Below are 72089 nucleotides of genomic sequence, written 5' to 3' on the forward strand. Positions count from 1 at the left end.
AGTTTGGAGTGTTTTCTGATGCAGAGAGGTAAGGTCATAGCCTATGCTTCTAGATAACTTAAGCCCCAAGAAAAGAATCATCCCCCTCATAACCTTAAGTTAGCAACTATAGCATTTGCCTTAAAGATCTTAAGGCATTATTTGTATGGGGTGCATGTTGATGTATTCAAAGACCATAAAAGACTGCAGTGTGTATTTTCTCAGGAAGACCTGAATCTGCATCAGAGAAGGTGGTTAGAGTTGTTGAAAGACTATTACATGAGTTTTCTGTATCATCTGAGCAAAGCCAATAGAGTGGCTGATTCTCTCAGTAGGATGTCTATTGGTAGTGTTGCCCACGTGAAGGATGTTAAGAAGAATTTAGTTTCGGAAGTTCACTAGATAGCCCAACTAGGTGTCCGCTAAGTCGATTCAGTAGAGGGTAGCATATGGGTGTAGAATAGTTCAGAATCATCTCTGGTTTTTGAAGTAAAAGAAAAGCCTAGTATAGTTAAACTGAAAGGGTCAGTCAGAGATCAGAAAGTAGAGGTATTCTCCCAAGGGGATATGGTGTGTTACGTTTCCAGGGTAGACTACGTGTGCATGTGTAGATGGTGTGAGATAGTGGATTCTTGCAGAAGTGCATGGTGAGCGCTACACAATTCACCTAGGGTCCACCAATATGTATTTGAGCTTACGAAAAATCTATTGATGTAGTGGGGTGAAGAGAGAAATAGCAGTTTGTAGCTAAATGCATAACATGTCAGCTAATGTTTAAGCTAATGCTAACACATTTGAGGCTTTTAACTAGAAATAATTGTAAAGTCTTAAGAAATTTTTGTCATTTTTGATTGTTTTGCCTTTGATAATGCAGGATAGTCAAGATACAAGAAAAGTAAAGACAATAAGAGCAAAAGAGGTGAATTTGGAACAAGTGACCATGAAAGTGTAGTTGACGACTTGTCTGATAAGTTGTCAAATTTGTGATAAGTTATTAGAGTCATCATCAGCTGTAGACAGTGTGAGGAAGTTGGAGCAGAAGTGTGACGATATCCCCTGATAAGACGTCAGGTGTGTGATAAGCTGTTAAGAATTTCGTCAGCCTAAGGAAGAGATCATCAAAGTGGAAGAATAGATGATGACATTTCTGATAAGTCATCAGACTCCTAATAAGCCGTTAAAGTGCTGCCGCCAACCTAAGGCAAAAATCATCAAACTTGGAAGAGGAACTGAATATAATGTCTGATAAGTCATCAGACTCCTGATAAGGTGTCATACTTCGTCGTCATCTATGAGAGAAAATATTTTATTCTGTGATTTGATTCCAAATTTATATCTTGGTATTTAAGGGAAATTTGTTAGGTATTATTGGGGGACATTGATCTTGAACACGTACTTATGCAATTTTCTCTAGTTTTCTCTGTAACTTTACAATTAACTTTTGAGAGATAGTTATCACAATTTTCTTGGGATTTCTATTGCAGTCTAATTTGAGAAGCACTTGTTGATATTCATTATTTTGTAATTCATCTTGAATAGCTTCCAACTCAATTGTTTTAGGAGCAAGAGAATTCGTCAATCATTGCATAGGATTATCATCACCCCTTATTGAAAAAGGTAGTGTCATATAGTTCACAGTTCCTATAACATCTTTTGTGGTTTGCTGAGACCAAACTTGAACAGGCACTCTAAAAATTCAAATATGGTTGCAATCCAGAATTCATATGGGAGGGCATGACCATTGACATCATTGAGAAGAACCCTTTTCATGTGTTGTAGAACAATCCTAGGCAGGTCTACTGACACTTCAGTGTCAACCAATTCCATGAGAGTGAGATCAAGAAAATTTGTTGCTATTCTTCATTCTTTTCTAGGATTAATCATCTTATGAGCAAAATTAAGGTAGAGTTTATAAAGTAGAGTTTATAAAGAGGATATATCTCACGCTTAAGAACCCTACGAGGATTTTGTGGATGAGGATTACCAAAAAGCTTCCTAGAGATTTCAAGAGAAGAGGCAATGTGGACAAACGGAGGCCAAGTGACCTTTAAATAGTGACCCCAACCTTTCATACGAATGTTCAGAATCTTGGCAGTATTAGCAGCAACAAGATTGATAGTGACCCCTCTAACAGTGGTAGAAAATATCTCTCCAATAGCAACTCCATTAGTATAAAATTCATTGACTTCAGCTTTCCCAAATTTTCTTTGAAGATCACCTTGAAGGAACAAGTGGGACCACCCCTGGGCCTCTAATTTGGTTAACAGTACTCCCATCTCAGGTCCCCTAAATCCATTAACAACTCACTCTCTAGTCAATTTGCACTTTTGAAAGTGCAAAACATGATCCTTAGAAGAGTCAATATTTGCAGTCTGTTCATCAAGCTCAAAGTCAGGATCTAGCTCAACAGGAGCATCGGGAGGTGACTCAGAATTAGAGGAGCCAGATGGAATAATGTTGGTGACCTATTTCTTGGAACTAATAGAGGACATTGAAGGGGCAGGTTTAGAAGAGGATGAAGACTTTGAAGCAGGAGTGGACTTTGGTAGAGCAGAGAGTGTATGAAAGGCTGAAGGTTTAGGAATAGTGCATTTCACTGGCTTGCCTTTACGCACAGAGCGAAGCAATATATCTGGAGAGGAAGATGGAGAAGGAGTAGGTGTGGCCACATGCTTCCTCTTTCTAGATTGAAGTGCTTCAGTTAGAAAAGCCTCTTCCTGTTGTTTTTTCCCTCGAGTGTGAGAAGTTCTAGGAAAGGGCACAAAGGGACGAGGCTTAATAGGATGCTAGTCCTCAACAACAATGGGAAATAAGGAATGTTTTCTCTTTGCGTAAGATCGTGATTTTTGGGTAATCAAATTCACAATCGGAACATCATCAGGGTCGATAATTTCAAGAGAAATAGGAGGTAGTTAAGTAGAGTTAGCAAAGGACTGAGAATCGGAAGAAAATTGAGAAAAAATATTTTTGAGATTTTTGAAGGCGGTGAAATCGAATAATTTAATTGGAATAGTAGGTGGAATGAAAAATGTTGTGTTGGCAGTAGGATGAAGAATGATAGCTATAGAAAGAGAGGAGGAGGAATCAATTGATGGAGTAGAAGAAAAGGAAAAGGCCATGGTGATGAAGAAACACAAATTTGTTCTTGATTTTAGGATGGTGAATGAGTGAGAAGATAAGAAGAAACAAACGTATATAAGAATAGGAGAGGAATTTGAAAAATAAAGGGAATGGACTTGATGTGTGGTAGTGATAATGATGAGAAGTTCCAGTGGTGATGAGATTGTGGTGGCAATTTTTTGAAAAAGTTGGACTTTTGGGGTTTTGGCGGTTTAGAAAAATTAAAGGACCAGAAGGACAAACCAGTTTCTCTTTATGCATTGTTAGTGTAAACTAATAATCATACCTAAACTTTTTACAATCATGAACAAAATTGCTTAAGTGTTCCAACATCACTATAAAAATTAAATATATGAAAATTAAATCACTCAAAATTTTGGAATTAGGACACAAAATTAATAGTGTGAGACTATATTAATCAACAAAAACTCAAGAGCACATCAACTTTTCTAGTCAATCATTGAGGGAGATTTATGCAGCCTCATACAAGTATTTTGAAACAATTCCATTCCTCAATGGGATAATCATATGAAAATGTCTACAACACGGTATTGTCAACACCTATACTGTTGCATTAATAATGTTCTAGAAACTGGTTCGATAGAAAAATAAAATAAAACAAAAACAATACAATATTCATTAGTCATTGAAGCTAGAGCAAAGTTGACTTCTCTAGCTACAATCACTAAGGTGAAAAAAACAAAGAGAACCCAGGAGCCAGAAGGACAATAATTGTTTGCTCTGTGGATGATAAGAAAAAGAATTGATGTCAGTTTTATGAGACTAAGATCACCCTTACAAGAACAATTGCAAAAAGGAAAAAGAACGAATGAAAGGAAGTTACGAAGCTATTGGATACTATAACTAAAGATAATTGTTAAAGAAGGTAATCAAATAGGCCTAATTATGTCTTTCAGGTCTACAAAAATTCCAGGCCAACAAAACCCCAAGGTTGTTGTCCTGACTATTACTATATGTTTCTTGTTCACAATATTTTTCTCCTTGGGAGCCTGGTGCTCAGAGAGGAGAGAAGAAAACATAGCTCATCGGCGGACCAAGGATTTTACATAAGCGGGTTCAATTAGTAAATAAGAAATGATCTTGATATAGTACCTTCGAGCACAAACCAAGATTTTCTCATTGTTTTTTTATTTATTTTTTTGTTAATAATATAATATCAAAATAATTTATTCATTTTAAAAAAAAACTCAACCGTATTTAAATTTACAAAAATGAGAAAAAACTAAAAAAAAATTATAAAGAACCTATTAACATTTTCTTAAACTAAAATTATAGTAAATAAAGATATTATATATAATTTCAACGAAAATTGATACAAGAAATGACCAAGAACACACAAAAATAAACACCAAAAATAGTCCACAAGTCAAGAAATCGAGGACTATCTAGGTGACCACGCTCGAGTTCGCTATATTGAACTAGAATGAAGAGAATACAAGTGATGAACACTTTATCAGACGACAACCAAACTATATTAGCTACAATAGAATGATGAACAACAATATTACATTAAACAAGAAATCATGGGTTCTACATCAACACAAGGAAATCGAAAGCTAAAACAAGATACAAGGATAGATAGTTAGACACTTGATGGTGTAATCTTAAGAACCCAAGAGAATATTCCACTCATGGACCCTTAACACTTCACACCACAAAAACCTAACTCCTACATTGAAAAATGAGGGAATTTACCTCCCTAATCACCAACGTCTCAAGGCAAGAATGCAAACACAAGTGAGACTCACTTTCCTAGCCCTAGTTTCGGTTTTGGAGTTCCTCTCCCAAATCTAGAGAGAACTTTGGATGTTCAAAATATTAAAAGTCTTAACAATCATAAAATCTCTGTGAATAAAATCCTAAGTTGTTCTATTTATATTACATTGCCAAAAGACTTAAAATTACAAAGATGCCCTTTTAATGAATAAGGCTTTAAGGCCGCCTTGAGTGCACACATAGGGACGGTTTTTTGCTTCTTCCACACTTAAACTCGGATCTTCTATCGGTTACCGTTGACATACACAAAAAGTGTCCATCTACGAGATCACACTTGTATCATCACTCAAGCAATCTTCACCCGTAACCTCCCCTCTTTAAATTATTTTTTCTTGGCTCCTGCCAAGGTTAGGATATTCAACCAATGGTGTCATGAGATCATCAAGCTTTCTCCTTGGGAATGGATGTCCTTCAACCTGCACATAAGAAGAATGGATGCTAGGCAAAGTTCTAGCATCTCGGTTAGTAAGCATCAAAGGGTCTTTGTGGGATAACCCCACTTCTTGAATTCCCAACTCCTCATCTCCTTCATCATCCTCACCCTCAATTTCCTCTTCTAAAACATCACTAAGAATGACTCTCCTTTTTTATACAAACATCAACTGGCCAAATATCTTTCCCTCCTTTATCTATTTCTACCTCGGATTCTTGATCTCCGTCTTCAGCATTTTCATCAACCTCATTCGATTCAAGCCCCACCTCCTCACCAGGGTAAAATAATTTTCCTTCCATAAGGATTACATTTATCCTATTCATGAACTCATTAGCCTTGTGACCTGTAACGCCACGAAATCAGGTCTCGAGATGTCCCACGGTGCTTAGGATCACAAGTGACCCCAAGCTAACCCTTCTACTGGCATAACTCATAAGCAACTAAAGAAAAAGTATAAATCTATAAAAATTTGCAGAAAATAACTCTTTTCTGAATATGATAGATACAAAACTAAATTTACAAGATTACAACCAAAAGTGAAACAGAATACATCAACTTCTACTGACTGTCTATGAAGCCTATACTAGTACTGACTGTAGGTAGTTGGGTCATGACTCCTGACTAACCTAACTCAATACGACTGAATAAAGAAAATACAAAACTTCTTGAAATGTATAACTAACTCGAGCCCTTGAATCAAAAGGACTCATCACCTGCTGATTGGATGCCGCGAACTGACTAGATCTGAAGATATACACTATACCTTGTACCTACATTCTGAGAAAATGTAACCCACATATGAATATATGGGTCAGTACTATGGAAATGTACCAAGCATATGGGGGTGCAATGCATATATAAAATAATATCGTCATATCATCATAGTTTATAAAATTATGCATGCTGATATAAATGACTCACTTAGCTCAAATTAAAATCATCATAATCATAAGAGAGTAAAATATATCAGGTGAAACATGTGAGTCATCATAATAAATCTCAATTCACTTCCATCTCGATTCCAAATCATCAAAGCAATCAAATCTCATAACAATTATCTTTGGAATATATGTTCATTAAATCTTTCAAAAACAAGGACTTTCTCAAACTCAGTCTTTCAAACAAATATGTTTTTATCTCACGTTGGGGAGAGCTGTCCTATCCTTGCCATCGGAGTAGGACCTTAACCTTTGGTTCACTAGTGATCACTATATCAACAGCCTTAGGCTCACATCCTACGGGGCAAGTAGTTCTAGGGAAGTACCAATCACAGCTATACCTCCCACTCGGTGATAAATACTACTCCCGTGCTTAGCATCAGATCATTTCAAAAGAAAACCCACAACAACACAATTCAGCTATTCATATCGGAAGCCATCATGCTACCCCTTTTTCAAAATAAAATCAACATGTGGATTTTTTTTCTCATTTGAGTTCAAAAATAATTCTTTTAAGACCAAAAGGTCAAATCATTCAAATATCAAGGTGCGTATAACAAATTACTTCACCAAAGATCATAGTCTCAAAGAGGGTTTAAATCCCATATATCAACACTTGAGCAAAATACTTCAAGATTCATACTTTATGTAGCAACCATATATAATTCATACAAAATCTAAAATTTTAACGTTAAACATGATATTATCATCAAAGTTCATGGTATTCAACTTCAAGGCATCAAAATATCATAGTTTCTTGAACAAAATATAATATATATAAGTTTTTATCTCAAATTCATAGTAAAGCATATAAAATCATGTATATTTGTAAATGTAAACATCAATTTGGGAACAAGAACGAAAGAAGTCTCTTGTTGAAAACCCCACATACCTTTATGATAATGGATTCGTTGAAATATTGAACCTTCAAGCTTTATTGAAAGAATCCTTGTAGAGAACTTTGAATTTTGAGCTTAACTTCTTGATTCTTGAGAAATAAACATAGATTTTGTTCTTGGGAAGAGAAGAAGGGTTTTGGATCTTAAATTGACTGATTTAGGGCTTAGGGATTGTAATTATGTGTTTAAAAACCCCTATCAACAATTTGGAGTGATTAGGGACGGTTTATGGGTGTGAAATGACTTCAACACCCTTGATATAAGTCAAAACGGATTGTTTTTGGCATTTGGAACTGACTTAGGCAGCACCTAAGTAATCGCACAAGCCAGGTTGGGCGGCGCCTAATGAATCACCTAAGTTTGGTTGGGCGGCGCCTAACCAATCGCATACCCTTACTGTCTCTCACAAAAATAGGCATAACTCTTTGCTTGGGTATCGAATTTTTGCAAAATTTGTATCGTTGGAAAGATAATTCAATTATCTACAATTTGATAGGTTTTGTTATGAAAAACTCCATGTATATTAAGAGATATACACGTTCAAAATTGACCCTTGTTGAATCGAATGTCAAACTTTGGATGAATCAATTGGTCTTAGCTCAACTTTGTTCTAGGTCATTGATATGAACATTTTTCACCTCTAAACTACTCCATAGACTAGGATAATGATCATGAAACTTGTATTCAAATTCAACTCATTTGGATTAGAGCTTAGACGTGTAAGATCGACGGTTAGAATTTTAACACGAAAATACAGGTTATTACATTATCTCCCCCTTTGGAACATTCGTCCTCGAATGTGGATAATTAAGCTGAAACATAGAGGAATCTCAATCTTTAAGCTAAATTGTACAACTTATACAAACTGAATCACTGAATCTCAAACATAATGATTCACTAAACTGAACTACATGTTCCTGAATTCTCATGAAAATAATTATATGGCTAAGATAGAAATGAGAGTGTCAACTTACGAGTAACCATTACATTGCACTGGATCTGATCTCATGAGAATGGATGAGAGGTTTATGAAATGAAAACTCGGGGTGTTACAACATCCCCCTCTTGGGATCGTTTGTCCCTAAATGATAATAATTTGATGAAAATACTAGGAAGAGACTATGTTACTACACAGGATACTTACGAACTGAATCATGACTTAATATCTGAAACTGAAACTGATGCATGAACTGAGCTGAATTCATAATTTAATTGGACACAAACACATTGCCTCTTGGAATGTACATACGTATAAGACTGCGAATAGTAAGACTATCTGGAAAATTAAGAATCTATAGGAGCTTATCTCCTTGCTTGCTAAACTAGACTGCACGCTATGTAGACTGGATCGTATTGACTACCCATACTCAAATAGAGTCTTTCTTCAGCACTTTTCTACGAAATTCTATTAACATTAGGGAGCAAAGAATTTTACGCATTGCTCTGAACAAGACATTTGACTAAGGAATTACAACATTGATATAACTCTATAGCATGGAATATAATTATATAACTCATAAACTAGGGTAGGATTTCTAGGCCGTAGGCAACACAACTTCTTACTTTCAAGCTTAGCATCACTTCTCGAATGCTCTCTCAACTATACTATTCTCCTTAAATACCATACTCATTTGATTCAACTTATAATTCTCATATTGGCACTGCGAAATCTTTCTAGTAAGGTCTAAACTAAACTAAGTTCTCTCACCATGATCAAGCCTAACACTAAATCACAAGATACAACATGCCAAACCACAATACTAGTCTAAACCACAAGGTTCAATATTCTATATCTTCATAGAGCTCACATCCTAAGAATAACATGCCTTACCACTTCAATGACTAATTTAAAACTCTTGATATGGATTCACTAGTGCATATTGCATTCATCATCTTACACCAACATAACATTCAAGCCTATCATTAAAACCACATATAACTTTAAGGAAAATACCCCTAAAGGCATACTCAACATATTCTCGAGATTAAGCCATAATTTCATCATTCTAATATCTACACATAAATGCTAAACTCACAAGAATGAACTAATTTTGAACTTACCGACTTCATTTTTGAACAACCCATCCATATGCCATCCTTAATTCCTAGCTTCAATAATCATCATCAAAGACTTACACTCACATTTGCAACCATATATACATCTCTAATCACATGATCATAGCCTACCAAGATCACACTTCTATACTTATATTTTTCCCAAACCATGAGAATAAAATCATACTAAAAAGATTCAACATCTTCAATCATAACTCTTTAAATTAGCTATCAAGAACAACATAAATTATCTAACTAGCCTTTCTCCACCTAGCAACTCAATGTTACTACTAACCACACAATATGCAATAATCCTCAAAAAATTAATGCAGCCCCATAGCACCTTGAGCACACCTCTACATAATACTTAATTACAAACACATGATCTTACACTCTTGCATACACTGTTCAGGCCTACTAGATCACCTCCATATAACTAGCATCAACCACCGAACCATCAACTGTTCAAACTTAATGTCTAGAGGTAACCATGATTTACAACCCAATCTCACACACAATTTTCACTTCAAAACTATAGAACACAACATTAAGAAAAACTAGTACACAATGACAATCTATCATAATCATATGGCCTATCTTATTCATAATCTGTTAACACATCCTCCTTCTTCACATCATTACTATGTACCCATCTTCACACCTGAATTACTTTTATAGCTCTAGAAACTTCAACTAAACTTCCTGTTGCAATCTCAGGAAAGCCTAAATTAACAATACTCAACCTCCAAGTACTTCCATCAAAACCTCTACTTTCCTAGCACAACAAATACCATCAATAACACTTTTCATACTTCAAGCATACAACAATCCACCTTAACTAATACTCTCCTTCTCTAACTTCACTAAACAAACAAACAAGGGTATATCACTTCATTACTAATTCAATCATAACCAAAAATTCAGCTATACATATTCAATAAATCGCCCTTACCACCATTCTTGCCACTACACTTCTAAACCCACAAGTTCAACTAACACAAGACTTTCAACTAAACATTACTACTTCTGTCACTACACAGAAACCTAAACTTTCAACTAACACCCGAATAACAAGATAAACAACAAGTTGCTAGTGAATCGAAATAGGCCTCACACGGGTTTACTAGACTTTGGTTTTGTATTTTGAACAAGAAAATTAGATGAATAACAAAGCAACTATGCTAGTGAATCGAAATAGGCCTCATGCGGCTTCACTAGACTTTGATTTTTCACAAACATAATGATAACAAGATTACATAATACAAGAGATAGAAACTTGACACATGGTATTCAATAATCTAAGAATACACCTTACTCTGTGTTAATTAAATAACTCATAAGAACATGGGTATAACTTCAAATCTGATGGACTTATAACATACTAGAAGGCTCCTCTCAAGACGCTTTATGAAGCTTCTGAAACTTCTACTAGCAATTATAAAAGTATTCTCTGGGGAGGAACTAGAACTTACCGAACATGTTACTTCAAGGACATAGATAGAGAAGTATAGATTATCATTATGGATTATGAGGAGAAATTCGAAAGCACATCTGACCCAGGCTTTGTGCATAATTTCTACAGGCCTAATAAAGCACTTCAGTTTTCGAAACACAAAAGTAATGACAGGATACTTTCTATCTCTCTTACAATCCCATAACTATCTATGGAGAATGAAGCTCAACTATTTTTGATACCTTGGAAATGAGGCAGAGTTGGCCAGAATAGAGTAAGATAAGAATTTATATAAGTTTCTTGGAGAACTTTTCTATAGCACGATTTAAGACTTGAAAGAATGGAGACAATTCCTAAATGCCCTATAGCCTCTCGAAGAAAAGTACAGATGTCTCTGTACCATTTCCCAAGACTCTACTAGACACGGCTTCATAGACACCCTAGGACACTTGAACTCTGTGCTTTGATACCAAGTTTGTAACGCACCCAAATTAGGTCCCGAGATGTCACATTGTACTTAGGATCACAAGTGACCCCAAGCTAACCCTTCTACAAGCATAACTCATAAGCAATTGAACAAAAAGTATAAATCCATACAAATCTGCGGAAAATAACTCTTTTTTGAATATGATAGATACAAAACTAAATTTACAAGATTACAAACAAAACTAAAACAGAATACATCAACTTCTACCGACTATCTATGAAGCCTCTACTAGTTAGGTAGCCGGGTCATGACTCCCGACTAACCCAACTCAATACGACTGAATAAAGAAAATACAACAATTTTCAAACTGTATAACTAACTCAAGCCCTTGAATCAAAAGGAATCATCACCTGCTGATTGGATGCTGCAAACTGACTGGATCTGAAGATGTACACTATACCTTGTACTTACATTCCGAGAATATATAGCCTACATATGAATATGTGGGTCAGTACTATGGAAACGTACCAAGCATATGGGGGTGCAATGCATATATAAAATAATATCTTAATATTATCACAATCTAGAAAATTATGCTTGCTGATATAAATGACTCACTTAGCTCGAATTAAAATCATCATAATCACAAGAGAGTAAAATATATCGGGTGAAACATGTGAGTCATCATAATAAATCTCAATTCACTTCCATCTCGATTCCAAATCATCAAAGCAATCAAATCTCATAACAATTCTCTTTGGAATATATGTTCATTAAATCTTTCAAAAATAATGACTTTCTCAAACTCAGTCTTTCAAATAAATATGTTTTCATCTCAAATAGAAGAATAAGACTTTTCATATTAGATAGGAGAATACACACACACATATTGGGAGCCTCTTACAGCTAACATAAACCATGTGAGCTACATAGATCCAACGTCCAACCCACGTTGGGGAGAGCTGTCCTATCCTTGCCATCGGAGTAGGACCTTAACCTTTGGTTCACTAGTGATCACTATATCAAGCAGTCTTAGGCTCACATCCTACAGGGGCAAGTAGTTCTAGGTAATTACCAATCACAGCTATACCTCCCACTCGGTGCTAAAGACTACTCTCGGACTTAGCTCAGATCATTTCAAAAGAAAACTCACAACAATACAATTTAGCAATTCATATCGGCAGCCGTCATGCTACCCCTTTTTCATAATAAAATCAATATGTGGATTTTTTTTCTCATTCGAGTTCAAAAATAATTCTTTCAAGACCACAAGGTGAAATCATTCAAATATCAAGGTGTGTATAACACATTACTTCACCAAAGATCATAATCTCAAAGAGGGATTCAATACCATATATCAACACTTGAGCAAAATACTTCAAGATTCATACTTTATGTAGCAACCATATATAATTCATACAAAATCTGAAATTTTAACTTTAAACATGATATTATCATCAAAGTTCATGGTATTCAACTTCAAGGCATCAAAATATCATAGTTTCTTGAACAAAATATAATATATAAGTTTTCATCTCAAATTCATAGTAAAGCATATAAAATCATGTATATTTGTAAACGTAAACATCAATTTGGGCACAAGAATGAAAGAAGGCTCTTGTTGAAAACACCACATACTTTGTAATAACGGATTTGTTGAAAGATTGGACCTTCAAGCTTGATTGAAAGAATCCTTGTAGAGAACTTTGAATTCGGAGCTTAACTTTTTGATTCTTGAGAGATAAACTTAGATTTTGTTCTTGGGAAGAGAGGAAGGATTTTGGATCGTAAATTGACTGATTTAGGGCTTAGGGATTGTAATTCTGTGTTTAAAAACCCCTATCAACGATTTGGAGTGATTAGGGATGGTTTATGGGTGTGAAATGACTTCAACACCCTTGATATAAGTCAAAACGAAGTGTTTTTGTCACTTGAAACTGACTTAGGTGGCTCCCAAATAATCGCACAAGCCAGGTTGGGCGTCTCCTAACCAATCACCTAAGTTTGGTTGGGCGGCGCCTAACCAATCGCATACCCTTACTGTCTCTCACAAAAATGGGCATAACTCTTCGCTCGGGTATCGGATTTTTACAAAATTTATATCATTGGAAAGCTAATTCAATTATCTAAAATTTGATAGGTCTTGGGATGAAAAATTTAATGTATATGAAGAGATATAACTGTTTGAAGTTGACCCTTGTAGAATTAAATATCAATCTTTGGATGAATCAATTGGTCTTAGCTCCACTTTGTTCTAGGTCATTGCTATAAACATTTTTCACCTCTAAAATACTCCATAGACTAGGATAATGATCATGAAACTTGTATTCATATTCAAATCATTTGGATCAGAGCTTAGATGCGTAAGATCGACAGATAGAATTTTAGCACGAAAATACGGGTTATTACATGACCCACCCTTGACATTTAAAACATTGAAATCCTTTAGGATGAGAAGTAGAATTCGTTTTACCTTAATTTCTCATAAGATACCTTTAGGAAGCCTTGGTCTCAGCTTAGATCAGCTTGACCTTGGGTTGCTCCTCAATGGATGAATCAATCTTATCCTTGTGCCAACTCGAGGATGATTGCCCCTTAAACTTACTGCCCGCCATTTCCTATTTCTATCTCTCAATCTCCAAGGTGGCTTGGAAGATGTCATCAATTGTGTCGAACTTGTGTAAGGTCAACTATGAGGAAATATGTCGATTCAATCCCACTTTAAAGCAAATGATGTCATAACTTACTTTCTCCCCTTGGTGATCAAGTTTCAAAATGAGTTGTTGGAAATCATCATAGTAAGCCGCGACGGTTTTGTTTCCTTTCCTTAAGTTATATAACTTGGCAAGGATTTTTTGTTGGTACCTTTTGGGGATATACCTTTGCCTAATGAGATATCTTAGTCGAAACTAAGGAGGTGGATGCCCCTCAACCAATATATTGCCAAAACGCTTAACATACTCCCACCAAGTAGTAGCATACCCCACAAAATGAGTAATCGCATAGCAACTCTTTTTCTCCTTGATGAGATCATTGACTTAGAAGACACTCTCGCATGCAAATTCCCATACAAGAAACTCCTTGGGGTCACTCTCACCCTTGAAGATTGGAAGCCCTATCTTGATGGTATTTAGTCAAACTTCTCAGTTTTGGTTGCCTTGTTGGTTCTAAGGACCAACTCTTTCTTCCCAACTATGAACTTCCCTTGGATCGACATGCCTACCCCTTATCTCTTCCCTTCTTATATAAGCATCATAATACGGACCATACCTCTCATGTTGTTCCCTCCTCCCATATCCCTCAACATGGATGGTTCTATTTGGGTTAAATGGAGCTTGTAGTGGCAGAACTAGGTTTGGTGGATAGTAAGGTCTTTGGTCAAATGGAGTTTTATTGGAGGGCTCGGGTTTTGGGGAGGCATTTGGGTTCCAAGTCCTTCTTGTTGGACTTGGTGTAGTGGAGGGTGGATTAGCCTCTCATGGTCTCATATTTGGGATTAAAGTGTGGGCTAGTTTGTGACATTGGATGGTTGTCTCGGGGGATGGAATATTTGGTGCAAAGCCTCGGGGTTAGTGGTTGGTGAAATGTTTTGAGAGGTAGAAAGTCGGCTTCTTTGGCTTTCCACAGGTTGTAATCTCCCACCCATAGTCGATATCTCACCCATCGCCGAAGCCATGTTCGAGTTTAAATTTTTAATACCCATATTCACTCTAACAATGTCATGGGACATGGCCTCAAGAAGAGCCAATATAGTATGAATGGCATTATTATCCATTGTTTTGAGCATTTGAGGCATCGGGTTCCATTGAGTCTATACCAAAACAAACCCTTCAAGTTATGGTTCAACAAATCACCAAATTTATACACAATGCCACACACACAACAATACAACACAAACCTAAAAAACAAACACCCGTTAGCTCAAATAATCCTCACTATTCTCTCACACACTTTGTGGTCTCACTTGTTGTCATAAATGTTTGTAAGCCGGCTTGTAACTTGTGGTGATTTGAAGAGTAAGTCTACTCCTTAGTGTGAATGGATTTTTGTTCAACGACTCAAGAAAGTAATGTTCGAACTTGAACCAAGAAGTAATATGAATTAAAACAACAAAATCACTCAAGCAAACGATGACACGAAGCAAACGATGTCAAAGGATTAATTGGCAACTTATTACTATTATACTAGTTTGTTAATTAGTTCTCGGATAAATTAAAGGAAACTAAGAATATATAATTAGAGACAATTACACCAAATTTGAGATTAATAATGATGCGAATAGTAAACTAGGGTGATGTGGTAGCATGTTATTGGTCACGACCCTCACAACTTTTCAACAACTTGAAGCTTTTTGTCTTTATACACCTTTTGGAATGGATGACTTAATATTTGAGGCAAAATAAAGTCTTGTACCCTTTTCAACTTTTCAAACTCAAAAAGGTGAGATTTGAATTTACTTTTACCATAAAATAAGGCCCATGATTTAAGGAAAAAGTGGTTGTCAAGTCTATAAAGTGATGTGTCCAAGTCTTCTCACAAACAACTTTATAACTTGTCTTACAACCTTTTGTATCTATCTTACACCATTGGTTGTCTTAAGTTATAAGAATAGATGAAGAACAATATGAAAACAACAAAAACCATCAAGAACTCAAAAACAACACAACAACACAACAACTATGTTCACTCCAACATCAACAACAACACTATACGGCGAATAACAACATCATCAAGGTTCGGCCAACTCCAAGTTCACTTCAATATTGTCAATATACTAAGCTCAACTTTAGATCTTGACACTCTTTGTGCTAGTGAGAAAGATACAAACACAATAAAAAACTACACAAACAAAATAACTACCAAACCTAGAAAAAACATCTCTGCCAAAACAACAACAACAAGGTCTATACCTTCTCTGCCAAGATCCAAACACAAGAATTCAATTTTTTTTTGTGGTTTTTCTAACAAGAATGCCCAAGATGGATCTTGTAGGTACAATATTGAGCCATGATTTGGTACCAAATGATACAATAAATGACCAAAAACAAATGAAAACAAACACCAAAAAGAGTCCACAAGTCGAGAAACCGAGGACTATCTAGGTGACCACTCTCGAATTCGCTATATTAAACTAGAATAAAGAGAATACAAGTGATAAACACTCTAAATCAGCTGACCACAAAAATATATTAGCCACAATAAAATGATGAAAAACAATATTACATTAAACAAAAACTCATGGGTTCTACAACAAAACAAGGAAACCGACAGCTAAAACAAGATACAAGGATAGATAGTTAGACACTTGATGTGTAGTCTTAAAAATACAAGATCATATTTAACTCTTGGACCCCCTTAACACTTCACACAACAAACACCTAAATCTTACATTGAAAAACGGGGGACTTTACCACCCTAATCACCAACACCTCAAGCCAAGAATGCAAACACAAGTTACACTCACTTTCCTAGCCCTAGTTTCGGTTTTGGAGTTCCTCTCCCAAGTCTAGAGAGAACTTTAGATGTTCAAAATATTACAACTCTCAATAATCATAAACTCTCTATGAATAAAATCTTAAGTTGTTAAATTTATATTACATTCCCAAAAGAGTTAAAATGACGAAGCTGATCTTTTAATGATTAAGGCTTCAAGGCTTCCCCTTGAGTGTAGACATAGAAGCGGATATTTGATTCTTCCACACTTAAGCTCGGGTCTTCTCTTAGTTGCCTTTGACATACACAAAAAGTGTCCATCTATGAGATCACACTTGTATCAAAAATAGTAGCATGTGTTAGCAAAACATAACAAAAGGGAGTGGTAAAATTCAATTATAAGAATTTAAATGGTTTTTTCTTGAAGTAAAATAGATTTTAGATTTTTATAGAATTTGAATAAGCAAAAAAAAATCAAGGTGAAATAGACCATTATATATATATGTATATATATTGGTCACTTTTTTTTATTTTTTATTTTTGGTGACACAACCAATGGAAATAATTTGAACTCACTAAATTGAACCCACTAAGAACCACATAGGTCCACCCCTGTGGCTCAAACAACCTTCAGGATAGCTTAACCAAATTATACATGCTAGAACATGAAGGAGTGCCTTATAGTAACAGGTAAAGTTGTTGCCATGTGACAAATAGGTCAAGGGTTTAAGCCATAGGAATAGCCTATTGCAGAAATGAAAGGTAAGACTTCATACAGAAGACCCTTGAGGTCCGACCAAAATTCCAGACCCCGCGCATAGAGGGAGATTTAGTGCACCTCGCGCATAGCGGAGGATTTAGTGCACCGGGTGTTTTATCCTTTTTGTGATTTTATTTGAAACAAATACTTTTGACCTCTTTAAACTATTTCAGTAATTTAAAATTAATTTTAAGAAAATAATAGAGTCACCACTTGACTTTTATAAAGAAATATCAACAAAAACTTAGGAATTTCAAAGATTCAGAAATAGAAATAAATCTTTGAAACAAGAGAAATAAGTAAGAATTTATTTAACGCCCTAATAATATTTTCAAGACACTTATGAGTATCCATTTAAAAATAATTTACTTAAATATTTTGACTAACTTCAAAAAGTGGCTTGTTTTGCAAGGACTCGATTTTGTAGGGAATATGAAAATTAATTATGTTTTAATACCTAAATTGACATTTATTCATCCAAGTGAAAAAAATATTTCACTTAAATTAAAGAAAAATAAATTTAAACTAAATTTCAAATTTTTGAAATTTAGAGGAAAACAAATTTACATATTTTATTGAAAAAAGAATAATATTATTTTATTTATTTTTGAGTAGGGAAGTTGATTTTATTAGAAATAACACTTTTGGAAAAAATGTGAAGGGATTATCAAATTAAGAGAAATTTATTAATTAGAAAGTTAAATTTTTCTACAAAAATTAGTTTTGTTTGGGTTATAATAAAATTACCTTTAATCCAAGTAAAATATAAGTCACATGAACAAATCAAACACCATCTTGGTGTGAAAGATTTTTAATTTTTTGGAAGGCTCTAAGGAGAAAAATTAAAGGAACCTATTTTGATACATTTTGAACAAGATAAATTACGTGAGATAATACGAATTATGCGAAGGAAAACCAAGATAAAATAGAATGGAAACACCTTAGGAAATCACTTAGATTAATTAAATAAAGTTAGTACAAATTACACGCAACAAGAAAAAAAGGAAAGATGGCAAAATTTGAGATTTGAGGCCCTGCTTTGGCCTATTAAGTTGTCTAGAGGATTAAAATTCATTTTATGGACTTCTTCAGTCTATTTTCGATGTGTATAGTGGTTTTATGTCATGGCTCTTTTTCTCTGTGTTTTCTATATATACAATGTATATCAGCATAGAAAACTGTATATTTGCTTCCTAGTCTTTGTTCATTGTTGTATATACAATACTCTTTTATATCAGCTATCTTCAAACTATGAAACCTATATATTTGTTGTATACCATTGAATACACCATGTCTCTTCATTAGTCAATCCTTTTTTGAACTTTTTGTAATGACCATTTTCGTTGTTATGTACAAACCTCCCGTTAAAATTTTGTATTAAAATTTTTCTAGAATTTTATGTTATATATTTCAAGCTAAGCTAGTTCGAGTGAAATCAAAGTAATTTATGGTCTAGGGGAATTCTAGAATTATTTGGGCAAGTTGGGTGATTTTTTATTTGATCTTCCATTGGCTAAGACGATAAAGAACCCATAGGAATTTATGGAATTGAATTTGGATGATTAGTGTGAGTGTCAGACCTGAAGGGAATGGGTCGTGACAATGTTTGTATAAGAGACTAGGTTCACCGATCTCAACGTACCAAAATGGGTCCAAGAAGTCTCGCAGAATGGTATGGAGACGTCTGTTCTTTTCTTGGGGAAGCTATAGGACTTTAGGAAATCTGTCATTATTGTTTCTTTTTTGCCATAACTTGATTCCAACTGGTATCTTACAATCCAAATTGGTATCTAATCCTCTTCATTCTTTTGTCCGCAGATGGTGGAGTCATCCCAACAACCCCCATACTATATGCTCCAACTACAGAGCTAGTCATAAGAGCAAGAGGATGAGTGAGACAGAGTGGTATGGGAAGAAGGGGATGAGCCACACCCGCCAGTGGTGAGGCTCAAGAAGTAACTGGCCAGATCTTTAAGAGGTCAGTATCACCTTCCCAATTTTAGGATCATGTTATAGAAAGAGAAGTAGTAGAGCAGAAGTGAGTGGAGCCTGAGGTGGCGGGTGAACCAAGAGTTTCAAGGTTATCCCGTGTGTCCACAGAGGTTGTTTGGTAGGTGTTAGCTTTCTGAGTGGGTTAGCAGGGACTGGAGAAACACCCACTATACCGTCTTTTTATGCTTTAATTGTTCATCTACTATAATTATGGCTCTAAGAATGGGTGATGCTTCAGGGAACAATGCTTCTCTTCATCCAATTTTGGATTTGGTGATGACCGATACAGAACACGAACTATTGACAAAATTTTTGAAGATGAAACCTCAAACATTCCATGGTACCAATTTTGTATATGATTTCGTTCATTATTGATGACTGTGAGAGGTGGAGAAGCATGCTAAGTAATGGCGAAGGGTGTACGTAGAATGTCGGTCACAAATTTTGGATTTGTTGACTTATGAATAATTTTATGCCTTATTCTTCTTAAAGTATATGCTTTATTCTCTTCGAGATAGAAATAATGATGAGTTCTTAGCTTAGTAGGAGGGTGACGTATCTATTGAAGACTATGAGGCTAAGTTCCATCCCTTCTCTACTATGCCTCTTAGTTATTTACTACTAAGGAGGAGAGGATTCCTCTCTTTGTTAAGGATTTGAATTATGATCTTGAGTTCTTTCTGTGCATATGATATCCACACAAAAGGGTTCAATGAAGTTTCTGACTATGTGAAGAAGTTGTATGGAACGCAAGCAGATCAAGATAAGATGTTAGCCAAGATGTCCCACAATGTTGAAAATTTTAGTCTATCTTAAAAGATATCGTAAAGTTCAATACTTTCAGTAGTTCAAAGGACGGGGTGACATACTCATACTTCATTGTAATTCAAAGCATCTTAAAAAGTCTTAAAATATTATAATTTTATCATTTTACTTTTCAAATTAATATATAAAAGAATACCATTTCAAATAGTCATTTCAAGTATCAAAACCCTTTACTAGTGATTAAAAAACAATTTATATGAAGAGTGAAATCAATATTTAGCCTTTCGTAAATGTAATTCTCAACCCTATTTTTAAACCATCAATATAATATATATATATATATATATATATGTATATATATATATATATATATATACATATATAATCATCAACTTTTAGTAGTAGTTGAAGTAGGGGCATTCAATATACCTTTTTGACGAAGAACGAAAAAAGGAACTGTGATAATTAGCCTTAGACCTTACTTCTTGAATCCTTGAGAGTCCTTAGACTTAGAGTGGACAAGAGAAGAGTTGTTTTTAATTTGACTTAGGACAAATCTCGATTAGAAAAAATCTTTGGAGAGCCTTATTGAACTTGTGAGCTTTGGAGATTTGGAATTTGAAAAACCCTTCTTGAATTTATGAGAATTAGGAGAGAAAAGAAATTAGGATTTAGGAATGAATCTCCTAGTTTAGGAGGTCTTTAGGGATTTAAAATGAGTTGAGGGAGTTACACGGGGTGTGAAAAATACTTTTTCCCTGAGTTAATTAGAGAACTATAGAAGTTTTACATCTAGGAGAGAGAGTGCATGGCCAATTGTGTGGTACCCAACCGTGCCTTACATGGCTCAGTATGCATCTTGGATAATGTCTCACTAAAATACACATAACTTGTTCCTCTGAAAATAGATTGATGAATGGTCAGAGGAGTTGGAAAGAAGACTAGGAAACTTTTAATTTTGTAGGTATTAGGCAACCTTAGTATATTCTAGGAGCAATGGCTTTTAGAAGTTGACCCAAGTAAGAACTTGTACTAAAACTCAATCAGTATGAAATTTCTCAACTCAACTTTGAGTTAGGAGATTTCTATAACCTCAATTCATCTCCAAAACTCCTCCCACACTAAAGAATTGATATTTAGACTTATATCTAAGTTGAAATTATTGGGTTCAGGTCTATACGGGTATAAAAGATGGTTCAAATTCTATTTCAAAAGTGTGGAATGTAACACAAGCCTAGGACTTGGACACAATAGGCATCCCAGATCAATGAAGGCCCAAGAAGAGTCTTAGCATCTCATCATAGGCATAGGCATCGGTAACATGTAGAAATAGGCCCATAAAATATTAAGTTCAACTTAAATAAGAATTGTAAAACCAAGACTTGAAATACGACATAAAGACAACTTTCTACATCAGTCTATGAAGCCAAAAACATTATTAGTGAAATTCCTAAGTCGGTAATGGCCCCGGTGATACCATAAGACAAATGAACAATGTCTAAATGAATGAAAGAAAACATATGTCTTCCTAAGGATAGAAGGATCACTAATTGTTACTTGTTGTCCCACGGAGAACCTAATGTTGCAAGAGTCAGGAATAAATGCCTTCAAACCTGAATCATGAAAAGATATAGCATCCGACGATGGTTTGTGTGACAGTACTAGCATGAGACCTAGAGAAAGGGACAAAGTCATTTATAAAGCAAGTCCTAAAGTTCATAGAGGAAGTTTGGAGAAAGAGATTCAAAATATGAAATTATAATGAATTATAAAATTTATGTAATACCCCGTACTAATCCTAGCTCGACTCATCTCATAGTTGCATGCTTAAGGGGCTTATGGCTTGAAATTTTTACTAAGTGTTGGAGACTTAGTCATTTTCAAGACCCCTAAACTTTGAGAATTTTCATTTGGTCTTTCCAACCCCGAGACATTAGTTCTTTAGTTAATTCATGTTCAAGGAAGTAAGAAGTATATCTAGGGGAAGTTTCAAATTTTTTGAATGAGGATTGGGTCACTTCTTAATTTCAATTCCAGAACCTCACCGTGATAGCGGTGCGTCGCGGTGGGTATGGCGATGGGCATATCATTGCATCGCAGTGAAAGTGTTTTTGTCCAGTTCTTGATTTATAATTTTAGCATATGTATCATTATCTTTATCCTAGTGTGTAAAGTGCTTATTAGGTTAAAAGTGTTCATAGAAATCACTTAGAGCAAAATTGAGTTAAGAGCCTTTGATTCGTTCCAAACTTGGTATTCCATTCTACAAGGGTCAACTTTGAAAGTGTATAACTTTCTATGTACGTAGAATTTTTTAGCTCAAGACCTACCAAATTGTAGATAAATGAATTAGCTTTCCAACTATACCAATTTTGTCTTAATCTGATACCCGAGCAAAAAGTTATGATCATTTTCGTCAGAACCAACAGGTCACCACGATAAGACCACATCATGATGAACCTTTAATCCGTATTTTAGTTATGAATTTTTTGTTTAAATGATGAAGGAGAACTTGGGTCTTTTCCAACCTCAACCCAATTCATAAAAATATGACCTACGAGTTCAATTAGGGCATTTTATGCCCATATTCACCAAATTTCCTCTCAAGAACATACCTTAATCATCCCCAAGTTCATCCATTCCATCATCCTCTCTTCAAGGAAACCAAGAATTTAAGTTCTCTAACCAAGAATTTTCAAGAAAACTTTCAAGATCATCTCCATGGCTTTTAAGGTCAAGGTTTCACCAAGTCAAGTCTATTAAGGTATGTGAGGTTATGAACAAGGGTATCCTTTCACCCTTGTGCCCAAATTACATGATTTTAAGATTTTATTTAATTATTTTAAAGTAGGGTTCATACCCAAGTGTGTGTGTATATATATATATATATATATATATTCTTGAAGCATGTGATTATTATGAGATTTAAAGCATTGAGTATATCAAGAGTTACTTAAGTTTATGTTTTAACCTATAAGTTTTATATTATACATGAGATTGCACTATCTTGACATGATATTGTTCAAGTATTTCAAGATTATTACTGAGCATAGAGTTTAAAGCATGGGTTTTAAGCCGTAAATTTATGTGTTTAGATTTCAAGAAGATCATGCTCTTAAGTTTTATTTGATAAGTTTATACCAAGAATGAGTTTGAGATTTTAAGAAGACTATGATATTAAGCTTCCTTGATGGTTTTATACCAAGATTTAAAGAAATATCGATCTTTTGATCCTAAGCTAACATATGGAATCCACACTTGTTCATTTTGATTACAGATTAAAGCATAGAGAAGCATAGCTAGTTTTTATTATAAACCCTTATGCTATTTTAAGATGCATTTCCAAAGAAAAAGTATGAGAATATAAGTATGATGGGAGTAGTATTTAGCACCAAGTTGGGTATGAGTCCAAGTCACATGTCCCAGAACTACGTGCCACCATAGGTTTAAGTGCCCATAGTGGGATAAGTATAGTGATCACTTAAGTTAAGATACTATTCCGATGGCAAGGGTAGGATGGATCTCCCTAACATGGGTAAGACGTTGGACTCCATGATAGCTCACATGGTTTATGTAGATTAGAAAAAACTCCCGAAAAAAGAAAAAGTAAAAGTAAAGCTTTTAGAAACTAAATGTGCTGGCTCACAAAGTTTATTCAGTATGCTTTATTATTTATGTTTTATGATTTTTCATCTTTCAGTTTTATTCAATCCCAAGGTGAGTCGCTTACACTTAGCTTGCATTATTTGAAAATCTATGAATATATTAAGTTATTATTTTATTTATGCATTCACCCCCACATACTCAGTATATTCCAGAAGTATTGATCCGCATATATGTCTATGTGCTACATTGTATCATAATGTAGGTACTAGTTGTAGCTCACACATCATCATCAAACAGTTTGCAGCTTCCCGTCAGCATGTGATGAATACTTTTGATTCAAGGGCTCAAGTCAATCATAGTTCGAGTAGCATTTTTTTTTCTTTATTCAATCGTATTGATTTGGGATAGATGGGGGTCATGTCCCGGCTACCTATAGTAAATATTAGTAGTGGTTTAATAGACAGTCAGTATAGTTGATGTTTGAAATTTAAGTTTGATTTTGTATAACCAGAGTTGTAATCATTTTATACAATTTTGTACTGTACCTATTTAGTAAAGACATCTCTTTCACTTATTTCTTTTAGATTAATGTATCTTATGTAGTTGCTCATGGGTTATGCCATTATATGGGTTACCTTGGGATATTTATGGTCCTAAGCACCGTGTGACATTTCGGGGGTAGTCTCGGATCATTACAATTTACTTCTGAACTATATAGCACTAACTCTAAGTAATCGAAGGGATATATGGGTCTGTATTCACCAACCTATGGGGGCCCAATCGATGTTTGCTGCATGAGTAAGATAAACATAATTTGGACATCATAATATTATCATAAAGGGAATAAACATCATAAGGTTGTTCCGTTAGGAGTGAACCATCCCTACATTGGCAAAACATAATTTTTTGGCGTTGGTCACGAAGATTTACACCTTCTCTGTGAACTACATAATTATATTTAAGCCCAATTTAAAATAATTTTCATAACCATTTATCCCTGGATCTTTTGTAAAGGTATTTATACTTTGGTATCGTCATACTAAGACTTGCAAGTTATCCATATCATGCCAAAATCATTATCTTAAAATATTATAGACTTTAATGCCGCCTTTTCAAGTATTTGAACATAGTTAACATTCCTCATAAAGGTTAAAGACTCCATATTTAAATAACAGTACTCTTAAAAAAACATAGAATATAGATATTTGTTCCTTCTTACCAAAATCAAAATTTGAGTAACAAGGTGAATTACAAGAGGAATATAAATTTTTGAATTCAATACACCCCAATAAAATTTCTTATTCATAAAGTTTCATATTTCAAACAATAATCTCCAAATCTCAAGTTCCATTAACAATTCAAGCCTTAGTTCATCAAAAAGAGGTTTTCAATTTTAAATAATTCATCCTTTTGAAAATCAATCAAAAACCCATTTTTAAAACTCATATAAACTAATTTAATTATTGGAGAAATCGATCTAGCTTTTCTCACTCTATCCCACCTAATTGGTGACCTACACCTCCTGCTCTAAAATGCCTCAAATGGTACCATCTGGCTACTAGAGTGATAATTAATATTGTATGAAAATATCCTTAAAATCAATAACACAATCTCTTAAAATATCATCTAAATTTTGAATAGTACAATCGACTTTCCCTGTTTCAACATGAAAAGCGGTGGTAAGATTCACTTGTATGTTCAAACCCTTCTAAAAAGATCACTAAAACTTAGAAGAAACTTTCCTACCTCTATCGAATTTTAGGAATAGAGGGGCTCAATGAAATCTAACAATCTGTAAAATGTACAACTATGCATAATATTCTTTCGAATAAGTCGTCCACATTGGCAGAAAATGAGCAGTCTTGGTCATTTTGTAAACGATGACCCAAATAGAATCATCTTGGTTGTGAGAACGCCGGAGACCCATGACATTACAAAAATATTATAGACTTTAATACTGTTTTTTCAAATATTTGAACACATTTAACATGCCCCATATAGGTTAAAGACTCTACATTTAAATAGCAATGCTTTATAAAAAAAAAAAAAATATATAGATATTTCTTCCTTCTCACCAAATCATGATTTGAGTAACAAGGTGAATTACTATAGGAATAGAAATTATTGAATCCAATCCACCCCAATAAGCTTTCATATTCATAAAGTTTAATATTTCAAACCATAAGCCCCAATTCTCAAGTTCCATTAACAATTCAAGCTTTCTCAAAAAGAGTTTTTTAATTTTAAATAATTCTTCGTTTTTAAAATCAATCAACAATGAACATTTAATACTCACATAAACCACTTGAATAATTGGGGAAGACATCCAAGAATAATTTTGTAGAAAGAGGGTTGCTCAAAATATCTTTTGTCGGAAGGAATTTGAGAAAGGTTGAATTTTGAGACATGAATCGTGAACACTAGTTGACTTTGCTTCTAAGAGTTTTGAGAAAGAGTAGAATGTATTTTGACTATTGAAAACGCATTTAGGGTTTTGGGGTTGTTTAGTATAGGTAGAGGACGGTTTTTAATCAAGGAAAGGACCCTAATGGCTCTAAAATATAAAAATTTAATGAAATTCCATCAGGCCATGGGGGAGGGGGAGAGGGAGGGGGCTGCACGGCTTGCCCCCCATTGTGTGCCCTTCTCTTGCATAGCGTTCTTCCCAGAGCAAAGGTGAAACAGAAGGCCCACCAGCCTGGCTGTGTGGCGTGGAGCTTGAATCCAAGTATCCCTGAATGTGATGCATGGGCCCGATATTATGTCCTAATCATCCTAACCATCCCCTAACTCATCCTTAATGATTTATACTCATTTTTATTCATTCTAATAAGACATTCAAATGTACGGGTTGTTACATGTAACGACCCTAAAGGTGATACTTTGTTTATATCTCGTTTTCCATCTTTTGAACCTTACCATAATTTCAACTTTGTCTTTGCAATTTGTGGGCATGGAAGACATATAACTCTCAAGGTGATTGGATGTGTTTTGGAGAAAATTTTCAGTTTGGAAGGTTTAAGATTTGGAGAATTAGTCAAATATAAAATAATGGTTTGGTTGGTTAGGATTTGAGTTTCGATGATTCCAACTAAGTTCGAAGGGCAATTTATGACTTTGTCGGATATGGTTTGCATGGATCCCTAAGGTGTATGAGTGTGGTTTGGTCCGTTGTGTTGTATTCTAACTTTATTAAAGTTTAGAGTTGACCACGGACAATATTTGATCAAGATGGTGATTTGATGAGTCCAACAGATTCAGAATGTGTTTCATGGTCAATTTGCATTATTGGTTAATGTTCATAAATTTCGAATGCATTTTGAGAGTTTTGGAAATGTTGGTTTGTTGTTTCTAGTGCAGCTACAAATACTTCTTTGAGTTTGTGAGGCCTTGGTTGCTTTCATGGAGATAGATTATCATTGGTCATCCCATTCTAGATATCCCGTCACATGCGAGGGTTAGGGTCATCTAGTCCAGATCAACATTATTCTTCACATTCTCGAGGTATTTGGTTGGGTCAGTGGTTGTGCTTGCGCAGAGTAAAGAGTACATGGACAGAATTTAAAATCATACTATATTTCAAAACGTGGACTTCATATATTTGTTTGGGAGCTAGAGAGCTCAATTTTGAGAGATTTTTTATGGGACTTCAATAAATCCATATTTAATATTCTTCCACTAATTAATATCTCCCTTATTTCATGAATTAATTTGAATTTGGGTATTGGAAACTGGATTTTATGCCCTGAAGCATTAAAATTGATAATTTTCATGATTTGAGGTTTGATTCGTGCTCGAAATTTGTGATTTTTGATGCATAAGATTTTATGTAATGCATAAACAAATTTTTAATTTTATTACCAGCATTCTCCTCGAGGCTGAGAATGACACTTCAAATTGATTTTTTATCTAAAATTTTTATATAGTCGTATGAATGTCGATAGACTCGTATACTAATATAGAGTCCAATCCGATGCCCTTCAAAACGAAAAGGAGGCATTATTGTGATGGTTCGTGACTTGTTTCCCTTCAAAAGAAAAAGGAGGCATTATTGTGAGGGTTCGTGACTCGTTACTTGGTATCCAAGGTAGTATGTGGCTTACCTTGTAAACTCTGCTGGGAGATGATTATTGTATATTGATTATGAGGGCTTTGGCAATATCAGGATTGCCAAATTCTATTGTGTTGATTAGTATTTGGACACTAGTGTATTTTGAAAGGTACTTTATGACGTACAAATATTGGAAGAGCTACTTCTTGATGTGAATCTAGGTTGGAAATTAGTTGATAGACTTTATAGACATTGTTTGACTTGTTTGTATATGGCTAGAAGAGCCTTGAGTGAATTGTCGATTGTTGACTCGAGATACTAATATATCATGATTGGAATGGAACAAATGATGCGGTTAAGTGATGAACCCTGAAAAATGTATACGTATTCATACATATTCTTACCATTTTAGTGGATACATGATATCTATCGTCCTATGGTGACCATTGACTTGATTTTTATGAACTTCCTTATGCATTTTGAAAAGCTTTTATCTATTCTTCTGAAGTCAAGTGGTATGGTGGTGGAAATGAATCTAACAAGTTGATATAATGCAAAAACGATAAAATGATTCCAGCTTGTAGTAAAGCTTAGGCAACAACAACAACAAACCCAGTGTATTCCCACCTAGTGGGGTCTGGGGGGGTAAGATGTACGCAGTCCATACCTCTACCTCTGATGAAGTAGAAAGGCTGTTTCCAATAGACCCCCGGCTCAAGGCACGAGATACCACACAAATACATAGTGCAGCACAAAAGCAGATTACATAACATAAATACGGCACCCATAAGTAATATAAAGCAGAGGAAAGCAGGGGAAAGCACACAAATTCGTAATACAACATGGAACACGGAACACGGAATCATGACAAGAATAAAACCTCAATGATGAAAAAGTGTTTCGGGCAAGTATATGTACCACGCGAGCTCCCCATGGATCACTGCTCCTGAAAAATCTCAATGGTGAAAGAGCATGTGTATCCCAGGTTATTATTGGCCATTGCACTTCATAACATCTTACTTACATGATTTAATATGATTTTTCTAATTGAGCATACAAGAATACATTTCTTTTCGGCTGCTTTCCTTGAATTATGTATTTATATGCATAGGATGTCATTAGCTATAAGTTTAATTCTTAATATATTATAATTTTCGTCCTCGATGTCGTTGGCGTATGATGCCCACTAAGTAGAAATATTTCTATATTGGCCAAACCCATCGATAGGCACTCAAACTTTGTTGCGAAAATACACTTAGACCCCTAAACTAAGACATGTTTCTATCAGACCACTAAACCCCCGAATTTTGTTCCAATTGGACTTTTTTGCCTATATGGCACTATGCGTGCAGTGCCATCGTGGGAGACACGTGAGGAGCAATTTTTTTTACTAATTTACGAATAAATAGTTGCCAAGTAGCATTAAGGGCCCCAAAAATTTTTTAATAACAAATTTTCTTTTTTTTTAAAACACTAAAGACCCCAAAAAGCATTAGAGGGCCCCAATTTTATTTTATTTTTAATAAAACTGAATTTAAAAAAAATCTATTTTTTATTTTCATCTTTTAAAAAAATTAATGATTTCTTTTTAATAATTAGTTTTTTAAAAAATAATTTTATAATTATTTTTTCATAATTTGGATCTTCAATGCCATTTTTTATTTTCATTTTAAAAAGTTTTATAATAGTTTTAATAATTAATTTTTTTTAAATAATTTTTTAATAATTTACTGCACTTTTTTAAAAAATTTATAATTTTTTTTAAATCATCAGTTTTTTTATTTTTATTTTTTAAATAATTTTATAATTATTTTTTCCTAATTTATATCCTCAATGACATTTCTTAGTTTTATTTTTTAAAAAAAATTATAATTTTTTTAATAATTATTTTTTAAAAAAATAATTTTTTAGTAATTTATTTCATTTTTCAAAGAAATTCATTATTTTTTAAATAATCATTTTTTTATTTTTATTTTTAAATAATTTTATAATTATTTTTTCATAATTTGGATCCTCAATGACATTTTTTATTTTCATTTTTAAAAGTATTATTATTTTTCTAATAATTAATTTTTTATTTTTGAAATAAATTTTTAATAATTTATTTCATTTTTAAAAGAATTTTATAATTTTTTTTAAATAATCAGTTTTTTATTTTTATTTTTTAAATAATTTTATAATTTTTTTCATAATTTGGTTCCTCACTGCCATTTTTATTTTCATTTTAAAAAGATATATATTTTTTTAATAATTAATTTTTATTTTTTATTTCCTTTTTTAAAAAATTTATAATTTTTTAAATAATCAATTTTTTATTTTTATGTTTTAAATAATTTTATAAATTTTTTTTTATAATTTATATCTTGAATGCCATTTTAAAAAAAAAAAAATTATAATTTGTTTTTAAAAATTAATTTTTTAATAATTTATTTCATTTTTAAAAAAATTATAATTTTTTTAAAATAATACAGTTTTTATTTTTATTTTTTCAATAAATTTAGAATTATTTTTTATTAATTTCCTCAATGCCATTTTTATATACTTTTTAAAAAAAATTATAATTAATTTTTAATAATTATTGGACCCACAATGCCACGTGTCAGCTTCCAATTAGCTCGTTTTGCTACGTTATCGTGTGTGTGCTACACACACTTTGACCTTTTTGCTGATAGGGAAAAAAATATCCAATTGGAACCAAATTTGGGGGGTTTAGGGGTTTAATAGGTACATGCCTTAATTTAGGGGCCTAAGTGAATTTTAGGGACAAATTTGATGGGCTATCGATGGGTTTAGCCTTCTGTATTCATACTACTAAGGTTGCACTCTTTTGTGCAGATTGTATTTTGGGTACCAGTGGTCCTTGTTGTGTTCTAGAGTTCGAGGCTTGTTATCTGGATATCTCCTGGTAAGTTGTCTGGTTGATTTACAACCTCACATTCCTTATCCTTTATTTTTGTCTTTTCATTATTTCAGGTAGTGTCCTATGTTTAGACAATATCATTTATTCTTAAATGTTTGATAGAGTACTAAACCTACTTATTTACTTATTTTTGCTTAGCAGTTGTCTATCAATGAAATAGATTGCCAAACGTATTTCAACAAAGATAAAATAGTAAATAAGATTAGATAAAAAGTTTCATGTGGAAAACACATGGCTCAAAAAGGAGTAAAAAAGCAAGACTTGTACCTCTACAAGATTTTACCCTAAACTTTACTAAAGAACTTTGAGTCTCAACAAACAACAAATTACAAGACCATCTAATCTAGGAATTATAAACTATAATCCCTAATTCTTCAAAACACACAAACCTCCCAAGTTTAGTGTTCCAAAGTCTTCAAATTTCCAAACTTGAAGATAATAATCCTACTTCAATTTACACTTCACTGAAACTAGAATTACATTAATATTACAACTCAAGAACCAACCTAATACATATAAACTGAGACACCTTATTTTCTAAGTACAAAAACCAGGTTCAACTATGTGTTTCTTCAAGCTGTGAACTGCTTAGTCAAATTTCCAAACGCCTTTTGCTTTGTAAGTGTGTGAGTGACTGTGCAAGTCACTCCCTCTATTTAAACATGACTCTCTAAAGAGTCCTCCATCAGATGTGACTTCTATCTCAAGTGAAACCCTCTATTCTTCAGTGTTTGTTATGAAGTAGAAGTCCTTCTTGAAGTTGATCACCTTGTTGAGGTAAAACTCCTTTTCAACTCAACCTCTCTTTTCTTCAAGTTTTGGAATCAAACTCAACTTTTTCCTTAACACAAGTGATGCTCATCTTATCAGAAGTATGCATTCTAATCCATACCTAATTTCAAGCAACCTTGTTTTCATGTACCAGTGAACTTGATCTGTATATAGTGAACTATGTGGGTTGACCAGTTTGAGTAACATGTTTCATTCATTTTGCAATTATCAAAACTTCATTGATCTAACTAATTCCCCTTTTTGATGATGACAAAACACTGCTTTGTGCATCCACCACAGATTCCTAAAACACTTAAGCAAGAAACACTACTAGAATGAAACATATTAAATATTGAGTTATAATCATTGTACAACCACTACTTTCTCTTTTTGACATTATCATAAAGCTGGTCCATGAATGAAAATAGGAAAAACATTATTAACCCAATCAAAGCCACTATGGCAGCCAACAAATAACCAGAATGAACAAGAAGTAACATAACCAAGTAAAGATGCAAATCAAGAGGGACAAGTAATCACAATAAAAACCAGTCCATTCATTTATCAAAATATGACTTACAACTGATCATGAGAAACATAAATAGATGGGACCTAGGTGGAATAAAAAAAAGGTAGGACAAAAGAGTATTGGAATGTTGACACCTAATTTTTGCCTTCCACGACTAAGTTTAATTTTGAGTGTCTTCGATTTTAAATAAAATTACAACATTTATTTTATTCACATAAAATAACGTTGCAAGGTTTTAATTTATTTATTTTGAGTAACGATTATATACTCTTGTATTTACAAGATTGTATAATTTTATTTTTTAAATAATCATTTTACGAAAATTTAAATTTTAATCAAAGGATATCTTGAAAGTTGATTGAAATGGTCAAAGTCTTGATTTAATATATTTTTTTGTCAAAGAAATATGTGTTTGATTTTATCAAACAAAGAAACTCAATTTAAATTGGGCGTTAATTCATGTCCAATTACAATTTCATTTAGCCAATTTATTAAATTTACCCATTATTGAAATTAAATTGACCACAATTGCAATACAATTGGCCAGTTGATTTTTAAAATTGACCAAAAATTAAATGAATTGCTAAATCTCAATGGAATTATTTAAAAAGAATATATACTCCGATGCCCATTTCCACAAGCAGCCCAAAACCCTAAATCTATTTCATAAATTAGTTATCCGCCTATACCCGCACCCCCCTACAAATGGTATCAGAGCCTAGTTATTTAAAAAGTACATCAGTGAGATATATGTTAGATATGTTAGAATTTATCTATGTTTATTGAATTAATTATGAGAAGATCATTTAAAAATAGAGAAGCTTTTAGAAAAATTAAAGAATCTTTAATTAGTAATTATTCAGAATATATAAGTCTAAATAAAACAAAAGAAAACCCACAAAGATTAGCCTACCTAATTACCTTAATATCTAGTATTGAAGCAAAATTAATAATCCATTTAAAATCTAGAAGAATGAGACACATACCACCTAATTATGATAAAATTAGATTTAGATATCCACCAAGATATTATAAATAGGGTTTAAATGAATAAAGTGCAGAAATACAAAGAATTAAAACAAATTATTTCTGAAAAACGTAAAGAATTAAAAATAAGAATAGAAAGACTACATTATAATATATTTGCCGGAGTTAGTGAAAATTCAATAAATACACAAAAAGATGAAATATCAAAATTAGAATCACAAATAGACAGTTTAGAATATATATATCAACATGAACTATTCACAATAAAATGAACAAAGAAGAATTTATAATAGATGAAAAAATATATGAAAATCATGAAGGATTAAAAATAAAGATAGTATTTTCTAATCTAGGAAGAAGATATAAGAAAATAGGTGAACATTTATATCTAATGTTAGAAAAAGAAGAATTAAAATTAGAAGATAAATTGACAGCAACGGTAAGAATAGAAAGAGAAAATGAAGAAATAGGTAGGAAAAAGGAAATAGAAAAAATAAAACAACAAACTACGGAAGAAATACGAAAAATAGAAGAAACTAAAAATAGTAGGATTGCTGAATTAGAAAAAGAACTACAAATGTTAAAAGATCTGTATGAACAAAGACAAAAGGAAAAAGAAGAAAAAGATAGAGAACAAAAATTACTGAACGAGATAAATCAATTAAAGAAAAAATTAGAAATAAAAAACAAAGAATTAGAAATAAATAATATAGACGTTGAAGAGACATATAATTATGATTCAGAAGATAGTGAAACATATACAGAAATATTAACAAACACAAAAAATTTAGAAATCAATGAAAAACAAGAACTAATTAACGAGGAAAACTTAGAAAGTACCAACACAGAAATCAATACTCTTGATAAAAAAGTAGATGAAAATATAATACCTAAAACAGCAGAAATAAGAAAACCTGCATATTATAAGAATAAGTTTAAAAAGTATAATGAATATGACAAATGGACACCAAAACAAATAGTTAATAAAAATTATAACTTTTTAGACCTAGACTGTGTAATAGATACAGAAAAAACAATACAATTATGGATAGGATATATGACAAAACAATTATTAGATAATAGTATAAACATAACAGATGCACCAGAATATATAGAAAGAATACTAATAGGATCAGTAAAACTATGGTTTTCAAATTTAACTGAAAATAGCAAGAAAGTATTAAGAACTAATAAACCTATAGAAGGAACATCATCAACAACAACTAAACTAACACCTATAGAATTATTAAAAAAATTGAAACAACTATAAAAGATGAATTTGGTAGTATGGCAGCAATAGAAGAAGAACAAGATGAAGAAAAAGATACAAATAAGAATTTAATGTAAAATTAGCAATATGCAATATGTGTTATATAGATGAATACACTTGTGCATTTAAAGAATATTATTATAAAGGAGCTTATAATATAGAAGAAAGTAAAGAAATAAGAAAATTATATTTTAATAAATTACCTGAGCCATTTAGTTCAAAGATAATAAAAAGTTGGGAAGAAGCAAAAATAGTAGATACGTTAGGAGCAAGAATAAAATTTTTACAACAATGGTATAGAAACTTATGTGAAAAATATAGAGAAGAATTAAAAATGGAAAAAACATTAATTAGAAATTTAGCATGTTGTAAAAATAAAATAGCACCCCAATTTGGATGTGAAGGAAGATATTATAAGAAAAGAAAAAGACATAAGAAATATAAGAAATATAAAAAATCAAAATATAAATACAAGAAACCAAGAAAAAGATATTATGTACAAAATTATAAATACAAAAGACCATATAGAAAGAAGAAATCTATAAAAGAATGTACTTGTTATAATTGTGGAAAGTTAGGACATTTAGCTAGAGATTGTAAATTACCTAAAAATCCTAAAAATAAACAAATATCAGAAAGAAAAATAGATAATACAGAATATATGCAGATAGATTATATAGATTATGAATTAGAAAGTGAGGATAGTATATATGAAATTTCAGAAAACGAAACAGATAATGAAATAGATAGTGAAATGATGAATCAAATGACTGAAGAAGATATAAAAATAATAACAAAGGAAGAATATTTAAATGATGAAGGAACGGAACAAAAAATAATATTTGATAGTAACATATTTGATGAAATAAAAGGAAAAGAATTAGATTTAAGTGTAGAAAAAAATATTTAAAATACCAACAATAAAAAATATGTTTACTAGGAAAAAAGACGAATATTATGTAGTATGCCAAAAAGAACATGTAATAGACTCTAGATATGCAAAAGGCAAAGCTAGTATACCACTAGTAACAAAAAGAATAATTAATAAATAGATAAATGATATAAAAAGTAAAGGAGATCCAATAAAATATGTACACCTTGGAGGTACATAGATATTAATAAAAGCATGTTTTAGAGAAGGAATAGATACACCAATAGAATTATATTTAGCAGATGATAGAATTATAAAACCTATAGAAAAAAGCATAATAACTGCCGTAAAAGAAAATCTAATATACCAAAAATTTAAATTTATAATAAGTACAAATTATTCAGTAGCGGTAACAGATAAAAATATAGATAAATCACTCGTATTATATTGAAAAATATCAGAAATAGAATTAACCCCAGGAAGTAAAATATTTACAGCAAGATGCAAAAATTTATATGTATTAACAACAACACATAAAATAACAGGAAAAAATAAGATTAACAAGATACGAATAGAAAGCTTATTCGAACAAATTGTAAAAACAATAGATTATAATGATTATAGCTATAGAGACATAGATATAGAAGAAAATTTAGAAATAGTAAATGATAGAATAAGTACAACGAAAAGAATAGCTGATGAAAAACCAGAATCATCAAGCTCATGAAAAAGAACAAGTTATGAAATAAATTCAATAAGTAATTTAAACCAATATTACATAACAGGAAAAATAAATGAAAAAGAATATCTAATACTTTTGAATACAGGACAAGAAGAAAATTATATAGCAAAATATCTAGTAAAAAATGAAGAAATAAAAACTGATAATGATATGTGCCCAGATCTACCAAGAAGTTTAATAAATAGTAAATATATAGCAGAAAAAGAAATAATAGTAGGAGTTAGAAAAATAAAAATAGAATTCGAAGTAAAGGAAGAAATGCAAAAAAACAGATATAATATTAGAAATAAAATGGCTAGAATAAGTAAAACCATATAATATAGAACATACACAATTAACCTTAACATATAACAAAGAAAAATTATTCTTAAGAAGAGCCTTGACATAAAATGAAAATATATGTATTAATGAAGATAGTAGTAGAAGGATATTACAGTAGGTATTATACGCCTATGATAGATACAGGAGCAGAACCTAATTTATGTAGATATAATTGCTTACCAGAAAGTAAATGGGATAAATTAAAAACACCAATAATAGTTAAAGGATTTAATAATGAAGGAAGCTTAATTACTTATAAAGCTAGGAATGTAAAAATACAAGTATGGGATAAGATATTAACAATAGAAGAAATTTATAATTATGAACTAACATCAAAAGATATACTTTTAGGAATGCCGTTGTTAGATAAATTATACCCACATATAATAACTAGAACAGACTGGTGGTTTACAACACCATGCAAACAGAAAGTGAGAGCAAAAAGAGTTAATAATAAAATAAGAAAGAAAACTGATTGGATAAAAGGAAGTGAAAAAATTACACAAAAGTTAAAAAATATAAAAAATACTGAAGATACAATAGAACTAGTAGTATTTTCGATAAATAAAACAGAAATAACTATATTTTCAATAAATAAGATAGAAATAATTAAGAAAAAATTAGAACAATTATATAGTGAAGATCCATTAGAAGGATGGGAAAAACATAAAACTACTATAAAAATTGAATTAGTAGATAAAAATAGCATAATAACCCAGAAACCATTAACATATAATTTTGACGATTTAAAAGAATTTAAAATACATATAGATGAATTATTAGAAAAACAATATATACAAAAAAATAATAGTAAACATAATAGACCAGCATTTATAGTAAATAAACATAGTGAACAAAAAAGAGGAAAAAGTAGGATGGTTATTGACTATAGAAATTTAAATGCAAAAACAATAACATATAATTATCCAATACCAAATAAGATATTAAAAATAAGGCAAATACAATGATATAATTATTTTGGCAAATTCGATTGTAAATCAGGATTTTACCATCTAAAGTTAGAAGAAGAATCTAAAGAATTAACCGCATTTACGGTACCACAAGGATTTTATGAAAGGAACGTATTACCATTTGGATATAAAAATGCACCAGGTAGATATCAACATTTTATGGATAGTTATTTTAAACAATTATCTAATTGTATAGTATACATAGATGATATATTATTATATACAAAAACTAAAGAAGAACATTTAAAATTATTGGAACAGTTTACAGATATAATAGAAAAATCGGGAATAAGTCTAAGCGAAAATAAAGCTGAAATTATGAAAAATCAAATAGAATTTTTAGGAATACAAATAGATAAAAATGGAGTAAAAATGCAACAACAAATAGTACAAAAAATAATAAATTCGAAAGAAGAATTAGATACAAAGAAGAAATTACAATCATTTTTAGGATTAGTAAACCAAGTAAGAGAATATATTCCAAAATTACCAGAAACTTTAAAACCACTACAGAAAAAAATAAAAAAGGATGTAGAATATAACTATAATGAAGAAGATAAAAAAACAAGTTTAAAAAATAAAATTACTTTGTAAAGAATTACCAAAATTGCAATTTCCGGATGAAAATAGAAAATTTATATACATAGTAGAAGCAGATGCTAGTGAATATAGTTATGGAGGAGTACTTAAATATCGATATGAAGCAGAAAAAATAGAACACCATTGTAGATACTACTTAGGTACGTTCAATGCGACAGAACTAAAATGAGAAATAAATAGGAAAGAATTATGTTCATTTTATAAATGTTTGTTAGCATTTGAGCCATATATTGTATATAACAAATTTATTGTACGAACAGATAATACACAGGTACGCTGGTGGTTAACAAAGAAAATACAAAATTCAGTTACAACAAAAAAGATTCGGAGATTAGTCTTGAATATATTAAATTTCACATTTATAATTGAAGTAATCAGTACTAACAAAAATGCTATTGCAGATTACATATCAAGACAAAGCTACACAGACTGAAATAATAGAAGAAGATACTCTAGAAAAAATACTCAACACCCTAACTATACTTTCAATGAAAGTGGACAGTATGGGTAATGAGATAGAAAAGCTAAAGACTAATGAAGATAAACTGAAGTCTATAGCTACAAATCAGCTAACTCAGCAGTGTGCAGAGCTATGTCGATCGGAAGACATTAAAGTTTCAAAGCTAGAAGGAGACGATGGGACACTTCATAAAACCCATAACATTTATCAATCTACTTCTGCAGGTACAAGCAAAGGAGTTAGTCGACCAAGATACCAGAACATGAATATGAATAAAATATTTGAGAAACTATTTATACTGAAAACACAAAAAGACCCCTTGTTCATACCCCCACAAATCACCACATACCGAGATAGCCTGAACCAAGATAAAAAAGTTTACAACTATACAACCCAAAAATACATAGAAAATATCTATAGAGTACAAACTTTTCTAAACCTTAACCCCAGAGCTACAAATATCAAAGAACCAAACACAAACTATATAACCCAAAAATTATAAGGATATAACAAGCTAATTGCACTACCCAAAACCAACCCAAGCCTAGTAAAAACTTGTTTTGACTATGGATTATTAAACACCATATACACTCAAGACGGAGAAGAACTAACAGCTATGGAAGAATTACACAAGATATTTACCACCTACAAAAGGATAACAAAAGGAAATCTATTTTATATAAAGTGTTATACTGCACCAGCAGAGATATTATACGACGAAATAAAACCAGTTATACAAGTTGTAAAAATAGGACTAACCAGAGATATGATCATACTAGAAGATATTACACAGCAACAGGAGATACCCAAAATTGAGATACCCGATTTCTACGCAAATAAACGACTCATTGGACTAGCTACGATTATCCTAGAATTAACAAATAATTATACTAATAGAAACCCAATATGGAGCTATTATTCGAGAGACCATCAAATGATTTATTCAAATTCAAAAGAGCTACGACAAGCAGATATGGAAAATGTTAGGTAATGGATAATGACATTACTTAACCTAGAAAAAAAATCTACCGCAAGAGCAATTAAAAAAGGATTTATTTCAGACGGATTACTGACAAGATATTGTAAAATAATTGGACACAAATATCCAGATCATCAATGTTCAAGATGTAATAGAGAAGATAACATTATTCCAGAAGTACACCTAGAATAAAAATCAAGAAGATGGACATGCCAGCTGGAAAGATAAGATAAGAAGCAACAGATACGACAACGAGAAGACACCAATGGAAGAAGACAAGATATTAAATTATTTACGTAAAATTGTTAGAATTGTCAGTTTTTATTGTATAGACTTTTCTTAGCCTCCTAACCTTTTTTAAAGGCTATGGCACTAAGTTTTTATTGTATAGACTTCTTTTTTAGACTCCTAGCCTTTTTGACTTTTCAAAAGGCTATGGCTCTTAGGATTCTAGTCTTAGAATTTTTTAAACGTGTAAAGACTCATGTAAGGACTTTGTAAAGATTTTTCATTCTATAAATGAAAGAAACCGAAGGCATTGCAAGGCAAGCCTTCATGTGTTGAAGAAATACTCTCTCCAGTCCACAACAAATATTTTGCTCAGTTAATTAAAAAACAGACATACTTCAATGGAAAAAGCTATGGAGGAACAAACTTCAGAAACATCAAAACTACCCGAACAGGTATATTTATTTATGATTATGAATAGCTAAATTCATAGTTCCCAACAATCATTATATGATAAAATAAATTCATATTAGTTACTTTATAGTAGAATTATTCAAAGAATAATATGTTAAGAAGTTTATTAGCAAAGTGGAAACGGAGAAAAATGCCTAAGAACTATGCCATCCTAAAGGTGAAACCAATGAGGCAAGAAGCCGTGACGGGGAGTAACCAGAGTAGAGGCGTTGTTTAAGGGAAAAAGTATCCAAATTACCATGCTAATAGTGACCGAAGAACATATTATTTAAAAATAATCTAGTATATAGTAATCTAAGATGACCATATTTTGTTATGTACATGGTTCAAGGGAATATTTTGAAAAAAGCAATTTTATGAAAATGAATAATTATTTATCTGATGTGATGGTAGATAAATTTAAAATACTTATTCTGTATGCACTTAAAGATATAAAAGTAGTAGATATAAGAAAAATCATATTAGAAAAAGCATTTGGTAAATATTACATGACTAGAGTAAATTATATACCATACCTACCTAACTACTCTTACAAATACTTACCATGATAAATTACATAAAATTTTTAGAAAAAGATATGAGAAACATACAGTTACTAGAAAAATAGATGAAAATAAATATAGACAAATACATGGAAAATAAAGATATAAAATATATAGAATTTCTTAATAAAAATATGTAAGAACTACTAAGACTAAAACAAACAACTACAAAATATTATAATAAAATCAATTTTAAAAGATAGATCATCTAGATTATCTTAAAGTTTTAATCTTATATATACTTAAAGATATAGAAATTATAGACATTAAGAAAATAATATTAGAAAAAGTAATAGACTATGAAATTGAAACCATAGATTGGATAAAACAGTTATACCAAGAAATTTACCCAGAAGGATATTATTCAGATTAAGAGATGTTAGAATATATTAGAAAAACTAGAGAAAATCAAGATAATCTAAATAGAGAAATTAATTATAAAAACAGAATTAGAAAAATAATGGAGAATCTAAAAGAAAAAATAATATGGATAAAAGAAACCTTAGAAAATTTAGAAAAAAGTACATGTGACAGTTTATATAATTTAAAAAACTCACTACGAGAAGAACAACACAAGATAATAAATAACATTGAAAATCTAGAATTAGATATACATTACAGTACAGTTAGGATAAATTATTATACAGAAATTTGTAACTCTGCAATTACTACAGGATAAAATAATAAACCAAACAAATTAATGAATCCATCTTACGAAAAGAATAAATCATTAAAAAATATTGAAACAAAATTTAAGAAATATCTGCGCACAAAGAGAAATAGATTCATTATATATATACTGAATCTATTTCATAAGTTAGTTATCCGCCTATATCCGCACCCTCTACAAATGGTATCAGAGCCCAGCCACACCATACCTATCAACCCAAAAAACTTCCACCAGCCCAACTCAACACCTCATTCATTTTTCTTTTAATTTTGAAATCCTAATGTCAAATTTTGGGTTAAAAAAAGTATAATTTCCAATTTTATCCTCCCTTCAATTTGAATTTTCAAATTTATACTTGTTGATACAATTTCCAACCTTATCCTCTCTTTCATTTGAATTTCAAAATATGTACTATATTGTATAATTCCACCTCAACTTTATCCTTAATTTGGAATTCTCAAAATCATCCTTGAGTTTTTCTATCCCACATAGCCAATTCATCATGAATTTGGGATTTTTGGGGTTCTATATAAACCCCTCTTATTCACTGTTCAAGGGGGATAGGAGGAGTGGTGATTAATTTAGTAGAGAACCCCAATTGAACTGGATTTTGGAAAATTAAAATTTCAATGCTAAATCCTTGTAAGACCGTTTGGCCTAGTATTTTCGTCGAAGGAACTTTGTTCGTAGTTTTCTAGTGGCCTAATAGAGCAATTTTTCTATTAAGAATGACATTTTTATTATTCATCTTATTTGGAATTTGAAAATAGGACAAAAGGTTAAGTTATTTTTATTGTCTTTTGTATTTTTGCTTCAGTTTTTTTTCTTTTTGCTTAAAATAATATTTGTTGTAGTTAATGGTGGAATTAGCATCATAATTGCTTGTTTCTCTTGTTATCCTCTATAAAATTTATTTTGTTGTTATAGTTGTTGTAGTTCCTTAAATTGATTATCATGATTTGTTGAATTGTTGTTTTAGAGGCTAAGTCCAAAGACAGAATGGTTTTGTTTCTATATAGTTTATAGCATTTAGTTTTCTCTTTAAATTTAGATTGTTATTTTGTTATTATGAGAAGTTAAACCTACGTCTAAGTTAGAATGAAAATGAAATATTGAATTAGGAGTTGTGTTAATTGTCCAAATTTTTGTTACATTTTCAACTAAAACCGTCAATGTAGCTATAATGTACAATCGTTGTCAATTGATGTGTGTTCCTATATTATTCTTCTCATGGATTGGATGTTTGAGTTCGAATACTAGAATCTATGCACATTGAGCTACCATTTTGGATAAATAATGACACCTCTTGAAATTAATAAATTTAAATGATCCTTCTTGTGCTTCTTGAATTTATTTTTTGGGAGTTTGTTCTTTTTAGGCACTTAGTTTAATTTTAGTATTTGTTATTGTTGGAGATTAAAGTATGATCATACATGTTTTGGATCTTTGTCAAATAATTTTTATTAATATTTGTATATGTGTCAAGCCTAAGTTGATTATGTACTAATTTTTATCATCTTTTGCGTGCATAAACAATATCAAATGGGTCAATTTGGACTCTCATTACCTTCGCTTTCAAGCATTATCGAGTTCAAGCCTCTTACAAGTCTAAAGTAGATTAAAATTATAAGGAAACAGTTGTTGGTATACATTGTATACAGTGAATATATGGAGTTTTCAGGTAAAAGGTGGATGGTATACGCCAAGATATGATGCATAGTGAAGCTGGAAGCAAATATATAGCCATTTACATGTCGATATGTAGTGAATATATGAAAAAATTCAGGGGATAAACGTTGTGATATATAGGGGCTATATAGCTGAAATGGGGACTGAAGAGTCGACAAAATTAGGCCCAAAGCTGAACATAATTTAAAGGAAAAATTACAGAAACTAGCGTCCTTAAGACTATAATTACAATAAATAGCAACACTTTTTCAAAATTACAACTTATAGAAAAAGTAGAAATATTTTACCCACTTCATAGTAATAGAAGAATATGTATTTTTCAGTTGTGCATATATATTTATGAGTAATACATATATATTTGTATATGTATTTATATAGCAACATTTTACTTAAATACAAATACAATTCGTTATTTTTCATAATTATGAAATTATTGCTATATAAATTATAATTAAGACTACAGAGTTGCTATTTCTGAAATTTTTCCTAATTTAAAATGGGCTAAAAGGGGCCCAAATCTCAACTTTTCCTCCTTTATTTTATTATAATTAATTAATTTATTTGTTTGTAATTTAATTTAAATTAATCTGGATGAATCCTCGGGGAAAAAGTTTATGTTAAAATTGTTTAGTTTACTTGGTTATTTCTAATTCCTCAACTCAGGCAAACTAATTTTTTTTTTCAAATAACTTGAGAATTTCCTTTCATAGTTGTTAATGGTTTAAATCCATATTTAAGAAGTTGGGTTAATCATTTAGCCCTAAATCTTAATTCGGATAAAAGTGTTAAAACTAGAATTATTTTGAAACTTTGACATTTAGTTTATTTTATTACATAAAATAAATTAAATGGATTAGTATCAAATAAATTGTATTTCTTTAAAATAAGTTTTTTGAAATAAATTAAAGATTTTTAAAATAAGTTTAGGATTTTAGTAACTTAAGAAATGTGTTTAGTGTTTAGCCAAGCAAGTTAAATCCATCGGGAACCACACTTTGTGGATTTTTAAAAGTGTCTACCACCTTTTTTCAAATTTATTTGAACCTTTATCTAGACTCTGGTTATTTTTAAAATGTTTTCTTTGAGAATCACATTTTTAAATGGTTTATTAATTTTTCTAAAATTAAGTGGCGACTCTAAGTTATTTCTCAAATAAAACCAAACTGACTTCTTCCTTTTATTCGCCACAAAGTTATGGAACATTTTTTACTTTTAAAAAATAGATCGTAACAGAATACCGACTCCACTGGGGATTCATCTAGGTTCTAACCATATGGATTTCATGTGTTTGGCTAATATTTGTGTTAATTGTTACTTTTGTAATTATGTATTTAAATTTTTACAATTATTAACTGTTGCAATCATGGAATACTTCCACATTTTTATTATTAAACTGTTTTGGGATTTCATGAATTTCCCGGCCTCTATTGTTCAATTTCAAATAAATTGTTGTAAATACAATGGTTTATTGACACGTTAGGCGTTCAATGGCTGTTTGTATTTCAAAACCCAAGTTTTCCACTTGGAAATTTGGTCAAAAATTGATGAGTGGTAAATTTTACCACCCATTCGCACTCAACATTCGTGTACATTACCTAGTTTTGAATGAATAAACGAGACATATTTGTGAGTAAATGCACTAATATATACTCTTTGTAGGCATAGAGTTGAAAGGATAGAAAGATATGGATTGGAGCTTAAAATGATCAAAAGGGAGCAAAAAAGTACAGCTGAATACTTAGAACATGAGCTAGCCTCAGTTACCGCGATTGCGGCAATCAAGTAGAAGCCAATCAACAGAGGTCGGGGAAGATAACTGCAATCACGTAGATGCAGTCGCGGCCATAACCGCGCGATCATAGCTTAGAGGAAGAAATTAAAGAAACGTAAGGTCAAAACTTGAAATGCACGTGATTGATCCCAATTTTGAAAAAAAAACTCAAACCATAGGATCATGGAGGATATTCCATCTTCCCTAATTTTAGGTTTAGCTCTTGAGTTCATAGCCTCCATACTTGGAGAAGAAAATATTATATAAATTTTTGCTGAAGAATACATCAGAGACTTTCTAAGTAGAGGATTAACTCACTTCTATTATTGATTTGTCGGAGCCCTAAGTTTGAAGTAACATTCACTTAATCTTCAACAAGTCATTTCAATGGAGATTTTGGGTATATCTATGCTTATTTATCTTATGTGTAGCTATATATCACTCTTGGGGTTATGTGTGAATAGGGGTTAATAGTATGTGTGGTTTGTTATTGTTAGCTTCTATTTGGTAGTTCATGTTTATGGGTTTTATCATTGCTATGCTAATTTGGTTGGGAGTAGTGGGTGAAAGCCCCAAATATCCACATGGGTTTGATGAGTGAAAGATCCATACTACAGAAAGCTCAAGGCCATCTTCGAAAAAAGGATTTTGGGTGAACTTTAGTAACCCATATCATCCTTGAAAGAGGAGTGTGGAGGTCTAAATAATGATAGATAATTATGTGTGTATTTTGCTAAATTTTCACTATCTTAGACATAAGGTTGATTGTGAAGTTAACTATACCATGGGTATCATCCTAGAAATAGAGATGCCTAGATTGAGGTTGTAGTTACCAAATGTCGAACACACCCATTAGGTATTTGAAAGAATCAACGGGTAAAAGTTTGGTGTTTTGTTGAAACACTAGCATCAAAAACTATAACCAAACATACCCACACTTAATCTACTAGTAATAAAGTAAGATATTAGCATCCACATGTCACTCCCTTAGTAATCCATAATCCAAGATCCGAGCATAATTGTTAAAACTCTAATTATTTTTAGACCCAAATTTATACTAGAAAAACTCAAAAAGAAACATTAGTGTAAACACTTGTTTCCCCTATTTTTATCCTTTTGTACCATTGATTTAAATTTAGCTTTTATCTATTATTTCTAATTAACTTGATTTCCACTCACATTATTCCTCATGGATTTGACCCCGACTCCAAAGTTGGGTAAATACATTGAAGACAATCACATTGCACTTAAATTGACGTGTAAGTTGAGCATTATCAAAAACCCACTCTAGCTAACTAAGATAGAGTGAAACCAAAACCATGTTTAGGCATGAGCCTACCCAATACCTTCGTGGGTATTAGGCCCATTAGAAAACCTGTCATACGTCTTTTAACCACGAATCATAACAAACGATCATCCCTTATTTTTTTAATTGAAGGATATAATGTTGGATTGTACAGACCATTGTTCCTTGGGTTTGAGAGTTTTATTTAGATAGTTTCTTTTAATCAAAAGAAGATCTTCATAAGAAAGGATATATAGAAATTTCAAGAAGTTAAAGATCAAAGGACTTTCAAGGAGGATTAGTTTACATTTATTCCCCTGCATTGGACCGATATCGTGTATTTCCACTTTCCCTCATTTTGTATCCCCATTTATTTATTTATATAGTTTCTATAATATTTTGGGGACAATGGAACGTCTTAGAAACGGCATGTATATCCTTAACATATCAGGCTTACCTTTGGCTTGAAAGGTCCTATGTATGTTAGGATACATTAAAATGATTTATGTGCCAACGTGTTCCTTAATTTTGGTTTATCTATATTTTCTTAATTTGTGTGTTTAAATAACATACATTTGGCTTTAAACAGTACTTGTCCATTATTCTATCTCGAAGTCTTAGAGCTTTGTTAGTCATATAAGACTCAAAATTTGAATCCTCCTAAAATACCCTTAAAAGTCAATCGATAAAATCACTTCCAAATCACGCAAGTTTTATTCAAAATTCAGTAGGACATTGTCAAATTCACATTGACCATGTTGCTTTTACAAATTGCTTTTTCTCACACTTAATAATAGTTAGAGCTATCCAAATATCCTATTAATGTACAAGATTATATTATCTTTGAAATAGCTTTCCAAATAAGCCTTTCAGAATGTTTTTTCGTACACACTTGATTTCTTCAAATCTCTTAGTTCATCTTGTTTTCCCCATTATATTCAAAATCATTACATGGTCAAAATTCTGACCATTCAATCACCTCTTGAGTGTTTTCTTTTCTTTTACAGAGAGGGTGATTTGTGTTGTTAATCAAACCTGTCTACTTCACAAAGACTAAAAGCAAAGTAATCATTGTCATCATCAGTCGAGAAGAAGAATGCAGTTTCCTCAAAGGCATACTTTTCACATTTTTTATCTTGCATGTTGAAGTCATTGTTTCCTTCCTTGCTTTTCCTTGTAGTATCAATTTATCACTTTATTTTCTTGTAACCACACTTTATAATTTAATTTCTTTGTAAAATAAACAACATTCGACTTGATTTTCCTAGTGGAATAAGTAAGCAACATCTATTTGCTTTGTCATGTTATCGAAAATATCAGATAGTCCTTTTAGTTATGTTAACTAGTTTGACCTGAATTTTCCAAAATGGAATATGTAAGCAGCCAATGTCGGCTTCGATCAACCCTTTAGAAAGTTTATTTTTCCATCTTATCGTTAAACTATGTTTGATATGATTTTTACCTCAATGGAATACATAGGAATCACAATGACTCGATCATATTCACCGTATGATTTTAATAGAAACTGGGGCAAAATTTTGAGAGGATCTAAAAACTTCTTGTGAGGATTTTCTTACAAGTTACATGGAGATGACGTTGAAGAATATAACTGGGGCCCAAATTTTTGAGAAAGTCTCAAATTTTTACAAAATTTGATATTTGTTAAAAGTTGAGCATTAGACTTCACTGAAGCTGAACTAGGGCATAATCATTGAGAAAGTTCTCAAAATCTCAAGTTACGATAAGTTAGAAAGAATTCAAATATTTTGCATTCTAGACTGGGGCACAATTTTTTAGAAGATCTTAAAAATTCCATACTAAATGATGTCATAAGTTATAATGAAGTTCGAGAATTTGTAAGTTTGGACAAAATTTTTTAGGGAGATCCTCAAAAATTCCACAAATACTGCACTTCAAGCCTACAAATCGATGATCAACAAGGAGCATCAAGATAGCAAGGCAACATCAACACAATCAGTCTCTCAAAACTAAGAATTTTCCTTTAGATGTAGTAATAATGAAGTCTCAATGTTAACAATTTTAAGATTGATAAAAGGCATTATCAGATCCACTATGGTTTTGACATAATAATCTAAACAATTTCTCTCCTCCCTTTTTCTCTTGATTTATGTTTTTATTACTTTGTTATTATCTTTAAAATTTTATCTGATTTTGTAGAAAAATTATCGAGCATAACGATTAAGATATGGAGATATTATTCAAAACACTATCTGTAAATCATGATAAGTCAAACGAGTTTATCTTTAAATTCTATTTTCTGTTACACTCTTGGCTTAGTTACAACAAATGGTTATGCTATTAATGAGTATTGTTTGAGTTATGTAGGTGACAATATTCATGATCATATCCAAAAATTAACACATCCAATCCTCCCAAAGTTTGAGGATTCAATCCAAAAGCTCAGGGATTGCACATGCCCTTTTAAGGATATCTAGTTAAAAGGTTATAGTTCGACAAATCAACTTCTATCTTTTATCATATGCCAGGGTTTTCCACCATTGAATAAAATTACTGGATTGTCAGCCATATTTGAGGTGACACATCTTATTATATTTGGCTCATCCATCCTCTCAAGAAGACATACCGAATCGTCACTTCTTTCGAGGTGACATATCTTATTATAGTTGAGTCATCCACCCATTCAAAAAGACATATATTATTATATTTGGTTTTTTTGTCCTTTAAGAGGATGCATTAGACCAACACTTTATTTGAAAGTGACATGTTATGATGTTATGGATTGTCATCTCTTTCAGCGTGACATATCATTATGTTATGGATCGTTACCTCCTTCGGAGTGATATATTATGGATCATCACCAATTTTAGAGTGACATGCTATTATGTTATGAATTTTCACCTCTGTCAGCGTGACATATCATTATGTATGTATCTTCACCTACTTCAGAATGATAAGTTTTTATGTTTGGATCGTTACCTCCTTCAACATGACATGTTATTATGTTATAGACTGTCACCTCCTTTAGAGTGAAATGTTATTATGTTATGGATTGTCACCTCCTTTAGCATGATATGTTACTATGTTATAAATTATCACCGACCTTAGAGTGACATGATGCTATGTTATGAATTATCACCTCCTTCAATGTGACATATAGTTATGTTATGGGTCATCACACCCTTCAATGTGGGATTTTATTATGTTATGTACCGTCATTTCCTTCATCATGATATGTTATTATGTTTTAGACTGTCACTTTCTTAAGAGTGACATATTAATATGTGGATCGTCGCCTCCTTCATCGTGACATGTTATTATGTTATGGCTCATCATCTCTTTTATCGTGATATGCTACTATATTATAGACTTCCACCTTCTTTGGTAATTTATTGACACGTTGGATAATCACTCCGTTTAAAGATGTATGTACAGTAAAAATGTGTTGTCCACTTTTCAATGAGGCACGTTGGACCATAAATCCATTCAAAGTGGAATATTACATTTAAAATAGGTCGTTCGCCCTTCAATGAGACACGTTGGACCGTCACTCTATTCAAAGTAGCATGTTACATTTAAAATGGGCCACCAACCCTTCAATGAGATACATTGGACAATCACTACATTTAAAGTGGCATGTTACATTCAAAATGGGTCGTCTGCCCTTCAATGATACACGTTGAACTATCACTCCGTTTAAAGTGGCATGCTACATTTCAAATGGGTGGTCCGCCTTTTAATGAGACATATTGGACCATCAATCTACTTAAAGTGGCATGTTACATTTAAATTAGGTTGTCTTCCCTTCAATAAGACACGTTGGACCTGCACTCCATTCAAAGTGGCATGTTACATTCAAAATGGGCCATCAACATTTCAATTAGACATATTAGACTGTCACTCCATTCAAAGTGGTATGTTACATTAAAAATGGATCTTATGCCCTTTAATGAGACACATTGGACCGTCACTCCATTCGAAGAGGCATGTTACATTTTAAATGGGTCATCCGCCATTCAATACGATATGTTGGACAATGACTCTGTTCAAAGTGGAATGTTATATGTAAAATAGATCATCTGCTTTTCCTGAGACACATTGGACAGTCACTCTTTTCAAAGTGGCATGTTACATTCAAAAAGGGTCGTCCATCTTTTAATGAGATGTTGGACAGTCACTCTGTTTAAAGTGACATATTTTATACAAGATAAATCATTCGCCTTTCACAAATACATGTTGGGTTGTTAACCCGTTCAATGTGGCATAACATTTTAGAACAGGTTGTGCAAATTGATTCTTCAACTATCTCAGCATAGCATGTTCAAAAAGGTTTGTACCAATTTACCTTTGTATAAGCTACATCTACAACTAATAATTTGTTTAGGTCTTTGTCAAGAGCATCCGAAAGGATGATATCCTTAATTCAAAACCATAGGTGTGGACGACTCCAAAAAGGATGTAACACAACGTGGAACTTTTTCTTAGCAGCAAACTGGGACACAGTCCAAAGAGGAATATTAAACTCATTTGATACGAGATAAAGGACGACTTCCATCACCATCAAACTAAACCACTATTAGAAAGCATGTGGGATATTTTGGGATATTCTAGTTTCAGTTTCACTTTTAGAATACTTCTAAACTCATACTAGAAGTAACCATCTCTTTCTTTCAAATTCGCGTAATAACGCATTTAGAGTCTTAGAAATTATGTCTAAGTAAATTCTTGCCTATGAATATGAAGGATCCCAAATTCATGGTTAAGATCTTACAAGCCTCTTTTACATAAGCTCAAATAACTTATCACTCATCCCGAGCCAAAGATTGTCTAAAATAAAAGATTATCTTTTCTACTGATTAAGGCGAACTATAAGTAGTCTAATTACCTGAATACTGGGATATGTAGGCTCGGCTTTATGTAGAAAATTTGAATGCATTCTAACCTTCCCCTTAATCCTCTTATTCCTCAACTTTTTGATTTCACCAAAATTTGAAAATCGGAATAACTTGTGAATTCTTTGAAAATCATGCTTTAAGATCTAGCTTTATGATCTACAAGTGGTCTGAATTCTCATGCAAACTTAGATATGTAGGAAACCTGATACTGGGGTCTGGCTATAACTCCCTAAAACTCGTGCAAAAATGAATCTCTTTTGAGAAATGAATTTATGGTCGGACAAAATTAGGAATCTCAACCTCCCTTTGCTCAAGGTTCCTAGCATTCACCCTACCCAAAGGTAGGGGTAGCAGTTGACACCTAATTTTTGTCCTCCACGACTAAGTTTAATTTTGAGTTTTTTTGGTTTTAAATAAAATTACAACATTTAATTTATTTGCCTTAAAAGATATTTCAAGGTAATTTGGTCATTTTGAGTAACGATTATATATTTTCATATTTATGAGATTATATAATTTTTTTACTTAAAATAATCATTGTATGAAAAGTTAAATTTTAATCAAAGGCTTTAAAGTTGATAGAAATAGGCAAAGTTTTGATTTAAATATATATTGTTGTCAAAGGAAATGTATTAAAGAAAATGTGTTTGATTTTATCAAACAAAGAAACTCAAAATTAGATTGGGTATTAATTCGTGTCCAATTACAATTTCATTTAGCCAGTTAATTGAATTTACCCATGATTGAAATCAAATTGGCCTTAATAGCAATACAATTGGCCAATTGATTTTTAAAAATAAATAAAAAATTAAATGAATGTTTAAATCTCAATCTAAATGGGGTTATTTTACAAAATATACCCCATAACCCATTTCCGCCAGCAGCCTAAAACCCTCTCTTAACCAAACAACCCCTTTCTTTTTTAAGGAAAAAAAACTGGGCAACCAGCAACCCAAAAAACCTCCACTAGAGCAACCTGGCACTTCATTCATTTTTCTTTTATTTTTCAAATCCTAATTTTGAATTTTGTCTAAAAACAGAACAATTCTAATACAAGAATCGACCTAAAGAGATGAAGACAAGAGAAATAAGACAACAAACAAATGCAATAAAGTAAGATAGATAGCTTAACATACGAGATTACAAGAAATAGAAACCAAACCGTGTATCAAATAATAAGACCCCTAAGACCCACAATAACAACACCAGACTCTTACAGTGACCGCTAAGGGAATCAACTTCGCCTTACAACCATTTTTTCTAAGCAAAGATCAATAATGGCTTTTCCAAGCCCTACACTTATTTGTTTTTCAAATCCCTATATTAAGTTTCCTCCCAATGGAGTTCAAGAGTATTTCTTATCAAAATATCATCATCCAAAAATCAAGGGAAAATGACCTAACTAATGGTTATTTATACTATTACATAAAGTGGTGAAATTACTAAAATTCCATTAATGAATATTTACACTCAAAAGGTGCCTCTTCTAACTCTCCAAGGCGGCTTCTTCTTCATACTTCAAGAAGTGGAATCCCAAGCAATCTTCCAAACATGGAATTGCTTTATTGAATGCTTAAAATGAGCCCTCCATGCATGCCCTTATACCCTCAATGTGACCAAAGCTCGAGTCTTCATGTATTTACCTCAAATGATGTCATCAAAATCTATGAAGGTCATTTGTCTTGTAACATCTGCCCCTTCTTGAAAAGTATTTGACCTCAAATCCATACCTTGGAAAACCAAATAAAGGACAAACAAGCACAACATCCTTATGTCATGGAGGTTAGGGTTAGTGCATCAAATAACATCATCATGCCAAGAGGTTACACACTTGAAATATAACCATGAATCTTTTGTTTTAGTCATGAAAAGCTTAGTAAAATTGTCACAAAGGAAATGGCTATGACAAGTACCAAGAGATAGAGAAACTACAAGGGTCTTAGTGGTATCATTAAATCCAAACGGTAAGACTACCATTATCTTAGGAACCATAAGACACAATTATTTCATTACCTTTTCAAGTGATCTCATAAAACGTGGGGCCACTATTGGTCTTAAAGTCCACCAAACCCATATAGCATTGTCATCCTAACAAGTGGACCAACCAACAAGTTCCCTACCTCTAAATAATCCAAATCCAAAACTAGAATCGATATCATCATAGGCAATGAGGTTGTATAGGAAGGAATAAAGTGTAAAGGCATCATCCAAAGTGCTATCATCTATAAGAATACCATTTGGTCCAAAAAATATAGCACATAAGGCACACAAAGATGGAATTAAGGCACTTAAGCACATATGACTTCTTCCTTTCAAGTAAGGTATCAACTTGGCATCCACAAGTTTGTTTTCATGAAACTTAAGCACAAATGTGTCAAGAAATGATGCACATTTAGAAGTATTACCCCAAGGATACAATGGCACTTTCCCCCATTGGTTTTCAAGAATGACACTTTGCTTGTCATATAGACCAAGAAACAAGTTGGGTGTGCCAAGATCATCATATCCACATTTGGCACAATGGTCAAATGGAAAGAGTGGTCATATACATGGGTCTAGACAACACCCCCTTTCCCTATAGGCGTCACCCGAAGAAAAGACATACTCTCTACAATAGCATATACATCATCAAATGAAATTAAAGAGTAGAGAAAAGTATCACTCAAGTCAACCTCAACTAAGGTATCCTTGTGTATGTACTCACCACTAATTCTAAAATCATGACTAGGAGTACACTCAACAATAAGGTCACACAAAGTAGTGGAGAAAGTAATTTCCAAGCAATAGACACTTTCTCTTTCTCTGAAAGTACCCTCAAGTAGACGCATACCACCATTAATATCAAAAGGATTATTGGTTAAATCTTCATAAGAAGCACGCAATTCATCCTCATAATTATTAAACAAAGGCGGGGTATCATTCAAAGGATCACACCCGTAATCATTTTTCAAGGAACAACATCTATTGGGTTTCTTAAATGTTCAAGCGATTCAAAGCTATTATCGCCAAATTGGTTATTCCTTTCCAAGACTACAAATTTCTTAACCTTAAGAGTATTCTCATCTCTCAAAAAGAGATTTCCATCTTTAGGAGGAATGTTGTCATACCATAGTGGGTTAGCATATAGGCTATAGCCTTCAAGATAAGATATACATTCAGCATCATTCTAACTACTTGGTTCATTATGTGTGATTATACCATATTCAAACAAGATATTATACCTAAAGAGAGAATATTCTACCTTATGGGTATCTTTGGAACAAGTTCACTCTCTAAAGGATCATTATCAAGTTTCAAAAAGGTCTCAAGCATATGATTATCCCTATGAGCTAAGCAAACATTTGAATCGTTACCAAAGGGCAAGCTCACGAGTTTACTCCTGTCATTTTGACTAACATTTTGAAATTCTCCACTCACTTGAGGTCTATTAATTACAACACACATATCCTCACGTGGTGGACTAGTTTTGCACATAAGTTGATCAACACAATTCCCACAAGATGGTGTACTATTATTCAACACAATGGCTTTAATACTAGGTGGACATAAATTGATCTTACAAGAAGATTCAATTCGGTCATCAAAAGGATCAACTACTGTATCCACACTCACAACATGCATATCATCAACAATAGGCAAAGAATCAATAGACGATGTACTTTTATTCAACTCACTAGCTTTAACACTAGGTGGACTTAAATTTATCTTACAAAAAGAGTCAATTCGATCATCAATAGGATCAACTAGTGTATACACACTCACAATATGTACATCATCAACAAGAGGCAAAGAATCAATAGACTCACATATAGGCAAGATGCTACTCACACTCAATGGGCTACCAACCATATGATCACCATTCACATGCACAAAAGGTGTAGGAGTTAGCTATTTTACCTTGAATTTCTTGAGCATATTCTTCTTTACCTTGCTGTGAAGGTCATTCACAAGCTTCGGCAGCAACTAAGACTTTCATCTTCAATTCTTCAAAGGGAATCTTCTTCTTTAGCACTTGTTCTCCTCCACTTGCTATGTTCGTACCTACACAATGTCCTTAGAAATGGAAGGACAAACACAGTTATATTAGTTTAGTGGAAACCCCCTCACTTCACACTTCAAAACCTCTCCTTTTCCACTCTCGTATTGCCACCTTGCGCACCCTTCTCTCAATCTTTTGTCTATCATTTTCATTTGGATTAGAGTAAGTGAGCACTTTTCTTTGCATCTTGGGTAGAATGGATGTCACAAGATGATTTCCCCATCGATCTCTTACAATATTTAAGTAATTATACACATTTGAGACATTATATTATGCAAACCAATCGGCACACAAGCTTATATGACTGTACGTCTAAGAAAAAATATTGCACTATACTTTCCATGGTATTCAAATTGGGAGAAAACAACCATCACCCTCCTGATAAACTTAAACTCTTCCAAGGAATATGGAACAAGTAAAGGTTCTCGAAACAACCCTAAATAGTAAACCATGGATGGAAAGATGTAGTTTCTATAGAACCTATCATCTAGCACAATGAGGCAGCCCAATATCTCACAAATTGTAACACCCCGAGTCTGTACTCTGTACGCTAAATAGTGCTAACAATCCCAAAGCACCACTAGCTAACCCATGACTGATACCTGCTATAATAACTGAATAATAATATTGAATAATATGCGGAACTAGGCGAAAACATACCATAAGGTTCAATCTATAAATATTACTGAATAATATTGAATACGGTATAAAATACCAAAACTAAACAAATTAATGAAATCTAAATAACTATCTAAAAATACTATAGTTTGGGAAGCCTCTAAACTGTCTGAACTGCGGAGTTAATAGGATAAGCCCCCAACTAACTCCATCTACTAAAATAAACTAAAAACTATAATGTAAATGATAAGCACATCCTCAAACTCTGAGGTCTCACCAATACTCTAAACGCTGAGAGTCTGGTCTACTGAGGGTGCTCTGGAGCTCGTGCATCTGAACCTATGATATAAGTCATCATAGCACAAAAAGCCTACGTCAATACTTTGTATGTACTGGTATGCTCAGCGAGGTAGGCTAGAATGCATGGGTTCATATGCATGAACAATAACAACTGAATAACATGAGTATGACTAAATAAGAGTACATGCATGAATATGTATACTATAACAAAAATTGTGCTAGTACTGAATACTAGATCTGAAAACTGATTAACTAATTTACTAAGTTTACTAAATACTGAACTACTAATAATTGGATGACTGTATCTGACAGTCCTAAATTTTGAGAAACTACACTGAGTTCCATACTGAGATGAGTGACTATATCTGATAGTCCTGAATTTGTAGAACTTAACTGAGTTCTATTCTGAGACTAAGACTGAAACTGAGACTGTGGGAGGTAATTATATAACCGCTATGCCCTTCTCTAACTGATTTGGATCCAACCTATAAGTCCAGTTGGAAGGGTGTCAATATCGTACCATGGGTAAGGACAAGCTGTGAGTTAACCCTCTCTAATAGAAAGCTTTTCCGTCAATTGTCGCTGATAGGAAAAAAACTCAAACGAGATATATCAACCCTAATAATATCTGGAAGGAAGATACCTTAATCTACGTTAGCTACGTAGTTCTGGAATACAAGGATTGCTTTTAAGGAGCACACCTTCTACTAGCAGGTGAGTCCCCATCCTTGGATTAACTCGATGCTGAATCTTACTTGCAACTGAATAGACACTGAACTGATTTCTAGTCTGTACTAGGCTGGACTGAACGGTTACTGAGATTACTGTTTAACTGAACTGAACTGAGTTCACTAAGTTCCGTTGATTGATGGAATACTATTGAATTCTATTAGCTGACTGAGTTTACTGAGGTCTGAAATGGATACTTAATTTGACCGGACTAATACTGATTCTACTGAGTTTTCCTGAGTTTTGTAACTGAATGAGAGTACTACTGATCGTGTCATGATTGATACTATTGTATGACTGACCATAGCTCTAAGTAATCAGCTAGATTGTCAGGTACAAGTACCCCCAGGACTCGATAGCATAAATTAAGAGACATGACACTACTTGAAGCATATAGGCTAAGTACTTGATCATCATTCATTCATTGAGGGTATTTTGATAAACACTTGCATAATATAACTTGCACATAAGCTAACTTGACATGATTTGATTCTCTTACTAGTTCACATGGATAATTTATCAGGCACTTGGTAAGCATAGTATATGCACATAGTATTGAACAACAAGTGAGCATCATAATTCAACTCTAATTTCACAATTCAAGGGTTCATCATGGATTCACACAAATCTACACACATAATGATCAATGTCACATGAAATATATTTATATAATCATGAATTAGGAACTTAACCCAAAGAGCAATCATGGATACACTTTAATTCCAAACATGGAAATCATAAAATCAATTACTTAATGTTCTAAAGAGATTCTTAGACTCCAAGGGCGGAAGGAACTCTTGGATGAACACTTCACATACCTTTGTTTAAGAATTTCTGAAAGTTTATGATTGAATCTTGAGTTCTTGATTTGAAATTAGGTCTTCTAGGGTTTTGTTCTTGAGTAATTTGAGAAAGAATGACTATATTTTCTCTATGGTGAGTTTAATTTTGTGTTTGGGGGCTGAGGGTCAAGGGAAAAAGACCAAAATACCCCCAAGAATGTGTTCTTTTAATGACTGAAAACTGGGCTACCGGCGCGTAGGTCGACGTGGCATATTGATGGCATCAACGTGATAGCCAACGCATCGTACAATGTTCACATCGATTCACTGGAATTGGATGCTGGTAGACGGGGAAAATATTAATCAACGCAATAGTTGACGCGACGCTCTAAGATTCCATTGATTCAGTATTTTGGGATTCCAAAGTAGCTTCAAACGAAGTCTGAAAAAACTAAAACTTACCCGAGATCAACTATTAACCTTCCTGATCATGAATCAACCTGAACATCAATATTTAATGGATTTAAAGGTTGTAAAATAAGATTGACAACCTTCATAGGCTAAAATGACACTAAGTCTGAGTACTTAGCTAAAATATTCTAAGTCTGGGACCCCTTGACAAGCCTAAAGGACTGAATTAAGAATAGGATTTCATAGGGTCTTACATTATCTCCTCCTTGGAAACATTTGTCCTCGAATGAGACTACTGAGACTGAGAATACTGAGAGAATGACTTATTTACTAGACACGAACATCAGGAACATGACTATATGACATATTTCTGGTATTTTGAATTATCATACGGAACATGCATATCTGATGCATGAGTATAGCTGAACATAATTCATGAATGCATGACAGGGATTACAGATAAACTAAATCTATATACCGAATATGCATATCTGATGCACGGATACATGACTGAACTAGCTCATGAACGTATAACTAAACATGCAATGGTAACTAATACCAAGTTTGTAATTGAAATTTGAACATGAAATTGAATAAACTTAAGAAAAACTATTACCTTCAGCTGAGTTTAGATTAGCGGAGAATAAATGAGGATACTTGGCTCACCTGTCTGCTTCTTCTTCCCAAGTAGCTCCCTAAATGGACCGATTCATCAAAAGAACATAGACTAAATGAACTTCTTTGATCCTCAGTCTGTGAGTCTGATAGTCAGGGATTTTGACTGGGATATCTTCATAAGAGAGGTTGTTCTAAATATCTATGCCCTCAATAGGGACTACGACTACTGGGTCAGCTATTCATTTCTTTAGCAAGGATACATGGAACACTGGATGAACTGAAGATAAATCTAAAGGAAACTCAAGCTTGTTAGCTACCTTTTCGAAATGACTGTGAATTTGGTAAGGACCGACATATTAGGGACTGAGTTTCCCCTTCTTGCCAAAATGCTTTTTACATACACATAATCACCAATCTCAAGCTCAAGATCCTTTATTTACATATTAGCATACGATTTCTGTCGGCTCTGAGCTGTCTTAAGCCTTACCTTGATCAACTGGAATTTCTCTAAGGTGTCGAACACTAAGTCAGGCCCTACCAGTGCAGCCTTACCCACTTCAAACTAACCAATGAAAGATATATATCTCCACTCATAGAGAGCCTCAAATAGAGCCATCGAAATACTGGAATAGTAGTTGTTGTTATATGCGAATTCAATTAAAGGCAAGTGGTCATCCCAACTATCTTTAAAGTCTATCACACATGCTTGCATCATATCTTCTAAGGTCTGAATGGTCCTTTCTACTTGTCAATCTGTCAGAGGATGAAAGGTTGTATTGAGGTAAACTCAGGTACCAAAACCCTTTTGGAATGCTTTCCAAAAATGAGAGGTAAACTGGGTTCCTCTATCTAAGATAATAGACCACTGAACACCATGCAATCTGACCAACTCCATGATATAGAGTATGGTGTAATCCTCGGCTGAATAAGAGGTATGAACAAGAAGAAAATGAGCTGATTTGGTCATTCTATCTACAATGACCCAAACTGAATCATACTAATGATGGGTATGAGACAAACCTATCACAAAGTCCATGTTCACTTCTTTCCATTTCTTTATGGGAATACTGAACTCCTACATAGACCCACTATGCTTCTGATGCTCAATATTAACATGCTGACATATTGAGCATTTGGCTATAAATTCTGCAATGTCTCTTTTCATCCCACTCTACCAATAGATCTCCCAAAAATTGTAGTATATCTTCGTGGCCCCTAGATGAATAGAGTAACGCGCACCATACGCCTCTACGAGAATTCACTGCCTCAAGTCATCTAAACCTAGCATACACAGACGACCCTGATAACGTAATACACCATCTTTCCCTTGGTCAAAAACCTTTACTTTCTAATTTCTGACTTATTTCTTTAACTGGACTAGACTAGGATCCCTATCCTACATTTTCTTCACTTCGAAAACTAGGGAAGATTCTGAGCTGATATACACCCATACACTACCTTTAGATGAATCGACTAAGCAAATACCTAATCGAGCTAACTGATGAACTTCCTGGGCTAACTTTTTCTAACTGTCCTCAACATGGGCAACACTACCCATAGACATTCTACTGAAAGAGTCAGCCACTACATTGGCCTTGCCTGGATGATAGAGAACACTCATGACATAGTCTTTCAATAACTCAAATCACCTTCTCTGATGGAGGTTGGGGTCTTTCTGAGGGAACACATACTGCAGGCTTATATGATCCAAGAACACACCAACGTGCACACCATAGAAGTAATGCCTCAAAATCATTAAGGAAAAAACTACTGCTGCTAACTCAAGATCATGTGTAGGATAGTTTTTCTCATGGGGCTAAAGCTGTCTAGAGGCATAGGCTATGAACTTACCTCTCTGCATCAAAACACAACCCAATTCAACTCAAGAAGCGTCATAATACACCATAAAACCATCGGAACTATCTGGTAGGGTCAACACTGAAGCTGTAGTGAGTCGAGTCTTCAACTCCTAGAAACTCTTCTCACAGGAATCTGACCACTGAAATTGAATTTCTTCTGAGTCAATCTGGATATAGGGAATGCAATAGATGAAAATCCTTCAATAAACCGCCGGTAATAGCCTGCCAAGAACAAGAAACTACTGATATCTGATAGATAGATAAGTCTGGGCCAGTTTCTCATTGCTTCGGTATTTTGGGGATCAACTCTCATGCCATCACCAAAAATGATATGACAAAGAAAAGCCATTGACGTTAGCCAAAATTTGCACTTACTAAATTTGGCAAATAACTGATGGTTTATGAGGTTCTGCAATACTATTTTGAGATGGTTTGCATGATTATGTTCACTATGGGAGTAAACAAGGATATTATGTATGAAGAACATGTCCAAATACTATTTGAAAACACGATTCATCAAGTCCATAAAAATTACTGGGGCATTAGTAAGATCAAAGGACATGACTAGGAACTCGAAGTGACTATACCGAGTTTTGAAAGCTATTTTTGGGATGTCACATTCCCTGACTCTGAGCTGATAATACCTTGATCTGAGGTCTATTTTAGAGAAATACTGGCGCCCTAAAGTTGGTCAAACAAGTCATCAATTCTAGGAAGAGGATACTTGTTCTTGACCGTAACTTTATTTAACTGGCAGTAATCTATGAACATTCTGAGAGAATCATCTTTCTCACGCACGAATAAGATTGGTGCGCCCCATGGGGACACACTAGGTCTGATGAATCCTTTATCTAGGAGATACTTTAATTGTTTTATTAATTCTCTGAGTTCTGGTGGAGCCATTTTGTATGGAGGAATAGAGATGGGCTGAGTATCTGGGAGAAGATCAATTTTGAAGTCGATTTCCCTTTTGAGAGAAACTCTGGGAAGATCATTGGGCAAAACATTTGGGAATTCAAGAGTAGGGGTTTCTGATCTGGAGTCCTAGACTCGAATGAGATGATAGACACATCCCTTAGATGTTATTTTTCTATCCCGAAGGTAAGAAACAAGTTGACCCCTAAGTGCTGAAGTACTACCCTTCCACTCTAGGATGGGTTCATTTGGAAACTAAAACTGAACAATTCTTTTTCTGTAGTCGACTAAGGCATAGCAAGAATAAATCCAATCCATGACGAGAATGACATCAAAATTAGTCATCTCATATTCAACTAAGTTTACTGAAGTGACTTTCTGAGATACCATAATAGGATAGTTCCTTTATACCCATCGGGCTATGATAGACTAACTCACCGGGGTGGAAACTAAGAAGGGCTCTACTAGAATTTTGGGACTGACTACAAAATCAACTATTATATATGGTGTAACAAAGGGCAAAGAAGCACCTAGATCTAGCAAAGCATAAAAATACAAATATGAAAACTTTTAATGTACCAGTGAACACATTAGGAGAACTTTTCTAATCCTGTACTGAGGTCTAGGGCTTGATACCCTATCTCGGTTGCCATCTCTTAATTTTGGCACTGGAGCACTGGCTAAGGAAGGAGCTGGAACTGAGGATTTCGAGCAAAACTGAGAACGATTCCCACCCTCTGACTTAGGCTGAGAGAAATTAAAACTACCTATTCTCGCTCTCTTACTCTCCCTCTCGTTGTCTTTATTCTTGGCCTCCTCTATCTATGGATCATGGACTATGAGCCTAGCTATGTACATCTCCTTAATAAGCATTGTAGTCCTACACTCTTTGACCACGCTGCTAGACACTCCTAACACAAACTTACTTATCTTTACTCTTTTATCTGCTATAATATGTGGGGCATATCTGGATAACTGAGTAAACTTGAGAGAATACTTATGTACTATCATATTGCCCTTCTTTAGGTTTATGAGTTCTAAAACCTTTTCTTCCCTCAACTCTAGCGGGATGAACCTATTCGGAAAAGCAACTGCCAACTCCTTCAATTCTATGGGCCCTGTATCTGCGACCCTTTCTGCCTTCTACTGTTTGAACCAAGAGTGATCCATATCCTATAACTAATATGTTGCCAACTCATCACTCTCAATAGTCTTCACCCGCATAATATTTGTAACCTTTTGAACCTGATCAAGAAACATCTGAGGGTTCTCATCTGACTTAGACCATTTGAAAGATAGAGGTTTCATTTGAGTGAAGTCCCGAATCCTAGCAGCAGAAGTGTTGGCCACTGGGTTGGCTGGAACTGCAGCTGGATGTTCATTCTGGGTTGCCACAAAATAAGCTAGGGTGGTGAAAGCTGCTCTGAACTCCACGTGGGAGACATGCTCGCCCAAGAAATCTGGACGGATGAGCTGAGGGGCTGATTGATCGCCTGTTCATCTTTCCTGAGTCCTATTTGGAGGCATATTTTGTAAACAAAAGAGAAACTAGGATTAGAAAGAGAGTGTAACTGGAGCTCATGCTCACTCGCACGATATAAATACTGAAAGAAAGGATACTGTTCCTAAAAAATCACACAGACTCCTATCCATAAGTGTGGCTCGCAACACACCCATGCACAAGACTCTACTAAATATTGCTTCTAGAATTCCTAGGACTCTATTGAACATAGCTTTGATACCAAGTTTGTAATGCCCCGAGTCTGTACCCTGGACGCTACAAGTGCTAAGAATCTCGAAGGACCACTTGCTAACCCATGACTGGTACCTTTTATAATAACTGAATAATAATGCTAAATAATAAGTGAAATTAGGTGAAAACATGCAATAAGGTTCAATCTGTAAATAATAATGAATGCGGTATTAAATACCAAAATTGAACAAAATACTAAAATCTGAATAACTATTTGAAAATACTCTAGTCTGGGAAGCCTCTAAATTGTCTGAACTGAGGAGTTGATGGGACAAGCCCCCAACTAACTCCATCTACTAAAATAAACTGAAAATTATACTATAAATGATAAGCACATTCTCAAACTATGAGGGCTCACTACTATTCTGAATACTGAGAGTCTGGTCTACTGAGGGTGCTTTAGAGCTCGTGCATTGGAACCCATGATATAAGACATCATATCACAAAAAGCATGCATCGGTACTTTGAATGTCCTGGTATGCTCAGTGAGGTAGGCTGCAATGCATTGGTTCATATGCATAAACAATAATAACTGAATAACATGAGTATGACTGAATAAGAGTACATGTATGAATACGTATAATGTAACAAAAATTTTGCTAGTACTGAATACCTAATGTAAATACTGATTAACTGATTTATTGAGTTTACTGAATACTGAACTACTAATAACTGGATGAGTTTATCTAAAAGTTCTGAATTCTGAGGAACTACACTGAGTTTTATACTGAGATGAGTGACTACATCTGATAGTCTTGAATTTGTAGAACCGAACAAAGTTCTATTCTGAGACTGAGACTAAAACTGAGATTGTGGGAGGTAATCATCTAACCGACATGCCCCTTCTCTAACTTATTTGGGTCCAACCTGTAACCTCAGTTGGAAAAATGTCAATAAAGTTCCACGAGTAAGAACATGTTGTGAGTTAACCCTCTCTAACAGGAAGCTCTTCCGTCAATCCTTGCTGATAGGAAAAAAACTCAAACAAGATATATCAATCCTAATAAAATATAGCAGGAAGATGCCTCAACATACGTAGGCTACGTAGTTCTGGAACACAAGGATTTCTTCTAAGGATTAAACCCTCTACTAGTAGGTTAGTCCTCATCCTTGGGTTCACTCGGTGCTGAATCCTACTCCTAACTGAATAGACACTAAACTGATTTCTAGTCTTTACTAGGCTAGACTAAACAGTTACTGAGATTACTATTTAGCTGAACTGAACTGAGTTCACTGAGTTCCATTGACTGACAGAATACTAGTTAATACTATTAACTAACTGAGCTTACTAAGGTCTGAACTGGATACTGAATTAAACTAAACTAATACTGATTCTACGAAGTTTTCCTGAGTTTTATAACTGACTGAGATTACTACTGACCGTTTCGTGACTGATACTGTTCTATGCCTGACCATGGCTCTAGGTAATCAGCTAAATTGTCGGGTACAAGTACCCCTAGGACTTAATAGCATAAATTAAGAGACATGGCACAACTTGAAGCATATAAGCTAAGTACTTGGTCATCATTCTTTCATTGGGGAATTTTGACAAACACTTGCATAATATAACTTGCACATAAGCTAACTTGACATGATTTGATTCTCTTAATAGTTCACATGGATAATTTATCAGGCACTTGGTGAGCACAGTATATGCACATAGTATTAAACAATAAGTGAGCATCATAATTCAACTCTAATTTCATAATTCAAGGGTTCATCATGGATTCACATGAATCTACACACATAATGATCAATTTCACATGAAATATCGACATATAATCATGAATTAGGAACTTAATCCAAATAGAAATCATAGATACACTTTAATTCCAAATATGGAAATCATAAAATCAATTACTTAAAGTTCAAAGAGATTCTTGGACTCCATGGGTGGAAGGAACCCTTGGATGAACACTTCACATACCTTTGTTGAAGAATTTCTCAAATTTTATGGTTGAATCTTGAGTTCTTGATTTGAAATTGGATCTTCTAGAGTTTTTTTTGGAGCAAAATTGAGAAAGAATGACTATATTTGATCTATGGGGAGTTTAATTTTGTGTTTTGGGAGCTAAGGGTTGAGGAAAAAAGACCTAAATACCCCCAAGAATGCGGTCTTTTAATGACTGAAAATTGGGATACCGATGTGTAGGTCAATGCAATAGCCAATGCGTCATGCCATGTGCATGTTGCTTCACTGGAATTTGATAGTGGCAGCTAGGGAAAATATAATCAACATGATAGTTAACGTGGCGCGTCGAAATCGCGTTGATTCACTATTTTGGGATTTGAAAGGAGCTTCAAACGAAGTCTGAAAAATTTGAAACTCGCTTGAGATCACCTATTAACATTCCTGATCATGAATCAACCTAAGCATAAACATTTAATGGATGTAAAGGTCACGAAATAAGAATGCCAACCTTCATAGGCTAAATGACACTAAGTCTGAGTACTTAGCTAAAATATTCTAAGTCTGGGGCCCTTTGAAAAGCCTAAAGGACTAAATTAATCTTAAGATTTCATGGGGTCTTACACAAATGATCACCATTCTGCAGTGAACATTCCTTCTTGGGTCAACATTGTAAGGCACATGGTGACCCTTTGACTATGGAGATGTATACCCTCTTCTTCTCGTAGGACAACCTCCACTATAGCTAATATAACCATTCTCACCACTTTGGCCACGATAGGAAGTACTAAAATATGAAGAATATGAATTTTCACCCTCCTCACATGCACTCTCATAAGCTTTGTGTAACACCCCGTATTTTGAGCTAGAACAAAAAATCATCATTTCTATGCGTAAATGATCCAAAAGCCATAAATCCTATGAAAATTTAGGATGTTAATCAATTATGTACTGTGGGAACCTCTTTGAGCATAAATTGAGATCATAGAGGTCCCCAAACTCAAGGACAAGTTGAAAGCTTTCCTTTCGTTCGAGTTTGAGTGAGCATCTAAACTTAGGTCAGATTCAATCGATAATAACTCCTTGTATATTATGAAATGGGTGGCCTACTATATATCAAATGAAATCTCTTCGAATCATCTTTCTAAAAATACCAATTTCTCCCAAATTCGAGATCGGAGAAAAAATTTATACTCATTTTACTTTAGCATGTTTGTCTGTCGACAAGTGATGACCTGAGCTGATAAGTTATCACATATGCGATGACCTATCAGCCATGTCATCAGTCAAAGGCAGTAACTTAAAAAAATCAGCCTCTGAGTGATGACCTGGTGTGATAAGTTATCACATATGTGACAACCTATCAGCCTAGGTCGGCACCTTTAAAATTCAGCATTTCCTAAACGATTTTGGAGGGGTATTTTGGTATTTTCCATTCACCTCATAACTCCATAAACGCAGAATTCAACCTCCATTTCACCAAAAATACACTCTTTTCTCTCAAATTCTCTGAAGAACCAAACCCTAGGGCCTTAACCTAAGATTCAAGATCCCTCAAAATTTCACCATTAAATTTCAAAATTTATTCAAGAATTAGAATCCCCAAACTAAGATCTTCAAGATTCATCCATCAAAAGCACAAATAGAGTGCCAAAAGAAAGTGTTCATCCAAAGTTCATAATTTAAGGTACGTGGGGTTTATCCTATAAACTACATGGGATTATGAAGCATGAATTTAGAAAAGGGGTTTTAAAATACATGATTTTATAATACATTATGAATGTTTAATTGTACTGTTCATTTGGTCTTTAAGACTTTTCCCCCCTTTAAATTGATTTACATGTATATGTATATGTATGAAGATTTATATTGAAGATTATTTGAGAGCACAACTTATGAAATCTCTCTCTTGTGATAACTTTAAGTTTATGATATTAATGTGAAGGATTTGAAATGCATGATTTATGGCTTGAAAATAGTTTACTCAAATACCATAGTATTTTAAGCATAATTTAGAGATTTTGAGAGAGAGTTTCTTGACATTAATGTGTTTTGTTAAAGAGAGAAAGGTTTGCATAAAATTAAGAATTTTTTACATAACCACCTTGTATCATTGAAATATTGTCAAAGAGAGTTGCATACATGTGTTTACATGAGTATTTAAAGAAAGGGTTTTTCGAACTGATTTATCTATATGGTGGCCCCAAACTTTATGTTTTGAAAACAAAGATTATAATAAACTAACAATGGCTCAGAGATGTGACTTGAAAGTCAATGGTATGACGATACCATAAGTATGTATGCCATAACAGAGTATTTTTTCAGAGTATGTTTTCAGAGAATCCATATTTCAAAGAGTTAAAAATGGACATAAAGAGGGTTAGGTGGTTACCCGAAGAAGGCTTGAGTTCAAGTAACTCTTAGCCTAAAATTGTATTTGTCGATACGGGTAGATTATTATTGTACGCTGGCAACGGCCGTGTGGCATAGTAGATTAAGAGACTCCGACCCTTGCGGCACACTTGGTTTGGGGGCTTGGCTGCTGAGTTAATGGCAGATTCCATATAGCCCGTGGAATTTCAGAATTGTAGGGTATACTACCTAGTGCAGAAGTAAAACAAAGAGTGTCACAGAGTTCATATGATTTTATAGAGTCTTTCAAAATGCCCGCGTTCTTTCTTACTATACGATATATTTATGAACTATTTTAAATTGCTCTCATATATGTTGAATATAAATTATTATTTTGTATTTGCTCTGTGTACCAGCATATCTGTATTGACCCCTACCTCCCTGGTTCAGAGGCTCAATCTAGGGGTCCAACTAAGCAGCAGAGTATTTCAGAGAGAAGTGATTTCTGCAGTGGTGAGCCTTCTTTATTCCAGAAGGTCTTTTTATTTCTGATTATGTTATTCCATTTGTTTGGGTTTACTGAGGGCCTTGTCCCAATTTTCAAAAAGTTGTCACTTGATTATGTAGTAGAGATTTTGCAGAATGTTCCAAATGTTGTTTAGTTGGTTTCGCATTTCATTCCTTATTGTTAAACTGAACCAAGAGTTTTGACCATGTTTCCGTATTAAATTATATTTCCACATTTTCTTTTATTATATGAATGTTGTTCATGATTACTAGATAGATTCGGAAGTCCGAGCTTTCATGGTTTGGGATGTCCGTCACAGCCAGGGCCCCGGTTCGGGTCGTGACACTTTGTGAATGAAAGGGTTATACCCTACACCAATTGTACGTTCAGAGTGGGAAGTGTAAGACTCCTCACATGCCCTATATTAATCATAAGCACCACCACAAGGTTCTTAATTATCTCCATATTCAACATAGGCACTAGGCACCTCATTCATCTCATTTTCACCCTCAAACCCGTGACCCTTAATTCTTCCCATATCTTGATTATGATGATTTTCATAGCCCCCATAATCTCCATCAACTTCGTAGCCATAAAACCTCTTACTACAATCATAGCCTCCTATGTTGTAATCATAATAATCTGCGGCTATCAAAGACATATTACCCTTATATCACTTTGTAGGTACAAAATTAACAAACAAGATTAGTAACAAAACCTCTTCAGAAAAAATTGTATGCACTCACCTATGTGATCCTCACAATTGAAGCGACAAATATTAAAAGTTGGTTATACTATGGTAGTCAATAAGGTGTCAATCACTACTTTGCGGCTAAAATAATTCTTGTTTGATCAACTCAAGACACAAAAAAAATTTACTTAAGAACTTGAAACAAAGAAATTCAATGAACTAAATTGAGAAAAGCAAACAAAGAACGAAAACACAAAGAAAAGGACTAAAAACTAACTCACAACCTAGTAGATAGTTACTAGTTTGTCAATTAGTGCTAGAATCAACAAAATTCAACTAAGAAACAAGGATTAGAAACTAGGAAATCAAATTTTGAGCTAAAAATTTAGTTGTACAATAGTGATGACATGGCAACTTGTGGTTGGCCTAGGGTTTTAAATTTTTTTTTTCTTCAATCATGGAATTTTTGTCAATCTTCACTCAAGAGAGGTAGAAATTCAGTTTTATGGAAGAAAATACAAGGTTTGGGGCCTTTTTCAAGCTTAAATGAGTTTGAATTTAAGTTGGTCCCCCCTTGTACTTTAAATTGAACATGAATATACGTTTTGTTCCCTCTTTCTTTTGGATGACCTAGAATATGCTTGGAATATTCTTTGTACAAACAAATCCTACACTCTCTTTCTTTCTTTTTCTAGATCAAACAATCACTTTTGAATATTCTTCTCCAACAAGATATGAAGCTCTTGAAGAATACCAAAAACATTCAAGGTTTGACCAAAGTAGACCTTCAAGAAAACAAACTCGAAATTTGTTTTTTCTTGAAGATCCTAGGTCACATTGCCAAACTAAACACAAATATCACAATATTAACCCAAAACGTCACAACCACACTAGCCAAAACTAGATCCACCTTCGAACAGCTCCATACATAAGATCAACAATGGTGGATTGTTTAAAACACCTCTGATTTAGCTCAAATCTTACATCTAGACTCTATTATTGCTACAGAACAAGGATCTAGCACTAGCAACTATCAAAACACACAAAAATAAAGTGGATCTAAGATTTAAAATTTTACCCAAAGTACAAAAACGTGATACTCCCCTCTTTTCTTTTTTTGGTTTTTAGATTTTCAAACACTTATTCTAGTGTTAGGAACAAGGATCTAATACTTGAAGCACACAAAACACAAAAGTCTCAAAAATTGAGAAATCCTAAAAAGATGTGAACAGTAACTTTTTTCTTACTTTTTACTTTTTTTTTTATTTTCAAGATAACAATCTTAAGGTTAATTTTGTTGGAAAAAAAATCAAACCTTGCTCTTGATTAAAAATGATACAAGAATCGACCTAAATAGATGAAGACTAGAGTAACAAGACAACAAATAAATGAAATAAAGTAAGATAGATAGCTTGACATATGAGATTACAAGAATAGGAACCAAATCGTGTATCAAACGATAAGACCCTCAATACAACACCAAACTCTTACTATAACCACTAAAGGAATCAACTCCACCTTACAACCACTCTTTCTAAGCAATGATCAATAATGGCTTTTCCAAGCCCTACACTAATTGGATTTTTCAAGCCCTACACTAAGTTTCCTCCCAATCGAGTAAAAGAGTGTTTCTTGTCAAAATAGCATCTTCCAAAAACTAAGGAATGTTGACCTAACTAATGGCTATTTATACTATTACATATAGGGGTGAAATTACTAAAATGGTATTAATGAATATTTACACTCCATAGGCATCTCTTATAACTCTCCAAGGCCACCCCTTCTTCATACTTCAAAAAGTAGAATCCAAAGCAATCTTCCAAATAAGAAATTGCTTTATGGAATGCTCAAAAGGAGTCCTCCATGCATGCCCTTGTACCCTCAATGTGACCAAAGCTCGAGTCTTCATGTATTGGCATCGAATGATGTCATCAAAAGCTACGAAGTCCTTTTGTCTCATATCATATTCCCAACTTTATCCTCTCTCAATTTGATTTTCAAATTTAGACTAGTTGGTACAATTTCTAACCTTATTCTCTATTCAATATGAATTTCAAAATATGTGCTGGTTGGTAAAATTTTTAATCTTATCCTCTCTTCAATTTGAATTTCAAAAATTGTACTAGATTGTACAATTCCACCAAAATATTATCCTTAATTTGGAGTTCTCAAAATCACCTTTGAGTTTTTCTATCCCACATTGTCAATTCATCATGGATTTGAGATTTTGGGGTTCTACATAAACCCCTCCTATTCACTCTTCAAGGGGGTTAGGAGGAAGTGATATTAATTTAATAGAGAATCCCAATTGAACGGGGTTTCGCTAATTTAAATTCTAATGCTAAATCCTTGTAAGGCCATTTGGCCTAGGATTTTCAGCGAAGGAACTTTGTTCGTAGTTTTTCATTGGTACTAAAATAATCCATAACCTTGTAGTTTCGGTTTGCTTCCCCAAAAAAGGTAAACACATCTTTCTCTTTTCCAATTATTTAGTTAATCATTCTTTTCTTCTTTTTATGAGTAGATATTTTCATAATCGCAGTTATGGTGGAATTATTTACTGTAGATGCCCTGAAAGAGAGAGGATTTTGTGTTTGATGATTGTTTGAAGATGTTAGCGATATATTCATTCTTTTATTTGAAATCTAGTTTAATTTAGCTTTATTAAGAATGACATTGTTAATATTTCTCATTTGGAAATTTGAAGCTAGGACAAAAAGTTAAGGTATTTTTGTTGTCTTCCATAATTCTGCTTCTGTTTTTTTTACTCAAAATAATATTTTGTGGTAGTTAATGATGGAATTAGCATCATAATTGCTTGTTTCTCTTGTTATCCTCAATAAAATTTATTTTGTTGTCGCAGTTGTTGTAGTACTTTAGATTGGTTATCATGATTTGTTGAATTATTATTTTAGAGGCTAAGTCCAAAGACGGAATGGTTTTGTTTCTATATTGTTTATAATGCTCAGTTTTCTCTATAAATTTAGATTGTTATTTTGTTGTTACGAGTAGTTGTACCTACATCTAAGTGAGAATGAAAATGAAATAGTGAATTAAGAATTGTGTTAATTGTTTAAATTTTTGTCACATTTTCAACTAAAAGCATTTTAATGTCAATGGAGCTATATTGCATAATCGTTGCCAATTGACTTGTGTTCCTAAATTATTCTTCTCGTAGATTTGATGTTTGATTTCGAATAATAGAATCTATGCACATGGACCTACCATTTTGGATAAACTATGACACCTCTAGAAATTATTAAATGGAAGTGATCCCTCTTGTCTTTCTTGAATTTTTTTTCGGAGTTTGTTCTTTATTGGCACTTAGTTCATTTTTAGCATTTATTATTGTTGGCGATTAAAGTATGATCATAAAAGTTTTTGATCTTTGTCAAATCATTTCTATTAATATTTGAATATGTGCCAAGCCTAAGTTGAGTAGGTACTAATCTTTATCATGTTTTGTGTGCATGAACTATCTCAAATGGTCCATTTGGACTTTTATTACCTTCGTATTAGAGCATTATTGAGTCCAAGCCTCCTACAAGTTCAAAAATATTAAAATTATAAATAAACAGTTGCAGGTATACACTATATACAGTGGATATATGGGTTTTTCAGGTAAAAGGTGGCTGGTATATGCCAATATATGATGCATAGTGAAGCTGGAAGTAAATATACAATCATTTACATGTTGATGTATAGTGAATATATGGAAAAAAATACAGGGGATAAAGGCTGTGATATACAACTGATATACAGATGAAAAAAGGGCTGAAAATCCACAAAATCAAGCCCAAAACATGACAGAATTAAAAATGGGCTAAAAAGAAGCCCAAATCTCAACTTTTCTTCTATTTTATTGTAATTAATTTTTTTATTTTTTAATTTAATTTAAATTATTCTAGATGAATAATGGGGGGAATATTTATGTTAAATTTAA

The 72089-nt window shown here is 33.0% G+C and overlaps 1 long non-coding RNA gene across 1 annotated transcript; it reads right to left on the minus strand.

Moving 5' to 3' along the window:
* Window positions 1-16393: 16393 nt before the first annotated feature.
* On the minus strand, window positions 16394-28777 carry LOC124887270. The gene is made up of 2 exons (XR_007044662.1): window positions 28627-28777; window positions 16394-16868 (listed from the first exon to the last, which is right to left on the minus strand). It is a non-coding gene; the product is annotated as an uncharacterized LOC124887270 (long non-coding RNA).
* Between the last annotated feature and the right edge of the window lie 43312 nt (window positions 28778-72089).

This window comes from Capsicum annuum, chromosome 9, assembly GCF_002878395.1.
Source record: "Capsicum annuum cultivar UCD-10X-F1 chromosome 9, UCD10Xv1.1, whole genome shotgun sequence".
Taxonomy (NCBI): Eukaryota; Viridiplantae; Streptophyta; class Magnoliopsida; order Solanales; family Solanaceae; genus Capsicum; species Capsicum annuum.